Source organism: Diuraphis noxia, unplaced genomic scaffold (genome assembly GCF_037042655.1).
Source record: "Diuraphis noxia isolate RWA-SAM2 unplaced genomic scaffold, SU_Dnox_SAM2 contig0001, whole genome shotgun sequence".
NCBI lineage: Eukaryota > Metazoa > Arthropoda > Insecta > Hemiptera > Aphididae > Diuraphis > Diuraphis noxia.
The window spans coordinates 6,956,932-7,029,020 of record NW_028301711.1 but is presented as its reverse complement, the minus strand read 5'-3'; the positions used below and the strand labels follow the sequence as shown (position 1 = coordinate 7,029,020).

The 72,089-nt window shown below is 28.9% G+C and overlaps 1 protein-coding gene across 2 annotated transcripts; it reads right to left on the bottom strand.

The window, feature by feature from the left end:
- Window positions 1-20,052: 20,052 nt before the first annotated feature.
- LOC107165333 (protein 5NUC-like) lies at window positions 20,053-66,473 on the bottom strand. Of its 2 annotated transcripts, none has more exons than XM_089217691.1 (10): window positions 66,357-66,473; window positions 54,709-55,188; window positions 44,627-44,830; window positions 43,199-43,400; window positions 38,915-39,109; window positions 37,842-37,999; window positions 36,461-36,575; window positions 32,454-32,630; window positions 31,409-31,612; window positions 20,053-20,314 (listed from the first exon to the last, which is right to left on the bottom strand). In XM_089217691.1, the coding sequence occupies exons 2-10, from the start codon at window positions 55,162-55,164 to the stop codon at window positions 20,220-20,222; spliced, it is 1,806 nt and encodes a 601-aa protein (XP_089073817.1). In that variant the 5' UTR covers window positions 55,165-55,188; window positions 66,357-66,473; the 3' UTR covers window positions 20,053-20,219. The 2 variants fall into 2 exon arrangements, with proteins under 2 accessions (XP_089073817.1, XP_015369004.2); XM_015513518.2 differs by having other exon boundaries at window positions 54,709-55,172; window positions 66,357-66,466.
- Window positions 66,474-72,089: the final 5,616 nt, after the last annotated feature.

Sequence of the window (72,089 nt, the reverse complement as noted above, 5' to 3'; positions counted from 1 at the left end):
CGCGCGGCGTTGAGACAAACGGCGGAGAACATAATAATTCACACACCGATGACGCCGCCGATGCCGCCTCCGCCGCCCGTCCGTCAGTCGCGATGGTGGCTGACGAGCGGTGAGGTGGTGACGCGTCTGCGCTCGAGGGGCTCCCCTTTTGTGAGGATGCGTGTGCAAAACCCGAATAATTCAATCACTGCGCGCGCGCGACCAGAACTCTCCGTCTCCGTCCCGAGCACCCTTAAACGTGCGCGCGCGCGCTCGTGCAGGTGACTGCTGCTGCTGCTGCTGCAGCGGTGTTGTAGAGGTGTACGCGGACGTTTTGTTCGCGGCGGTGGTGGCGCGCGGCGGGACGGTTGTCGTGTGCTCTGCCGGTGCGCCGTCGCGTCGTCCCCCGAACATCTGCCGCCGCGGAACAATACCGGCGGCGCACCACCGGGCCTGCGGCGTTACATGTCGGTGTATTGTGCGTACCGTAAATTTGCGCGCGCGCCCGTGCGTGTGTGTGTTAATATTTTATACTATTATTACTATTATTGTATAGCACCGCGGCGAACAGCACGCGCCGTTATTTACTAATAATATAACACGCGCCCTCCACCCCTCCTCCCCCGGGCGCAGATGTTAGGACACCCCGTGCGCGGGGGTGGGGTGGGACGACGAGCCGCCGCCGCGATTATACCTACGCGCGCGCCTCGAGAGGAGTGTGTGCACCGCCGTGCAGTGTTTGCCGTGCTCACGCGCGCGCGCACTTTGCAATCCAACGCGGTTACCGGCGCTGTTAAATAGGTACCAGCAGCAGAGCTATTATAGAGATTTGTTACCGGTCTAAACTGTGTTATGATATGCTTACAGTTATTATTATTATTATTATTTGTATCGCTTCATCGGGGGTACGAACAATAATAATCGTAGAATCCGGATGTAGTACTGCATACCCTTAAAATAGCCTTTCATGAAATATTAAAAATATAATGCTATAGCATTTCCTCAGCAGTTTTGATAATAATAATATTTTATGTTACTCATTTATGCTTGAAATGTTGAAAGTTGTGTACCTACTATCATTAGCTGATAAAATATGCTTTTATAATAAGACAAATGTATTGTTTTTTTTTTGTCTTGAACATCAAAATAAATGCAAAAATCGATTAATAGTTTTTACAAAATATAGTTCATAAACATTGTAGGTATTATTATTGACTTTGCAATCCAACGCGGTTACCTATTGTATATCACTAGCTATTACAGAGATTGGTTATCGTTACAAACTTTATATTATGTTTATAATATTGTTATTTGTTTTGCTTCATTGAGGTAAGAACAACATATTATTATAAATAGTATGTGGCCATGTAGGTATCTATAATATTTCTATATCTATATTATCTTTAAATGTCCTCCAAAATATGATGCTATTATTCCCTTAACAATTTGAATAATGTATGCATTTAATTATTATATGAGTATATGACTATTGACTATATCTACCTAATTCAATGAGGCTACTGGTTACGAGGTTTAAAGAATACCAGCTGCAGCTATTGTAGAGACATGTTAAAAATATCTAAAATGTATTGATATTATTCTTTTAACAATTTGAATAATACATATTATGTGTTTATGCTTGAAATATCCTTCAAAAATGTTTGTAAAATGTCTATCGTAACATAATGCAATGTTATCAACTTATCAGACATTCGCTCATCACTTTACGTGTTGAGATACAAAATTGAGTTATTTTTATTTTCTAAAACATATTAAATTATTTTTTAAATCCCAAAAATTTACTAAAAAAGTAGTGTGGTAATCGCAGTGAAATGTTTCGCCTCGTCTGTATAATTGTAATACAATACCAGTATATCACTTCATATTCAAAAAATTGATAGACGGTAGTAACCTGTTTACTGTATTATTGTTGTCATGTCTTGAATCGAGCATGACGTCCAGAGTTGGAAGGGATTAAAGTATAGTTACGTACAATATGTTTAATTTTTGAGATAACACAATCAATGATAACGCAATTTTACGATATTATATTATATAATATAATAATATATAATTAATTATAATATATAATTTGGTTCCCAATTTTGGGTATAATTTGAATTCGACTATTGAATTGGCTTCTGAAAATTTTATATTTAAATTGGCTCCCGAAAATTTAAGATATTATTATTTAACCAAGGTTTCACATATTATTATACGTGTTTATATTTACTAAGTCAATCAACCTAGCCTGGCAGTTTGCACTCAAATACTGCGCACGCTGGATATACCTATACATACCTATATATATATATGTATATAAATATAAATATTTATTGAATTTAGTCTTATCATCTTAATCGTCGTAATCTACTACAATAATCGAGTATTATTGATCTATATATTCGCCAATAAGTATAGACCTCGAAGAATAATTAAATACAATATTTTTATCTACCTTATTAATGAACAATAAAAATAAAGCAAATAGAGTGTATATTGTCTGTGTTATAATTTTTTAATTAAATGTTTAAAATAAGTTTTTGTCTATTTTTTTTTTACAAAAATTAATTAATTAATATATAAATAATTGTACGACGCAAGAAATTTTGTTCCTAACCGTTAACGGCGCTCGCCGCAGTAACGTTATATTATTATCACGAAGAATTAAAATTTTTTCCCTCGGAATTAGTGATTTTGATTTTTTGCGTCGACCAGTCGTTACCAAGACTCATTTAAGATATGTATAAAAAAGTAGGTAGACACCTACATCAGTCTTTTTATAAAAAAAAAAAAAAAAACAATAGTTGTATGTACGTTGCGTTCCCATAATATTACTTTGCTCATTACTGATTGGTTTATTATGCAGTTTGATATTATTATATTGACTTATGGAAGTTTTACCTGACGAGGTAATTTTTTTTATAATCGGAGATGATTTTCACCGTTAAGCGTATCACTATGTGTATATAGGACAGCCACCACGTATGAAACGTTTTTATATTGCCTAATTTATCGAATGGACTCATGAAGTTAATGGCTAGTCCCGGATAATGTAATGTGATTTGAAGTACGTAATCGGAAAAATAATTAAAAATTAAGTAAGTTTTTGAATAGTTCTATTGCGATTTACCTCCTGTTCCGACTGTAAAATGTATAATCATATATTAGGTATACCGTATACGGTCGTATGGTTTAGTGAATAGAATAAAATACAGCGTAATATAAATAAATAATAGTGAATATTTAGAAACTAATTGTCATTGAGAATAGAGCAGGCTAAAAATTTCTTAAAGCCATAAGTGGGAGTGAAATAGAATATACGTTCATGATGTGACAAAATTACTGCAACAAAATGTATTATTTCGCTCCTTTTTAATAATACCAGGGAAGCAATATTGCACTCCCGACTGATACGACCACACCGCCAAACGCCATCTCACAAAAGTTTTGTAATCTTGGTCTTGATTCTTCTGTCAACGAGTGCATTCGTTATTAAATCAATTGTTATAGATAATAATTTATTTGTGTCAGTGCCGGACCATTCCCACAAATCTGGGATGTTTATACACTTGTTGGTGTAGTTTTCAAAAATATGGTTAAACTGTATGAAGGTTATAGGTGTCTTATCGTTTAGGCTGAAAATTGGTTCAGCTGTTTGTTTCTTATTTATTTTTTAATGATTTTAATTGGCTTTTAATTTGTCCGTTAATTTGGGTTTTTTGTGAGTTTTTGTTTTTCTAATTTGTGAGTTATCAAATTTAAAAGAGAAATTGTGAGTAATAATTATTGTTAAATATTAAAAATACGATTAAAACTCTTCTTTTCAAAGAAAAAAAAAAGTTTTCGTTGAGTTTTTACTTTGCATAATAATGTAAGTGTGTTTATCGTTATAATACTATAACACTGGTAGTTTATACTTAGAGGTGGCATTATACTATTGGTGATTGGCGGATACACGAAATTCGAATAAGGCTTTGGCAAAATATATCAAATTTATTATATTACACTTAAGTTTGCTTGAATAAATAAAAGGTACCTATATAATATTTTCCAGTTAATATTTGACAATCTTCGTGAAAATATGTTGACGTTTTTTCCTTCCTTTATAGGCATCTAATTATAATTGTGTACGTCATCATCATTATTATTATGATTTAAATTCATTCAATGAAAACATGTATAGATCCTGCCATTCTAGGGGACTTGACAATAACTACAGCAGCAGAGATTTATTGTGAAGAATGAATATTTATTATATACTATTATAGTAGTGGTACGATTAATTACATAAATTAAACGTCTTTGCATTTCCTGACACAATGAAAAACCTCACAGTATATACGTCACTGGTGGCCAAAGCATGTAATTAGTGATTTTTGTAATACATTTTATATATTTTTTCTTCACGTGCACGTTAAAAGCCATTTTTTATTGAGAAAATTAAAATGTGCACATTACAATTGCAATTATAATACACACACACATACTCTTATATATGTATATATATATTACTATATAGGTGTTCACTACTTACCTATGGATAAAAATAATTAAGTTTGTTTCCATGGTTACAAAAAAAATTATAATACTAACAAACAGACGATTCTAATAATAAATATTTGGTTTGGTATTATTATAAGCGTTATTATTATTATTATTATTATTATTATAGTGGCTGAGCTTAAAACTATGTCCGAAAAACCACGTCCGAGATAGAATATGTTGATGATATATTGAAATGCTAACAGTATAATGCTAAAGGTCAAGCGCGCACCCAAGGGGGTGGCTAACGGGCTTTAGCCCCCCCCCCCCAAATGGCTAGCCCCAAAATAAAAAAACAATCACTATACTATTTATAATTTAATTAATAGCTAATATTTATGTTTTACAGGTATAACATCACCGCTACGGCGCAACTTAAAACCGGAACAAAAAAAACAAAATTAGTTAGTAAAAGATTGTAAAAAAGCTTTAAGATTTCTGTAAATATTTCAAAATAAATACTACCTATTAATATTAAAATTATTTGAATTTAGCTCCCCCCCCCCCCAAAAAAAAAAAAAAAAAATCCTGGGTGCACCCCTGCTAAAGGTATGCGGACGAGTTAATAAACAAAATACAGTGAAACCTCTCTTAACGGGTACCTCTAAATAGTGGATACCTCTAAATGGCGAATATTATTTCGGGAACGGGGACATTTTCACTATAATTATACAGAAAACCCTCTAAATACCGGACACTCTAAAGAACGGACACATTTTTGGTAATTTCATTTTGATTTCGACGATTCTATTATATAGAATAATTGTGGAATGCCTTTATAAATATCAATCTATTATAGTTTTAAGTTCATCTTATCTGTCCATTATCGTGTCAATTAAAACATTTTTCTGGTTTATGTTCTGTGAAGTATTCCACATTACTTTTTATTAAATAATCACTTATTATAGTCGTACGGCATAATTTATAAATACCCTTTTTTAAAATTTTTATTTATAAAGTTTTTCTGACAAAGTCATCTAAACTTAGGTATAATTTACAACATTTTTAGCTATTTATAAAAAACGATATTAACATAATATGTAGTAAATAACTAGGTTAACAAATTAGCGATATACATTAATAGATTTACGATAGTGTAAAGTGTTACGACCAATGAACTATATATACAATAGAATTTTCATCCATAAAAAATACTAACTTCACTAGGTTAAAAAAAAGTTTATTTATATTTTATTTTATTAGATGCTGCAGAGACTTTGAGGGAATAGACATATCGACTTCTGTTTTGAAAAAAAATTATACATTAAAAATAATTTATATATATTTTAAATGCTTCCAATTATTATTCTTTTATAATATTGCAAATCACTAGCTGTGCAGCTTCAGTTTGTTTAAGCAGTTACACGCGTTGACATCCACCAAATTTAATCTAGAAATATATTTTATTTATTTATAATTAAAACCATTGTACATGGAACAATAAAATAGTAAATAAAATATTATACATATTGTAAAACTTAAAATGTACCTAATGAATCAAGACTATTGTTGCTATATTTTGGAAAAAAACCTAATATTTCAGTTATTTTAGGTCATGTTATTATATGCGTTTCCAAACATATTTAGTACAACAAGCACCGAACACTGTTTATAATTACCTGGTAAAATTTAATAGCTGAGTTATAACTTATTGTGAACTTAAATTGGAAATTTACTAACTACAGGTCAAGTTAAAAAAAATTTAAAAAATTACCTTTATTAATGACTTAAACTATGCATTATTTGGTGTGATATTGAGCATGGTTGTGATTTCGGTAAATTCACGAGTGACTACAACACAGCGACCAACATATAAATATATCTAATACTGAGTTTATTGCATTATAATTTTAATTTTAGAAAAAATTTTATTTTAATAAGCTTTTAAAAATAATTACAAAATATCTTTAATTTTTTAATTTTAATATTAAATAAAAATACATTGGAATTCAGAATATTGAAATAGAAATAAATTAGTGTGGAATTTGTACTTGTTTTGCTTTAACCAATCCTTCAATATTTTCAATATTTAAAGTGAAATGTGTAACGCCAATTCTTAATAAGGACTACATATCAGTGTTCATCAATCATAATGTCTTTCAATGTTATAAAAATTCTTTAAAGATCGCAATGAATGTTCCATATCAGATCAAACACATGGCTTTACTATGATACAAAAAATGGAGGGACTACAATATTATGCTTTTTATTTAGAGACATTTTAATAATTAATATTTAATACATTATTTTTTTCAAACAAGAAATGCGAATCTGAGTTTTTAATGACGAAAACTAACTAACGAATACCTACTGTAGAAATCTACAGTACTTTAAACACACACACGATAAGAATCATCAATTCAATAAGTGAACAAAGATAATATTATTTTATCAAAATGAACAAAAAAAAAAACAACCGTTAAGTCTACTTATTAAGTGACTGTAGCATAACTTACTATATAAATTTCAATTGTGGCCAGCAAGTTGAAAAAGGTTGGACACGCTTGGTTTACCATGTAAATCAGTTGGAAATCGAGAGTATAACCAACCCACAGGTATAAAAGGTATTATTGTAGTTATATGTATAAAACAAACGGGACGTGCTTACAAATGAAAAATGCTTTAAGTCTGTTCAAAACACATATAAAAGGATGATCATATTATAATATCATTACGTTAGTCTGTATATTATGCGACGACACGTCGAGGCAACTATAATACCGACAACAGTGATTAATTCAAGGAAATTCTCAGTCTTGTAAAAAAAAAAATACTTTTAAAACTGTATTTAAATAGGCACCTAGACAGGTACGGATGATAAAGATAATCCATTCATTCAGAAAGTATTTAAATATCGTTTGGAGAAAAAGTATTTAAGAACAAAAACACTAATATTTGGCGTGTAGGTATATAGGGTGTTAATATAGTAAGCGCGTCGCAAAAAAAGAGGTCTTCTTCCATAACGTCAACCCATATTTTCCTAGGTCTTTTTCCTTGTGGTCTCCATTCCAATTCCACTCTATAACTGCTTCGTTTTCTCCTCTTCTCATTATGTAACCTACCCATTGTATCTTGTATCCTTTGATCCTTAATGAAGCAACATATCATACAGCTCTTAGTGATATATCTTTCGCTATTTTATCGTTGTTACATCAATGATACGTCCACGTATTTCCCTACATACTCTGTTCTCGAAAGTCCTCAGGTTTCTCTCTGTTTTTTGGTTGTTGTCCAAGAAAAACTTTAAATAATAAAAATAAAAAATAAAGTACTTGATATTTTCAACACGTTATCGTTAGGTATATGTAGTAAAAAATAAGATAATTTTTAGCGTTATTAAAAATATTCAAATCCATCTAAAATGCTATTGATTTGTGTTAGAAAATCCTTATTCAATATTTTAAAATTAAACCTTGATCATATTTTAAAACATAATAAAAAAAATTGAAAAATTAATTTTAATTAAAAAAAGAATTCACTAGTATATGTATTTGGAAAGATTTTCAGTAAATAAACTAAGCCTATTGTTAGACAGAAAGTTTTTATACATAGAAAACGAATACTTAACGTCCACTGATGTGAAACGATTTTATGTACACAAATTAGATTTATATTTAATATATGTATAGAAAAAGAAGCATTTGCTTCAAAATTCTAACCTTATATATTAATATATGTATAATGTATATACATATTAAAATATACAGACGACACTCACGGAGGTAACATTATCCGACGGGATCGTGAGGGCAAATATTATATTTATCTAATGGATTAGGTATATTATTATTATTATTTTATGACAGGTGGAGCGTGTCGGCAACAACTGCTGCTGCTGCTGCTGCAAGGTTGAAAACTTTCGATTGTTTTAACGATAACGTTGCAATAGCTGCAGCCGACGTGCCAACAACGTGAAATTAATTTTTCTTCTTTTTTCTCGATATAATTGTTGTTATTATTCGACTACAGAGTTCGGAGCTCTCGGTAAGAAAAAAAAAACATATATAAAACATATATTATTATTAAACTTTTTAACGATTTAGAGTATTATACATTATTATTTCCTTTTGACGTTATTTAATTTAATATCGGCAAAACTGTATCCATTATTAAAATATGTATGCAATGGTTCCAATCCAAAAAAACTGCCCAAACATACTCGAAAATAGTTATCGAGACTTCAAAAATCATAATATTATCATGCGATCGTACGACGTAGTCCGATGTATTAACATCAATAATCAATAGCAAATTTCTCATATGTATGAAAAATAATCTTGGAATTAGATAATTATATTTTTTGTTTGTGTATTGTATAATTACACGAAATATGAACAAATTCAAATTTGATTAAATAAAAGAAGAAGATAAATATTTATTTAACAGAATAAACAAATGTTTTTTTTTTTTTAAATACAATGTTAAATCTAAAAGTGTTTCATAGATAGGTACTACACACCTTAGTCACTAATCGATTATGATTTAAACACAGACTACGACTTTATCATTGATGTTTGGATAGTATAGACACTGTACTTAGAAAACCTTTCAGCCTGCAGCCTTCAACCACTTGGATTTTCTTGTGAAACTTTTTTTTTTTGTTTCCTACAAGCATGTAGAATAAATTGATGATGTACCAACAATTTTAAATTTAAACACAGTCGAGTCTCGGTGAATCGAATCTCAAGAGGAATAAAAAAAAAATTCGGCCTGTGTGTTCTAGATTCTGAGCGGAGCAATTATTTTACAGTGATGTGTGTTTTTTATTAACTTATTTTATTTTGTGTTTGTGTACAAAATGTGTAGCCAATAGCATTAAAGTACTTTGATTTTTAAATTTAGTAGCTTTTCTGGTAGAAAAATGAATTAAGTTGATGCAATGAGGAGATCAAAATCGCAGGGATAAACAAACAAAAAAAAAATCAAGGAAAAACGAGAATTTTCACATAAAATCGGTTTTTTAACAAAATCGATTCTGGATTTTGGTCTAATTATAAAACGAATTGCTATAAATACATGGAAGTTTCACTGAATGTTTATATATTGGCATTTCCTTCACTTGATAAAATTTTCAAAATATTTCAAAACCTTTTAATTTATTAACAGACATTTGCAATTTTCAATTTCTTCAGTTTTTTTTCTATACATTTCAATAAAATCTTATTCATTGGGTTATATTATTAAATTATTTTTTTTTATTATCACCGATCTTAATTATAGCTACGTAAGTTATCATGTGTTATATTACGAGACGTAATAATTTTCGACCTTTTTGATCGCTCATACTATTATTGATGTGTTCCAAAACTCATTCGTACTCGTATATTAATAAATATTTGCAAAACAACCATGTTTATGGGAACGAACGATCGGAAAATCGTACGAATTCTACATATATACCTATATATGTATACAGACTAAAATAATGAGATTATATCGATCTTCGTGGGAGTTTGTGAACTATTCGAAATATACGTTCAAATCATATTATATTACTCGAATTATTGATGTTTACGACTTGATTCTAAAAAACCTTGCCAACTTAACCCTTTTGGACATTTTCACCAAAATTCATTCAAACGATAAAATAATTTTCATTATTCACATATTGAAAGAGAAATGGCCGTGCATATTGGTGTGCTAGGCGAATCATTCTGCATCGTTGCACCCAGCAAGTTGAATTGTTTTTAGAATTTATTTTATAGGTACCTACTTACATTTTTTTTTTTTTTTTAATAATATCTAGCAATATAATTAATATAGTATACAACTATAAAATATCCTAGACAGACAAACCGTCTTCGCTTAGAATTACTTTTCGTGCACAATGATATTTTAACACTGAATTCAAATGTAATACCATCCATTACAATAGTAACTCACTTGTAAACATGCTGTCTAGTAGAGCAAAATTAATTTACCCGCTTTTTTAATCATATTTTTTTCGTTTATTCACTAATAAGACAAGTAATTATGTAATACTATGTATGTATTAAAGTAGATTAAAATAAGAGCTAGATATGTATTAAAATAAAATTCATAAGTATTTTGTGTTTATTTTACTTTGTGCTGGTCCCAAAGTGAATTTTATAATCGGCGTCCATTGTATTATTATATCAGTCATATGGTAAATAAATTAAAAGTTGTTTAATATGTTGTCGACGCGCGTTGCATACATTTTTTATCAATGGGTAAACAATTAATGGTCGTCTAGACGCTATTGTTGTTTGAAGGAATTATTTTTCGCGTTTTGTCGAAGTTGTTCGTCGAATGTGTACCGACACCTATAATACGAGTAATTATCCCGGCAGTCTGCACATTCGTATACCGGCTAATCCGTTTCAGTCAAACAACGAAAATAATAACATTTATATTGACGCAATGACGTGTTTGTTTACTGTTCATAATTAAAGTCACTATATAATTATATTGTGGAGGTAATTTTGATTTTTGTTTGTCGTATAAAAAAAAATGTAGGTATGCGATAGTAATATCATAAAATAATATCTCAAATTATTATCCGTGTTTACATTTCGTGAAAAACAATTAATTTACGACGGAAGACCAATAATAACGTCCCCTTGGAGCGGCGTATCCTTGTCATTTTATATATAATTATCAATAATGACTTTGACAAAATGATTGCGATGATGTCGTGCGATGTCTTCGGCATGCTAGGTATAAAAAAAAATAATATGTTAAGTACATTAGGCGTTCAACAGCTGCAGCTGCTGTCATAATGAAAAATTTAACAATTGTGTGTAAGGTGTTCCTTGGTGTGAATATTAACAATCAATAATTGTTACTAGGATTATGAAATTTCAAGACATTATTTTCGTGTTAAAATATTATATCAATATTATGCGAAAAAAAATAATTTAAACACGAAATTCTAAATGATCTTAGTGATTAATCTACAGCAAGGGAACATTTACAAAAGTTGGTTTATCGTCATCCTGTGCCTGTCGAATACTGATACGATTGAAATAATACCCAATATTTAGGTACCCATTATATGATTGATATCATGCCTATTATTATTTAATTTATGTATTTATAACGATCAACATAGAAATTCATAAACTTTGGTTGATAAGGTTATATTAGGCATTAGTTGTTGGTATTTTCTGTATGCAATTAATTTAATCATTTCTGCTAAATTATATCCAAATGCCTTTTAGAAAACAAAAAAAACATTGTCCTTAATTCAATCAAATATTTTAAAATTTTGAAATATTTGAAATTAAAAACCCTAATTGTTAGCCATTATTAAAAGGCTAGTAGTTAGTTTTTATTTTTTATTCAAAAACGTTTCGATGATTAGAAATGGACAAAACTGGAGCTAATATAGGTACTGAGGTTTTCTGGCCACGTGCAGAAATGACATAAATAAAGCTGAATTTTCGTTGATTTTGTTTTCCAGTTTTTGACCATTATCAATATCATAATTTATTGTCACGGACACCATCATATCATTATTTATTTAATTTTATTGATCTTCATTACACCTGCAGCTACTATAGACACGTTTTATTAATAACGATAATAGGTTTTTTGTACCATTTGTACGTATCAAGTAATATAAAAGCACAAAATGTAATAAATATTTATGATAAAACATTTGAATCAAGTTTTTTACTATGTAAAATTTGACGTGTAACTTTCAAAAAATCTCTCTCTTGTATATTAATACAATATATTATATTATATCCTCCTCACATTTTTCTCCCAGAGTTTTTACACCCAGTAAGGCGATGACGAATAGGTGGACCGCACTTACAGGATGATTCAAGGTGATTATGGGCACCCATTAATACTTAATATTTTCGATATATTGAATTTGATTTTAAATATTTTATATATAATCGAAAACTACAGTGTTTAGTTCGTGTATCATTTTTAGGGTTGTATTCTGTGGTGATGATAACTTATGATTGCAACTGTATAGAAGTATGGAGATATTATTTTTCAAATATCCTACATTTTTCAATGTGTGTTGTTTTTTAGAAGATATTTTTTTAAACATTTCGATACATTCAAATTAAAATTCCTACGAGTACCTATCTTTTTGAGTTTTTAATTTAATGATAATAAATTAATGGACCTCAATAATGGTATTACAATAAATATAAAATATGTAATAGGTACTCAGTTGAATACTTAGGTACCTACTTATTATAATAAGAATTTTTTTACATATTATAACATGCCAATATATTAATATTATGAATTATTGTAATATTTTTCTAAACATCATAGCTTCTCGTCAATCATCATAATATACAATATTAACATTTTTTTTTTTTTTTTTTTTTAGACTATATAATATTAGAATGACCCTAAAGCTAATTATAGCTAAATAGCTTAATAATTCTGAAACCATACTCGTTTGAATTTTAGTTTAAATAGATCAAAGTCTTAAGGATAATTAATAAATCTTCTGTTCATAACTATTAACAAATAAAAAGTTAGTTTCAACCTACCGCCACGAAAAACTCTTCAGTGCAAATTGCATTCTCAAGTATTTATACGTATTTTTAGCGCTCCAACAGGTAGACCCTACCTATGTTAAAAATTGTTGAAAAATCCGAATTCGAATACGTTCTTCGTTATGGTAAATTATGTGGGTGAACATGATCTGTCTATCACCCTGTATGTAAAGTATTATAGATACAATTACATCGTCGCGTCGTCATCGTCACGTAGTACAATACGTAAACCTTAGCCTTTGTCCGTCATCCGCCCGACCGGGATATACTCTTATTAAAATATAATATTATACACAAAGACACCTGTGAACGAAAATCTGAGACACGTCGTCGTCCCCGACGAGTGCGATCGGGGCGATAAAATAATAATAAACATAAATTCGATACACGCGCGTGTACTGCAGTACCAAGTAGCAACCTCTGTAGTTGTACAGTAGCAGCAGGTGCTACACAAGGGTTGTAGGTGGGTTAGGTGGTTCCTCTCCCCCTTCACCCAACCAAAAAATTCAGGAAAATTATTAAATAATATGTTTTTTGGAAGTGAAAGTGGTTTTTGTCAATAAAGAAGATAAAATATATAACTGTAGTCTTATTGATAAAATTAAACACTCCGATAGGTATAGAGATAGGTACCATGCAGTCCGTTTTGCCATCGTAATATGAATTACATTATCGTTTAGTGATGTGTCCAGTAAATAGCGTTTTTAAAATTAGATTTTATATCACAAAAGTATAAAATAATTTTATATTACCTAAAAATTAACCTTTCTAGTATATTCAATTTAGTTTTTATTGTTTTTAATATGAAATAAATAATCCTATAGTTGAAATGTTGTAATCTTATTTTTAGGTTATATATACAAATATTAAAATATATAACTTAATCTCATCCTACCTCTCACACCCTTTCAAAAATATAAATATTTTTTGTGTACGCGACTGAGCAGCAGTGATGGTTGTTTATATATATGCCATTGATGCAGAAAACATTGCGTTTCATCCGAGCCCAATTTTGACAGGTCGATGACGGATACGAATAATAATAATAATAATAATGTATAGCGCAGGCATAATATATCATATTATATGCCTTCACTTTATACTACCGAAATCCATCGTCAAGCCGTTTGATAGACTTCGAGGAGAGAGTACTATACGTATATATATAGAAAACAGAAAAACCTGACCAATTACGCTAATTAAATGTATGACAAATATTTTAAATATTATATGATAAGTAAATTATTTAAGAAATATACTCAAAATTCTCAAAAATTGTATTTTTAAAAAAGTTATTACGTTCCAAATCAATTTAATCAAAAAATATTGAATTAAAAAAAAAAAAAAATAAACTACTTGACTAAGATAAATCTTTTTACCCCAAAATTGTTCTTATAATCAGATTCACGTTTAAAAATCAAAGACTACATCTTTATAATACGTAGGTATTATTGAATACAGAAATATTTTAATAACTGAAATCGATAGAGGAAATTATAACATTGTTTTCATTTATTACGTAAATTTTTTATTCAATTTTGAAGTTGAGGAAAAAAGGGGTTTTCTCCGCAAACGTTTGACGATTATAATAGGTATATGTTATAGCGTAAAATTAAAGCACGATTGAGCTTTCAAATTATACCATTTTAGCAACACGATTAAGCACAGGATATTTTATGCAACGTTGTCACGTTCACATCATTGCCGAAATTTTGTAATTTATCATTTTCACGTAGGTATTATCATACTATACAATTATTACGATACAAAACTTAAACGAACCGTGCGCAGTGAACCGAACGCAGCTTTATCGAAAATGTTAATAATTAATAAGTATATTTTTGAACATTATTTTCACTAGAAAACAGTAGAAAAAATACAATTCACTGTTAAATAATGAGTAAATGCTGTTTAAAACAAGTATCATAATATAAAATATCTATGTCTACATCAGTATTTGACATGCGAAAAAGACAAATATCTTAGAAATCCAATCTTTCAAAATATTGTGCTTAGAAACCTGATGAATGCTCCACCCTAGGTGTCAAATCATACACTATACACACTGACTTAAAACTTAATACCTACAACAAATGACGAAGTAAAAACTATTTATAAAAGATTCATTACCGATTAAATAATCATCCAATTAACTTGAATACTCCCGCAATACCAGGAAATTCTTTGAGACGTTTGACACGTAAATGGTGACGTGATTTCTTAAATTAAATTAATTATCAAGTTAACAGAAAGTATAATCAACATAATAGGAGCAAATAGTGAATTTCAGTAGCGGGAGGGGGGCTTCAGTCTACTAGTCATATTTTAATTTTTTCTTTACAAAAATCACATTAATAAATAATCACAATAATAAATCCGGGGGCTTAGACCCCTCCTGCAAGACCCAACCTATTTGCGCTAATGATTATCAGTGGGTGGCTTCTTTCAACAAAATCTCATGACCTGTCAATTTTATCACATATTTCTATAGCGTAGAATACTACTGACCTAGATTGTTTATTACTTGTAAAAATAAAAATAAATATTTGAAATAGTAAAAATCGACGTGTAATAACAACTAAGTGAAATGTCCATTTGATATAAGTCTTTTAACTGTTTTATCATATTTTTAATCATAGTAAATAATTTTAAGGAATATTTTTTGTATAATATACTTCAAAATATGAAAATGATGACATTGCAGAGTTTTTATGCTTTTTTAATTAAACTTTTTTATGCTCAATCGTGTTGTAGTCATTTCTAGTATGTTGCGGTCATTGTTAATTTGAGTTTGAATTGTTTGAGATCTCTGTCTTATAGATCAATGGTTCTCAAGCTGAAACAAACAGCTCTGCATGGGGCTGTGCGTATATTACTGGAGATGCCTTGAAATATTTAGATGCAAATATTTATCATATTTCAAATATTTTCTTATAAAGTTATAAGCGTTCTTGAAAAAAGATCCATAATTATTATCTACCATCAAAATTTAATGGTAGTTTATTAAATAATAATTTAAATTCAGAGGTAGGTTATTTGGGTCTAACAGATATTAAATTTATAACTTTATCGTTATGTAAATTATTGACATTTGTTTAAAAAATCGAAAAAATCAACCAACATATTCTATTAAAATTAAATTTATTTGTATGTCTATAAAATTTTTTAAAAATGAATAAAATCAAACGTACAATACCTTTGGCGCTTATGTCATAGGTACGTTGGGTTTAACAGGAATAAAATATTAGATTGGCGCTTATATCTTACAATTTTTGGCGCAAATAATATATAATTTTTGTACCTTTGATGCTTATGTCATACAGCTCGCAGTAACCATATTATGCAGATGGTGACTATCTGTGACAAGTGTGTCTGTGTTTATTTAAGAAAGTTGTAATACAGTTATCGATGGCCTCGAGGGCAGCCTAATGGGCTTCAGATTATTGGTCTTTCGGGAAGAAAAAATAACAATATTCGGGTTATTCGGCAAAGGGAGTGGGTAGGCACCATCGTGTAAGTAGAACATTATAATAACGGGTGTTCGGCAAAAGATAACAATTATTATATTATGCGTTGACCATACTCCCGATATGGATCGATTCAGTTAGAGACGCGTCGACAACAATATATATTATAATATTATTATAATAAACGTGATTGATATTGTATTATTATCATAATATTCTATTATAACGGTAGGTATGAGAAGGGCTACCTGTCGCAACCTGCATCAATCTATATACGTTATATTATTATTATTATTATGTATAGGTACAACGACATCGAGTTCAGAAACGAATAAATTTGCGCACAAGTGTCAAAATGGATGGGTCTCTATATATATATACGCCTTCCCTACAGCGAAGAAGTTGTAGGTATAATAATACTATCTACGCGCGTCACCTGAAAAGTGATTTAAACTTGCCAAAATTATATGATATCATCGTTTATCACTTTTTATTCATTAGAATATAATATTACAGTTAAATACATCATGACGGTATATTAATATATTGTATTCGAGGGAAACAAATACAAATTTGATATTATTTTTTTTTATTCAACTCGGTATTATTAAAAGTTTTGAAATTTAAAAAAAATCTATCATTTTTTTTTTTATGAAAACTTGTTTTAATTTGATTTATAATTTTGTTATTAAATTAATATTTTCAAAGCCGAAACGTGTGATTCTAGTTCTAATTTTAATGCAAGTTTTTTTAAATATAACGCAAAGAGTTTTTTCGAAAAGATCATAATAAGTAATTTTTGTCTTATTACATCTCGACTAAATTCATAAAAAAATACACACAATCAATTGAGTCGAATTGGGGCAAATGAAAATAATATATTATTTAAACCAAGTTTGTCTAATATAATAGGTAATATATTATTTTTTGAACTAATAACTTGTTGAAAATTATTTAATTTTTAGTTATTTTCTATTGTTTAAAATAAAACTAGTATTTATCAACAATTTTGTATTATTTGTAAATATATTATTAAAATACAAAAACTAATAAAATTAAATCATACAATTTGAACTACTTACCTTTATTATATATAAGGTGTGAAAGAATTATTTAACGAATTTCTATTACGAATATTACTAAATTTGTCAAATTGTACTGTTACACCCAAAATTATAATAATCACTCAATCAAAAGTTAATACTGTAACATATTACGCGCGGCAGTATTGCACTTTTTACTTATAATTAATTTTTGAAAATTTCATGAAATTTAAAATCTTAATTTGAAATATTTTAGAATTACAATACCTTTTTTTTTGTACGTTTAATTATCATAAATTCATAACTTACCTTCATAATTTTGTAATATTACTGTAAAATATCACCAACTTACCAACTAATTAGTGATAGTTTTCTTTGGTTAGGTTATTGATAAAATATAATCATCATTAATAATTTTATTAGAAAAAATTGCAATGTTTCACAAGAAATATTTCATACTTCAAATACTACTCATAGTCAAACTTGTTTTTACCAAAGGACCGTTACTATCTGCAGTCTTGTATAGCATGTATATTGTAATACATATAATTTAAGCTCCAAATATAATTTTTTATCATCAAAAAGTTGCATTTCACAAGCTCAAGTTCGTAATTTTCAAACCACTGTATTGTGCCGCCTTTTTTTATTCTTAAAAGGCGATGGTGCAATGGAATAGAATATAATGTACGAGAAATTAATTTTAATACGACACCTATGTTATATTTTTAGAGTTCCACGTTTGATGTTTGAAGTTATGATTGAAAAATTAAAACGATCGATGATATTTTTTTTAAACTGATTTTAGGATCCATATTAAATTTAAACTTAACCACGCGCTAGGTGATTATTTAGGTAATAACTATTTCCAACTTAACGACCATGACGTGTTCGTTTAATCAACTTGACTAGAGTTAATTATTTTCATTAACTTGCACGCTTGTAGATAGTATTTGTCGAAGGATTACCGATTTAAGACCTAAGTTATGTTTTCCATTGCAACTGGCTAAAACACGATTGAGCATACAATACCTTTTTTGCGACGTGATTTAGCAAATTTGTCGGCGTATCAAAGAATATAGAAATACAAAAAAGTTACACGAATGAGCATAACAAATTCTGCAATGTTATAATTTTCAATTTAGAACTTTATTGTACAAACAATATCTATTCAAATAATTATAATAATTCAAAATATGGTAAAAGTAAAAACTATAAAAGTCTCCGATAAAATTATTGTTATGTATCAGGTACCTATATTATTATTTGGTAAATATTAGATATCAATATAGATATTTTGAATTATCATAATACTTGTTTTAAACTTTACTTATAATAATGTATTATTAATTTAATATCTAATCGTATTGTTTCTAGTGATAATAAGTAATGATCAAAAATAGACATCCATAATATGCATTAATCAGTGACATTGTCGATAAACCTTTGCTCGACTCATTGCTCGTGGCTTGTTTAAGATTGGTATCATAAAAAATTGTGTGAAAATGTTAAATTATAAAAATTTTGGCAATGTGAATCTGACAACGTAGTATAAATTATCCTATGCTCAATAGTTGCCTCTCGCTTGGAACTTTGATTTATATTCCGTGCAATAATGAATAACATAAGAATAGGTTAATTTTGTAAGCATTCAGACATTCTCATCCTATATTTTCATGGTTATATCACGCATGTACCAATTAAAACTCAGATTTTTGGAATTTTTAAATACAATTGAAGACTATTTTTCGAATTATTGAAATTTATTGTACCACTTATAATTACTGCAATAATACAAATTTCTGTTTTTCAAATAAGAACCTCCGTTCTGTATATTTTATTAATAAGCAGTTTTTTTTTTGCTGAGCATTTTGATGCATCTAAATTAAAATTTAAGCTAGTAGGTTTTGAGTCGTGTAACTTTTAGCTTTAAGGATAATAATATGTCTTAGACGATTTGAAAAAGTTTACCATTTATCAATATAAATAATTATTTGAAAAATGATCCAAGTATAATAAAAACTTCATCTGACATAACATACAGTTTTTATTTTTTATAAAACCATTTTGAAGGATTATTATCCTAAACATTTTAGTAACTCAGAAACTACTCATTAGAATTTTGATTTAGATACATCAACATTTAAAAAAAAATGATTCATTAAATAATTTTCAATAAAAAAGGGGTACTCGCTTGAAAAAAAAGAAGTTGATTATCAGAGTAAAAAAAACATCGAAAATTTGAAAACATGTTATTTACGTAAGTCTATTTACAAATTCTAAAAATCAGAATTTGAATAAATATACTAGTGAAGGAAAAAATGTTGGTGAGCATGCTTAAAAAATCACCCTGTATATATTATATATAACTGATAATGTCTAAAATTAAATAATTAATGCGTATATTAATTAAGCAGTACCTATCTAGACCAAATTGTATCCGATATTCAATCACAGGAATAAAAGAATAGGAAAGAAATAATTTTTTTCAATTGTCTTATATAATGTTAAATATTATTATTTTAATTGATTAACAACAATTTTTAATGAGGTAAATATTGTGCACATTAAATAAAAATAAAACTAAGATGGTGAGTTTGCGTTAAGTTGACATGATAAATTGACTACATCACCTACATGAATATAAATATATAATATTATTACCTATGATATTATAATATATATTACAATTTTCTTCATTATTGATTTAATATTTTGATCCTGTTATCTACTCCACTGTAAATTGGACTGGTTTCTTTAACATACGATAAAAAGGCGTCAGTTTCTGTGATTTCTGAAAAAAAAAAAAATATATATTTTATTATATACCGATCGAATAACACTACACAAAACGCGTTCAAAATATAACTAACTATTTATTTTAAGGTTAGGTTAACTGCAATAACATAATTAGGATTTTAAGCATTTTCACACCATTTTTTATGTAGGTACCTACAGATTATGTATGTATTAAAGTTTTGAGTTTTGAAGTTTGATGTAAGTGCACTTAAAGCTGATATTTTTAATGAGTTTTCTGTGGTGATACAAACATTGTTTTTAAAATCAGAACTTATATTATGATATTGATTTAATGAAAATCGTAAAACAGATGATTTTAAAATGTTAATAATAATGTTGATTTGAGGAAAAGTCTCTGAGTTATTCTACTTTAAATTCTTAGCGTCCATTATAATTACTTTGTGAATATAGTACCTGTAGAAAATAAAATCTTTAATAATTTTTAAAATTTTATTTAAAATTAATAATTATAATAAATAATCATTAATCAAATATATAATTTTTAAATATTTATTTATATTTATAAAATATTATAATTGAGGATTAATATTGTTGATAAAACTTGAAAAACAAAAGAAAATAATTTCCAACCCATATTTAGTACCTGTTTAAAGTTTAAAATGCATATGATACTTTTCAATCTTCATTGAAATTTCGATTTCAACATAAATAAACATTTTTAGGGAAAATCGTCTAATTCATAATAACTTTCATTAAAACATGTCACCATCTATATAGATTCTCATTTGAAAAATCAATGCTAGTGTTACCTATAAAGGATATTACTTAAATGTGGTTAAAAGCTTATTAAGACCTAATAGAAAATGTCGGCCATAACTGAAATTTAAACTTCTTAAAAAATCAAAATTTTAACGGGTGAGTATGTTTAAAAATCACTCTGTACATTTAATAGTCCTAAAAAAAAAAAATATGTGTTAGTAGGTTTTATCCAACGTCATCGTTTTTATTTAATCTCAAAAAAAAATTGTACCTTAATTATGTAATTATGCAACTGTGCAAGTGTATAGGTATAGAAATACATTTTTGAGATAGAGTTTTATTCGAGTGGCAAAGGTTGCTATACACAGTTCCGTACTTATAATCACTGAAAACATACTTTAGTCACGTACGACGTCTATATTTATTATTTATACACATGCAATTAATGCATGTGCGAAAATATTATAAGTAATTTACAAATATACTGTCAGATGTTCTGCTCGTGAAACTGTAATAGATAATTATTCGTTTGAACTTTGAGAAAATCCCTATAAAGTATGCAAAGCACATATCACATAAACAAAGAAAAAAACATTTGCGACATTAAAATCTGTTAAATTTACACACAGTCGAATAAATAAAAGAAAATTATACTTAAACGTTGTTGATTAATGAATAAAACATACAAATGAATCTCATATTATACAGAATGTAGCAGAAATATCTCATAAATGAAAAACAAAAAATTAAATGTTTGAAAACTATGCTAATTATACGGATAATGAATAGGTAACTGAAAATGTCATTATGTCTTAAAATAGTCAAAAAGAATATTTTGAAAAACGCTTTAAATCTTAATTTGCTAGCCATTAAAACATTTTCTACAAATCAAAAGATTAACAAATTGGCTACATTAAATTTATCTAGAAAAGTTTAATTAAATTTAAAATTTTAGTTTTCGGTATTAAAAACGTGGGCAAGTGTGTAACGCTCATTTGTAGGTGTCGCGTGGTTTGCTAACCGAAAGGTGTTAATTTAAATATATACAATGATATGAAATTAAGATTTAAGCGTTCATGAAATAATTTATTTACGTGGAAATTTTTTATTACATACAAAAGTGTATGACCATAAACAAAGAGCATGAAAACATTTTTATTAGTTGATTTATTGTATTGAATACTTAGAAATAGTTCAACTTAGCCCAATCAATAAATTATAATATACCTAGGTTATGACATATTAACACAGTTTTTTTTGTAAATATTGATTGATAAGTCATTAGTTGTCGATAATTGATGTGTGTAATCAATAATCATTTGCAATAATCACTACCCAGATATGTTTATAAGAAAAAAATGTCATTATTTTGTTTGAATTCAAAAAGAGTGAAATTTTCAATATTGAAATATTCCATATCCCAAACCCTATAATATAAAATTGATGTACATTAAAAACGATTCTGATCGAAATAGTTATAACCATACTATATACTTAATAATAAAGGCTAACTATATAGTTATTATTAAGTATATAGTATGGTTTTATTGAAATTACTAATACTTAGACGTTATATTGTAATTATAGCATGATGAATTATTTTTTTATGAACACGTTCCATTTTTTCCAATTTTCCATTTTTCCATTTCCATTTTTTATCATGTGTATAAAAATAATAAATTACTTCAAAAGTACTCATGAATAATATATTTGGGGTACAGAACCTTAACTAAAATTTGCAATTTTCGTTTAAATAATATCTAAATTGCATCCAAATTTGAACTTAAATTCTTTGAAAAGACTGTGCATTTTGATGATTTGTTTTAAACATATTTGATTAAAATATTAAATAATAATGATAATAGCTTTTCGTTTTTAATCCTTTGTTATGAAAGTTAATATTTATGTATTTTTTATTAATACAATTGGCATATTTTTGCAATTTTTATTAATTTTGTCAAAATTCTTACATTAAATGCTTATAGTGTACACCTTGTGTAACAGATAGAACTGATTTTTGGAATAACTATTTTTCAAATTAATATTTTTTATTTATTTATTTATTTTTTGTGTTCATTAAATAACTCTACGTATCTAAATGACTCACTACAATATGTATAGTAATTTATTTTTTAGTACTGAAAATAAAAAAAAATTAAATTTAATAAAAATGTTTTGGATAAATTCAAAATAGTGTATATAATAATTATATATATTTATATATACATTAAAAAAAAACGTGATTATATATCTTTAATGTTTTTCTCCGGCTAATATAAAACTTATAATGAGGTATTTCCAAGATTTTAGATCGAGTAAAGAATATTTATTGAAACAAAGTCGAAAATTTTGAATCTCAATCATTTCAAAAAGAATCAAAATATATTGAAAATATATCAAATTAAGAAATTTTAATTTACCTTAACATAAAGTGAAAATATATCAAGTTATTGATTTTTAAATTATTACAAAATAACAAAATAATGTGTTGATTAATATAAAATCGTTAATAAACGGGTGATTGTTGTAAAATGTTTATATCTAGTCGCTCGTAAAAATTTATTTTCATTCCGGTTAACTCATTTATCTTAAATTTTTTCCAATCGATGCGTTTATAAACTATGTTTTGGGAATTTCTATTTCGTTTGACCCACCAAAGTAACAAATAGATTCACTTTGCCGCCAGTAAAAAACGTCGGAGTTGAAAATCAGTGCATATTATTTACTTCCACAATAGGCGATGACAGACAGGATAAAAAAAACACACATCATTGTAAAATCAATATACTTTATTTCATTTTTTTTTTCGTGAAACTAAAAAACTAATAACTATGGATACATTATTTATATTTATATTGAAATTTTCCAGTACACATTTATAGTTTTATTTTTTTAATAATTGTCGAAAAAAAATATTTCGCTTGGTCAGGACATTGCAAAATGTACAATGTTTCTCATTGGTAATGGGAATCAAAAATAAAAATAATATGTAAAGCCACAGTGGTTAATAAACGTTTTACGTTCAAATTTTGACAAAATTCGTTAAAATCTCAAAAATTTTCAAATTATTATGAGGTTACAAATTAATAAATTTATCAATTTTTAAAACTAAGGATTTAATATTTGAACAAGGTACCTATATAATATCTGATAAGAAGTATTCATACTTTTAACAAAAAATCTAAAAAATATATATACACAGTTTTTATAATATTTACTTTATGTTCAAATTTGGTTGAAATTATAGATATCAGTTAAACCGATAATAGTAATTTTGTTGTAATTTAAAATATTTCTATATATGGGTTTACTGGCAGAAAAGTATTCGTTCAGAATCGTTTTTCAAACATAAAATTATATTTCTATCTTTGAATTCAAATTTAACAACGTTCGTTACAGTAACTCATTTGTAAGCTACTGTGCAGCAGAGAGCAGGATCCAGCCTCTAGGAACTTTTTTTCCGTTGAATCATTGATACCATAAGAATACCTACCCATTAGCAATGTATAAATAATTAATGAAACTAAAATTGACTATTTAAAAAATAAAACTGTAACGTTGAGTTAATCAAACTATCACTTATTTGTGAAATTAAATTTTAATTCAACATTCGTTATTTTTTTTTAAGCGTAGTGAACGTGAAAAATAAATGAATAGTAAATTATTATTATACATAATAACTATAATATGGAAAGCTACTCTAAGTATTCCAAGACTTGGATGGTTAACTAACTATTTTAATTCGTCATGTTAAATTAAAAGTTTTTTTTTTTATTAAAGAAAATTTTCAATCTATTTACAATTAATATAATACGTAAATGTGATAGTCACAAAATGATAGTTGAGATATGAAAAATATGAGGGAAGGGAGCGTCCAGTGACACTACCTCCAATTTGAACTTAGGGGAAGAGGTAACTTTATAAATATAAAGTAGTACTATACTCAATCCCAAAAGAGTGTTATGAATGTCACCGGGGATATCTGTGATGTTCTGTTATATTATATATTGTGTCTCTGGTTGTATCCGAAGACGACAATTTGTTGAAACCGTTCTCTGTGTAGCGGGTGATAATCAAATGTTGTTTAATAGTTTATTAATAAAAAAAGAATATACGTTTTAGACTTGAATAAGAATATTATACTTTATTAGTTTTAAAAATGTAATTTATACTACAAGCACACTACTTAACTCGGATGAGTCGGGTTCAAGACTAAATTGCCGACAGGACTGATACTATAGTCTTATCGTGCATAAGCAAAATATCTAAGATAAGACGCCTACATACAGGCGTTATTATATTCTGTAAAACAAGCGTCTCTATAGTGGTGGGTATACAACAAGAGAATAATCAGTTGGCCGACCGGTTATTATCCATTTCCACGCATCTCCCACCAACTACCCGTAATATTGGGCTGATTTAGGTAGGAGAAAATTGGCTTTGGCGCTGCCATAACGCTCAGTCTACATGCGCGAAAAGTAATTATTCTCTTTTGGGATGGAGTATAGGCATTATTTGATAAATCACGCGGCCATTTGCGTTTGAGACGATGGAGGAGGTTGTTAGGGATTGTACAAGAAGAGAGATTAGATATGAGAGGATTTGAATGTTAACCATTCAACCCACACTGTAGGGTTGATCAGGAGATTTTCCAGGTTTGTGGATTAGGATAATGAATGAGTGCTTCCAGGTGGGAGGGGTATATGATAGACGAAGAATATTATTGTAAATATAAGTGAAGAATAAGTACTCGTAAATAAGTAAATAAAGTGCTTTCTTAGGCACATGTTTAGTAATAGTATTAGTTATTAAGTCGTGTCCCGGAGATTTATTATTTTTTAAGTTTTTAATGATGTATAGGACTTCCGAGGCAGGGGTATGTTTTGTCTAGGAAGATAATTTGAAAGAGTCTTTAGAAGTGAGGCTTCAATATTAGAATAGTAGCTTCTATTGGGTGTGGTGAGAATCTATTTTCTAGGTCTAATCCGAATCTGGGACCAGATGCCACCACCATTGGTTGTAAACATACCCGACAACCTCAACCCGAAGAGGACTCAGAAGGGACATCCCAGAGTTCACCACAGATGAGCTGCTCAAGGCAACCAAGAAAATGTCCTTGGGTAAGGCAGGAGGTCTTTCAGGTATCCCTAACGAGATACTGAAGAGGATCGTTTTCGCCAAACCCAGAGCTACATTGAACATTTACAACGCGTGTCTCACAGAATTTAAGTTTCCCTCCACCTGGAAGAAAGCCAAGCACAAAGGGTGCCGGCAAACCAGTCGAAACCCCGGGTAAGCTCTTGGAACGACTCCTCCTCCAGAGGTTGGACTCTTACCTAGATTCTCGCAGAGCAGGCCGAGCTGAGAACCAGTTTGGCTTCCGTATCTCAACCGAGACAGCAGTAGAGGTAGTTACCAAGCTCGCGGCTCACGCGGCCACGGGAAACTGGAGGCAGAAGGAACTTTGCGTTTTGGTTACCCTTGACGTGAAGAACGCCTTCAACTCCCTGCAATGACCTGTGATTGATGAAGCCCTTAGGAATAAGAGCACCCCGGAGTACTTAGTGCGGATGATTCGCTCATGGTTATCCGAGAGAGAATTGCTGGTAGGTGATCAGAGGATCAGGAGGGCAGTTACGTGCGGGGTCCCACAGGGCATGGTTCTAGGACCGACCCTTTGGAACGTCGCATACGACCATCTGTTGGAAATGGAAGTCCCCCTAGGTGTTCAGATGATCGGGTTCGCAGATGACCTCACCATAGTCGGAGTGGCCAGGACTGGCCGGCTCCTGGAGGACCTCGTCAATCCAGTTCTAGAACGGATAGACGGCTGGATACTAAGTCGAGGACTGCAGTTAGCCCATCACAAGACTGAGGCCGTCATTCTGACAAAGAAGTGGGCCCACAATCCACCTCGGCTAAGCATAGGTGGCATTCCAATCCAACTGAGCAAGCACATAAGATACCTCGGGGTAATCCTTGACTCACGTCTCTCTTTCGTGAAACACGCAGAGATGGTAGCTGCAAAGGCAGCCATTTAAGCTACGGCCATTTCTAGGCTAATGCCTAACATCGGAGGGCCCTGCCAATGGAAGAGGAGGCTCCTCTGCTCTGTGGTAGAGAGTCAGTTACTCTACGCCGCGCCAGTCTGGTCGTCTGAATTAAACGTTACGGCCAAGGCTAGAACCATTACGAGGAGATCGCAGAGAGTCGCCGCACTGAGGGCCATAAGGGCCTATAGGACGGTTTCCGACGAAGCCGCCCTCCTGCTAGCTGCATGCCACTGGTTATCTCGTAGCTGACGAAAGGGCTAGGGCGTCTGCGGATCCTGTGCCAGGTGACCCACCTCTCTCCAGGGCTAGGATAAAAAGAGACGAAAGAAAGGTTACAATCAACGAATGGCAGAGGAAGTGGTCTGATTCCAGAAAGGCCTCTTGGACCCGTCGTCTTATACCGAACATCGTAAGATGGGAGAATAGGACGACTCCCGTGGTCCCGTGGTCCTATCACATGACTCAGGCGCTAACAGGTCATGGGTGCTTCCAGTGGTACCTCCATCGCATGGGCAGAGCCGATAGCCCCCGCTGCAAGCACTGCCCCAACGGCTCGGACACTGCTGAACACACGATCATTCACTGTGAAAACTGGAGTGGCTTCCGCGGGGACCTTCGAAATCGACTGGGCCACCCTCCCGAGGCGGGCGACGCGGAGAACATACTTTGCGGACCCCTCTTTGAAGATCTCCCGGTGAACCATCAAGAAAGGGATTAAGTCTTACGAGATGCAGAAGAAACACTCAGGCTCTTCTACAAAATGGTAGAAGAGATACTGACACTTAAAGAAGTCGAGGAAAGGGCCCGGCAGGTGGCAGCGGCTGTAGTCGGATGATCAGCAGAACGAGTTTGCTAGAATAGAGGGCTCTGGCCTACTCGAGAACAGGACAGGGTGAACGTGAAGTCTAGGACGGCTGGCTTAGGCCGGTCCGAGAAGACACTGAACTCGATGTCTAGGACGACTGACCGGTCCGAGAAGACCTCAATCAAGCATGACATAGCTTAATATGTTAAGGGGAGGACAGGCCACCTGGCATTCCCTAACCAAATGTGTACATATTTTGTAAGGTATCACGAGATTGAAGCAAGCGCATACATACCGGCCATCGCTGAGGAAGGTTTGTTTTGTCTCGTGTGAGCCAAAATCATAGTAGTTGTACATTTTTTAAAAATAAACGATGCCTCATGGGAGCTAATCAATGTGAAAACAGTTCAGCTCCCCTGCGGTGATTTAATACGGGGGAGGGGGGGAAAGGTCTAATCCGAATAAGTTTGCTTCGTCAAGATTTGATGATGCTAGGGAGTTTCGGGAAACCGTAGGGTTTTTCCTTTAAGATTTTTTTAGTGGCTTTTCAATGTGAGTTGTCTGCAATAGAGAGAGGTTCCAAGTATCTGTGAAATTGTTCAGAATTATACGTATATTCGGGGAATATTTTTTAAGGAGCTAGTGAGAAAATTGAAATGTATTTTATCGCTTTGCAAGTGTGTTCTTTGCCATATACGGCAGGTACGACGCTTTTCTGTAATGAATTGCGTTATGTGTGAGGGAAAGACATTGGTTTTGTGAGTGGTGTTATGATTGTTTTGTGATGCGTCGAGTGCATTATCGTGTATGCTATTTGAGAAGGAAAGTATGGCAGTATTTATGTCAGATGAGATTTTTAAGGGGATGTTTAGACTGTTTAGAGTGATGGCTTTTTCTATGATTTGACTAAATTTTTCCCAGTTTGTTTTACCCGGAGTAATTGTTGGGTAGATTTTTGTAGCAGTTGGAGTGTCGTTTAGGGTGAGTAATATTGGTGTGTGGTTGGAAAAGAGGTCTGAGGAACTGGTAATAGTGTACTTAATATGTTTAGGGGGAGTAGTGATAAAAAAGTTCAGAATGTCGGGATGTCTATTGACATGTGAGAGCCAATAAGTAGGGTGAGGAGGGGATATTATTTTAAGATTTTGAGAGTAAATTTGTTGAGAGTTCGACCTCTGATATTAGGTTGGCTAAAACCCCACCGGGGATGTTTAGCTTTGAATTCCCCACCCACCAAGAAGTGATTACCGAGGAAGTTAAAAAATGATCAAAATACATGAGATTTAATTTAGCTACTGGACGGATGCAAGTCGATGGAATAGTGGTAGGGATATAATTTAGTGTTAGGAGGATTTTAGTGGACTTTAAGACATTATTTTGATATGCTGGGAGAATGGTATGTTTAATTTTTGACTTTAATAATATTGCAGAACCTACGTGGGATGAACTATCGGGATGGTTACATTGATATGCAGTATAGCCAGAAATGTTAAAGGAGGAGTTTGGAGTCAAGTATGCTTCACAGATGAGTAAAACATTAATCGAATTGTTTGAAAGGAAGGCATGCAGTTCATTTTTTTGGTGTGCTAGTTCATTGGCATTCCATTGAAGGATTAAGATAGAGTGATAAGTATTATTTAGTCTATTTACCATCAGACAGCATTAGTTTTTTTATGAGAGTAGTAAGAAGAGAGGTTAGCGGATTAATTTGGCTTGGAAGTTATTGAGAAAAATCACCATTTGGTTGGCTAGATGTTCGGGACTTTGGTATGAGTTAGGAGGAATGTCTTCGCTCGGTAAATCAGTTGTAGTTTGAGAAAATGATTTTTAGGTTGGGTGTTCACTGTTCATATAGGAAGTAGAGTTTACATTAGTAGATTTTGCATTAGAGGGTATAATTAGTTATTATGAATTGGATTTGAGTTCTTGAGACTGTGGACAGCCTGGATTTTTTTGAACACAGGTCATCTTCTATAATTGGGCGGGCGGTCACTACTAAATAGTACGCATGTTGCTGGTTGGTCAGCAGGTTTTACACGGCCTTCTGACGCGTGAGAATTACCACAACAAACACTTTTTGGAGTGTGGTTGAATTATGATTTTGTATGGTTGAAGCCTTGGAAACGGAGACATTGGATTAGATGGTTGTTAGTTTGAGGCACTTCAATTTTTATCTTACTATAATAAAGGTGATCAATTTTAAAGACATCTTTGTTGATATCAGGCTCCGAATCGACGAAAAAGAGCGGAAGGGTTTTTCTGGTGATTCTATGTAAAATATTTGTGACGTTCCGAGCCATGTGTCCGAGAGATGTGAGTTTTTTTTTATTTCAGTAATTGGTGTTGAGTGGTTTAGATTTCTAAAAACTATTCTTAAAGGCTCTGTCTTGTTTTAGTTGGTACCTATGTATGAAAAGTAGATTTATTAGTTTGTAGAAATTTAATGACAGCTCGATACGAATTTGGTGAGCTTGTAGAGAGTTTGATGCCATTTATAGAACAGAAAGGTTCTCCTTTCGTAATTTGCTTGATGTTGTCAGAGAAAACTATGTAATCAGTAACCACAAGAATAAAAATAAGTGGAGGAGATTTGGTTAGTGTGGAAGAGTTATCTTAGTTCTAAGATTCTTGATCCATTTTTTCGGGTTCTGGATTGTTTACGGAGTACGGACACGTCGGTCGGATCCGAAAATAAGGAAAATCGATTTTGAGTAACAAATACTTTTGTTGTTGATTGTGGCCTTGAATTTGGAGTAGATGGAGATACAATTGGCCGTTTTTCTGGAGTGAGGATGATCCAGCCGCTGTTGGAATCAGAATTTGAAAATTGGTTTTGCTATCTCTGTATACGTGCCTTAGGAATGATAAGGATTTTTGTGATGGCATGATGATTTATCGCTTATCGAATACGTTGCGCAATCGAAACAAAACTGTTTCGGTTGAGAAACACGTTTTAATTGAAAAAAATCGGAGCAGAATTGCTTGATCAAATAATTTTGAATTATGGAATAGTTTAGTGGTAAACTATAATTCATGGTCAACGGTCGCCACAAGAGTGATGCAATTAAAAGTCGAAAGTTATAATTTGAATAAATTTTTAACTTAACTTAGTTAAAAATAAGTTACTTTGTTCATGTAAAATTAATCATTTTACCTTTTCATTAAAGCTTAACAAATAACCATAATATAATGGATGTCTTACTATTTTAAAAAAAAATGTATATACCTATGCGTATTAATTAGAGTAGGTTCTTACATAAACTATTTTGTCAATGATTATAAATTAGATATATAAATGGTATTATAGGTCAATACATAACTTATCAATTATGTATCAGTATTCGATACAATAAACTAATTTTGGTAAATTTCCCCTTACTGTAAGTGAATAACTATAATCTTTTAGATATAATACAGATTTTTATTTTTCAAACATATTATGAAATATTTCGAAAAAACAAATTTCACGACGATCCTATATTATAGTTATTGACTAGGTATGTTCACTCACCTGAACAGCTGATGCTAATGAGTTCGTCCTTGATCATTTCATAGCGTTCACCGCCACTTGCTATGTACTTGGGCATAATTAACGTGTACTTTTTATCTAGTTTGATCGGCTCGTATGATGGCAACTTACATTCTGAGCACCGTATCGTCACAGACTTCACCCTCGATCCAACGCGATTTTTCTTGTCATAAGTGACATGCATTCCTGGGGGAAAAGTAAAAAGAAAATGAGCCGTGAGCTATGATACTGTTTCACTATTAAATATAATATATAAATTCCAATTTCAACGACTTCCGATTATATTATATTGAACTACGCACAGAGTGACAAATATATTCGAATCGGATTTGTGAAAATGCATAGGAATCAGTATTTTGTCGACAGTTATACCGACTGACTGACTGACATTCTCGTAAAAGATATTATTCAAATTGTATTTAAAAGTGGAAACAAATGATGCGCATCCGTTCAGAAAGTATTTTGATTTTCAATAAAAGATTAGTAAAGTATTATGAATTTAATTATCACACTTTAGACAAAAAACATATTTTAAGAACAAAGTCAATTAATATTTGGAGTGGTTTAAATTCCAAATTCATTCGAAAGTTTTTTTTGAATTTTAATTATTGATTTGTACAATAGTAGGAAACAACAGTAGATGCCTAATTAGTATTTACTAAAATTCCAATGTCACATTTAAGTACTATACATTTGTTATAGGTACGTATCTTATTGTTAATAAATTAATATATTCTTTTAATAAAGGTTTATATCATCGAATGTCTATCAATATTACTAAAGTGTATTTTTTATGTATATTTTTGTTTTTGTGTGAAATGAATACAGTTTCTATCAAATTTTCTTAGTTGTTATTTGCATTGATGATTAAAATATAATCACATTATTTAAAAAAAAAAATTGCTAGTTGCTTTTTATTTATTTCGCAATAGTCAGAACAAAAATAAATGTAACACTATTAAGACTATATTATTATTAACTTAAAAGCTGGCGAGTCGGAAAATCAGTAAATTTGACCAGAATTTACCTGACATGTGCATGAAACCACCATATAATTTATTTTCCGGGTTTGAACAGTTTCTGTAATCATACATGGATGCACTATGCTCAAGTGATTTCAGCAGCGTCATTCCAGTAATGGTCACTTTGCACAGAGGAGTTTTGTATGGTAACGTGCGCTTAATGTCATCTTCATATATAACACCTGATGATATACGAATCAATGTGAATATTTAAAAAATAATTAATATTATTTACAAATATAGAACATATAAAATCTCGTTTTCAATAATTTAACATGCAAATGTAACACTTGCATCACGACATTTCAAATTTTGTGCTGCAAGTTTATATTTCTGGATCACCAGAAAATCATAGCATTTTTGAATACCTACATTCTCTATTTTCAAAAGTCCATATTTATCTATCATAATTATCTATAGAATTATGACTGTCGAAAAAAGGTCTTTTTATATCCTAATGATTAATTACAAGTAGGACAACAAGAAAACAATTTTCTGCCTGATTTTTTGAGCAGGCATATACTATGTTTATAATTAAATTATACGCACAAATTCAGATTTTTGGAATTTTTAAACACACTTTAAGACCATTATTCGAATCATTGATATTTTTTGTACCACTTAAAGGCGACCCTGTGACAATATAAACTTCAGTTTTTCATATAGGAACCTTCCTTTTTTATTTATAAACAGATATTTTTTGTTTAGAATTGTTATGTATTTAAATAGAAATTCAAGATGCTCTTATAAATTAATTGTATTAATCAGTAGCGTTATGAATCTTCAAATGCATTCGTGGGTACATATCTATTACTTTATTTTGAGCTTAACAAATCAAATTCTTGCCTATCAAGTTGGACTAGCATATATTATAATCAACAATGGAAAATAAATTAATTAATAAGAAGAGTTGTTTTTTATCCATTAACCTTGATTTAATTTTCGTATCGAACATATTTTTTTTTCCATACATAGGTGATTTTATATTCGAATTCCTGGTAACGATTTGGAGAAGTTATTGTGTTACTATTATTATTTTGTTAATTTCCGTGAAAGAAACAATTAAAGAAGTATTTTTTTTCAATTATTATAATGAAAACGTTTGGTTATTGCGAGTAAAATTTTTATGTACTGAGATAAATATGAAATATCCTTTAAAACAACCTACATATTACTATAAAATGGTAAACGGACCATGCGAAAAGTGTAAATATATTCAAGGCTGGGCATTAACGAGTTAAAAATTTAATTTAATTTTGACTTTTTAACTTATAACTATTGTTACTTTTGAATATTCGTTAAATTAATTATTATCTTATTAAATTTATTTTTTAAACTTGAAATTAACGAGTTAATTTTCATTTTATGGATGAAGTTAAGTTAATTTTTTACATTTCACTATTTCAATCTATTTAATTTTTATGCCAAAAATATTTACCGTGATTTGTTAGTTAAAAAATTTATTTTTCCAATCACTGTACTTTAAAGGAACATCCTTTATAGTGTATACATCAGAAATTATTTTATATATTTATAATAAAAGATTTTATAATATTAAATAATTTATATCAATAAATAATAATAATATAGTCCCTTTATGACTATATAGCTAGCATTATGTCTATACCTATATGGGTATATTATTGTAATCGACAAGAAGTGACGACTGAAGTCGTCATTTCGGGAAAAAATCCAACAAGTGTAAAAATAAACAAAAACCATTTCATTATTTTTAAGTATTTATTACTTATTAGTTATTATTTATATGTAACTACTGTTCTTTTTTTTAGAAATGAAAAGTTCGATGAAATACAATAATATACTGTATAAAACTATAAAGTTTAAATATTTGTTCTATTGTTATAATCTAAAAATTAGTTTTGGGTTTCAGGGTTTGTAAAATATGCGTAAAAAAATGTCTATTAACTGAACTGAACTGAACTGACGAACATATTTCGTTTTATAGATTTTACAAATGTTATTTAATAACAAAGTAATACTATCAGATTGACATATTATTTCCATAAAGTTATTACTTGATTTTACCATGATGTGTGTTTTTTTTTTGTTTTTGTGTCAGTCATCGCATTTTGGGGCAGTAAAAATGCTTCGATTTTCGACTTCAGTACCTTGTTAGATCAGAAAGTGAATCCAGTTGGTACTTTGGGGGGTTCAAAAATACAAAATTCTCAATATTTTTCAAAATAATTGGGATAAACCAACTAACAATTAAGGGGAAAACGGGAAATTTTACGCACTATCAGTTTTCGACAAAATCGATTTTGGTTTTTATGTAACTTTAAAACAAATTACCATAGGTACATAAAATTTTCACCGAATGTTTATATAAGTATATTCTATCCGCTATGCAATTTTCAAAAATGTTCGACTTAAGTTGAACTATTCATAGGCATTTGAAATTTTCAATCATTATTAGTTTTTTCCACCATGCAACTATCAAAAATTTCGTCTTAAGTTGAACTATTTATAGGCATATGCAATTTTCGATCATAATAAGTTTTTTTTAAAATTAATATCGATATCAATTTATTTATTAGAAAAGCTTGAAAATTTAATAAAAGTCTCATAACATATTGTTACAGTAGTAGTTGAAAAATAAAAGAAATACATAGTCATTATTATTGTTAAAGTATGAATTTTGACAAAATACGAAAAATCATAAAAATTTGCAAATTATTTTAAGCTAGAAATTCATAAAAAATTTTTTTTAAATCTAAGATTTGAAATTTTAATACAAGATTTCTTACAAGTTTGTCAACCTTTATCATAAAATAAATATCCACCAGAAAGTCAAATTAAGTTCTTATGAGCGTTTGAAATTTAAATTTTTACAACTTGATTTTCACTAGATTTCTCATTTATCAATTTTCTTATTTTCGTGTAACTCTAAAACAAATGTTCGCAGATACTTGAAATTTTCACTGAATATTTATATAAGCATTTTCTATAAAATTTTCAAAATATTTTGATTAGTTTTTAGCTGTTTACTGACATTTTTATTCTTCAACTTTTTTAGTTTTTTTTTCTATTAATGTCATTTAAATTGTATTGGTGGGGTCAAAAAGCTTCAAAATTTAATGTAAGGCTTCCAACATATTGTTTCAATAGCAGTTGAAAAATATTAAAAATACATAGGTACGATTTTTTTATAAGCATTTAAAGATCAAATTTTGACTAAATACATAAAAATTACGGCAATGTTCAAATTCTCTTAGATAGAAATTCATTAAAGTATTTCTTTTTAAATCTAAGATTTGAACATTTTTAATAATCTATAATATATTCTAGACAGATAAACCGTCTCCGCTCAGAATCGTTTTTCGTATACAATGATATAATATTATTGGATTCAAATTTAATTCCATCCATTACAGTAACCCACTTGTAACCTACTGTACAGCAGAGCGATATCCACTTCCCCTTTTTTTTACAAATCATAGTTCAACTATTTGATAAAAATAAAGTGATTTGAAACATTAAGCTTAGCTTCAAAATTAAAACAAGTTCTATAACTATAATATCTGGTGAGATACAATATACCTAACTATATTATGTTTCAATCATATTACCAACAATAATTAAATTTGGCCTACAATCGTTGAAAATGTTTAAAAAAAAAAAAAAAAAAATAGACATTTATAAACATTTAAAACAAAAATCGTCTGACTAACAATAATTGGTGATTGTTGTTTGGGAAGAAATATATTGCTGGGCTTAAATGATACGCAACACTCTAAATAGTTGAAAAAATGGATGTTTTAATTAATAATAAGATAATATATAATATTATAGGTAGGTACTAATAAATTTCAAAAATTAGAATTTTAATTATATAATTACTAAATTAAAAAACTGGTGCAAGCATTCTTGAGATATGCCCCCTAATAATGAATTTAGAGATGTAATTAATAATATGCATTTATTATACCTATTAAAATTAAATTAAATAATGTTTGTGATTGTAAAATTATTAACATTATATTATAATTACCTTGTGTTTTTGAGGAATCTATTGAATTATGAATGCTACTACTCACAGTAATTGCGATAGCGGCATCGGTCCAACCACTTAGGGTCACATTGTTTTTCAATAAGTTGTTCAAGTTCTGAAATATATATTTGAATATAATAAGACATTAACAGTTATGAAGTAAAATATGATTGAATATTGATTATAAAATTTAAAAATGTTTTAAATAGTGAAAGTGGTATAGGAAAAAAAGATAGCTAATGGTTTCTCAATTATGTATTGTTGTTGTCGAATAATGTCGCGGAGATCATACATTTTACATCGGCCAACAAAAAATGGACTATAAATTGTTAATGCAGATAATATATATTTATAGGTATTTATTGTTAGATATTTAAACTCCGTAATTTTTGAAATTTTTTATAATGATTGTGACCTAACTGTATATAAATCAATTAGTAATTAATAATAATTATTATAATAACAGATAAGTTTCTTGTGAGGGAAATCGATTTATCTCTGGGAAATTTGTTTTCCTTGTAAAGGGAAATTGACTATTTTTTTTAAATAAATTAAACTTTTAAGGGTGTTTTTCAAATTGTTAGCACATTAGTTTATTATTTCTAAGGGAACGTAAGAATTTCAGAACTAAAACTAGTACACAGTGGACAGGCACAGTCAATCATGTACCTACCTATAGTTGTAATAAAGAGCTCTGAATTTGACATTTTTTCAATTGAAATATTTCAAAATTGAAAATTTTACTTATATTGAAATTTTCAATGAAATTTCGCAAATTTATCCTTGTAAGCGTATTTTGTGATAGACGATTTGAAATGATTATTGATTACACATATAAAATATCAGTAATTAATGACTTATTATCAACCAACGTTTAAGAACCACTAGGTATGTATGTAGGTTAGGTTAAATAAATAAATGGTATTATATTATTGGTTAATTTATCGTTTATCACCCCTTATAGTTGTCTATTATTTATTATATTTATATATGATTAAACTTTTAGATAAAATATAAATTTATATTTTTCACATATAAATTAAATATTTCACGAAAGTATTATGAAATATTACAAAAAATAAATTTATTGCAATTTTAAAATCTTAGAGTTAATCATGAAATACTCCCCAACCGTCGTTTTTATACCAACAAATAATTAAAAAGGCGATAACCATACTTTTATTTGGTGCCTTCTGAAAACATATTCACAATATAGTTATAAAACACGTTTTTGTTAGACTTATCATATATATATATTTTTTTGTGTATTAAATATATTTTTATATACCGTGTGTATAGGAATATTAATATTTTAAAGTGATTTTTGTATCTATTTTTTAGTGCGTTACTATTCCAGCATCCAGCCACGCCACATACTCACCGCCCGTATAAATGAATCGGCAATCAAATTGGCTAAATTGGTCTCCACGCACTTACAGTTGCCATCCAAAAATACTACCGTTTTTCCGACAGCTTGGTTGACAAATTTTTCAGCCAACAGCCGTTTGTAGTATTCGACCTTATCCAACATTTTTGCGTCTGAAATTTATAAGCGTTAATTTTTCAACAAACACTCAAACAAGCTAGCTGCAGACATCAGCTAATATAAGTGTCTCGTTAAGTAACATGTACATTGGCACACATATGGGGGTCTCAGGGGTTGCTTAGCATCCCTAAGTTTTGAATTAGCGCCCCCAAATTATTTTGAGTTAAAAATATTGTTTGAAGTGTAATGCATTTAGAAAAAAATAATTCCAGTTTATATTAGTAATGTGCAAATTTTTACTTAAAAATGTTTTCGTATAGGTACTGTCTACCGAAATGATGATTTATTAATATGAAAATGATGATAATAATTAAAATTCTTTAGTTTGATAACATAGGAATTTTCAACCATATATTCTTAGTCAGTAGTTTTTTAATATAATGTTTTCGATTCAGTGACAACTTCACTGACAAGTGATATTTTATCATTAATTTCATTTTTCTACATAAATACCAACAATTTATTAATGCAGTGTCAATTAGTAAATGTAATATTTTATATATTAAATTTACATTTATACATTTATATTATAATATTGCTTGTTTCAATATTTTCAGTACATTTAAATTGAGTAAAAAGATGAAAGTGGTGAAAATGTAGACGACCCTGATTGCAAATTGCAACATTTGTTCATCAAAGAATATTATAATACCTAGTCGTTATAATGATTGGTTATAGGATATAGGATATATATTGAAAATAAGATTCATTAATTTGAGACTTTTAATGTAGTCATATTGTAATTTTGTTTGAAATGGTAAATGTTACCGTATAGGTGGCGCAGGGAGAGCAAAGTCACCCACAAGTCACTTTGAGGTAAAATATTTTAGCTCTCAAGTTTAAGACTGAATGTGCGTCTATGAAGCTGCATATATTATAATTATAACATTATTAACTATTATACCTACCCTGAGGAACGGTTTTGTCCAGAAAAATTGGGCCACCAACGGCACTGACCAAACGTTTTTCACCGTTGAAAGTCAAAACCAATTTCCCCAAGTATTTTGCGAACGCATACGCTTGCACCACGGGCACAATTTGTTCTCCTCTTTTTTCAATCACGGGATATGGTCCAACTGGAATTTCATCATCCTGCGGAGGGCCTGAAGTAAAAAAAAAAAATTTTGTTTGACCCACTTAACATCGGTATTTTTTTTCAAACGAGGACCACTTTTTTCATACAAATAATTGAGCACGCAACTTTTTTTGAAAATCATGGTGCGTTTAAATCAAAATTCAAACTTAATGTTCTTTTTGTATAAAAAGACTTAAAACTAATAATGTTATTATTGTATTTCTGTTATTGATTTTTTATTGTATATTTGAGTAGGTATTTAAGGAGAAAATGATAAATGTAAATGTGTTGTATATAAGATAACTCCTAGGCCTCCACACGAGTTTAAACTCAGTGAGGCCTAGTAATCTTTACCGATATTAAATAATAATAATAAAAAAAAAATGATAGCTATTAACATAAAATATCAAACAGAGACCATTCCTCCCCACCTCTTAGGACCACCAACGCTTTGAAATATCGAAATAAAACTGATATCAATCATTTGCATTTATATATAGGTTAAAACTTTAGTATTTTTATATTATCTTAAAAAAATAAATACTCTATGCACCCACAGTTTTATGTTGACATAAATTCAAACTAACACAATAATATTCTGTGTGTGTCCACAACATTAATATTGTTATTTATGTAAACATGTCATTTATTACTTATTAGATATAGGCATATTAATTACGTCTGATTACACGATTTTTACGGTATAGGTAGGGACGGTGCGTACGAATTGCGTCCCGTATAAAAAGGTATAATAATAATTGCGTCCCAGGTTTTTCTCAAGAACGGTTGAATTGCGTCCACATTATGGGCAGAATACTCGGATACAACTATACGAACTACTAATAGTTGTGAAGCTTTTAATTTGAAGTTCAACGATATGTTTTATAATGCACATCCAAACATTTTTCAATTTATAAATATTCTGAAAAGGTCACAAACTGATATTTATATAAAACAACGGACACTCATTTAAAGAACCGCACAATCTCGATGATTAATAGAGAACAATGTTTAAAACAAGCAATGGCAGATTTTCAATCAAAAAAAAAAATAGTAGATTCGAATTCATAAAAAAGTTATCTTTAAATTTTTACCAATATCATAATATTTTTTACTACTTACGCTTATATTTTTATACAGTTATTATTATACATTTTTTTTTTTACTGCAGTTTATTTTTCTATATTTTTTAATATTTTTATACATTTAAAATTACAAATGCAATAAATAATATAAAAACCAAAAACAATATTTTTAACCTACCTATAGTAGTAGTTATTATGTAAATATTATTACAGACAGTTCTAAGTCTGTATAAAAATGAGAAAGGAAATATTATTTAGTTTTTAAAATATAAGAGAAGCATTTGGTATGCACAAAAAAATTCAGGACGCAACTAGTATAACTCCGAAAAATAACTGGGATGCAATTAGTTAGTATGACCCTACAAAATACCTGGGACGCAATTCGTATGCAGCCGGTAAGGAGGTAGGTTCATATACAGAGTGAAACTAAAGCACTCTCACTCACATTTTTCCCTTTAATAGTACATTTGTTTTATTTATATTCTGATTTTTAGGATTTTAGGTAGACCATAAAAATACTATATTTTAAAATTTCTGATATTTTTTTAAACTAATTGGAATATACTGAGGTAATACAAACTTCTATTTTTCAAATTAGAATCAATCTTTTTTACTGGTAGTCATTTTGCGGATACTTTTTTTGAAAATATTGGCGTATTCAAATCAAAATTCTAATAAGTGGTTTCTGAGTTAGAAAAATGGTTTAGGATGGTAATCCTTAAAGATGGTTTTACAAAAATGAAAACTATAATATGTAAGGTAGTTTATTATACTTGGATGATTCTTACAATTATTGATATTGATGAATCAATAGTAATTGCTAACTTTCTCAAATCGTCTAAGCCCCCTATCTACTTAATGCATTACCATAGACATATTAAAACACAAAGCTACATAATTCATTGATTTAGATACATCAAAATTCTCAACAAAAAACCTGCTTATTAATATAAAAATAAAAAAGAGAGGTTTTCAAAAACCGAGGTTTGTATTGTGACAGGATTAGGTATCCTTAAGTGGTATAATAAATGTCATTGATTCGAAAAATGGTCTTCAATTGTATTTAAAAATTCCAAAAATCTAAATTATAATAGACGCGTAATTTAACCATACAAATAGGATGAGCATACTTAAAAAATCATCCTATATGTAATATCATATAGGTAATGGTACACACGATTATTCATAACGAATATTCAATATCCCAAACCGATAGCTATAAATTATATATAATATAATATTACACGCTTGTTTTTGATGGACGACGATTTGTTTTTTTTTTTTTATAAACTCGCGAGAAAGATCTACGAAAACGATGGGTGGGTGTTGAGAAACAGCTGTTGTGTCATACACATACATATATAATACATATATGTACATGCAACAGGTGATCTACCGGAATGCGATTCACTCCTTGTGAGCTGCACAACGCGCCGGTCGGATAATAATAATAATAATAATAAGGGTTGTTAACCTTTTCTTGTGATATTATTATATTGTGCGCCCGAGGTTCGGATAATTTTGTTGTTCTCCCGCGGGAAACAACTGCGTTGCGGCTCTATATATTATGTTCTATTCTATTATAATATCATAAAACTATACATATATAAATATTCATGTACATAATATGTATATAAGATGTGTATATGTAGGCTTGCGGTCTAAACAAAACACTGCACCTTGACGCCGCGTATGACTATATCCACAATGTCGTTCAAAACCATACATTATATACCTACAAGAGATCGTCATGACTAGGTACAAGGTAGATATTATTATATTACCTATATTATGTAAAAACATATAATAAATAATAAAAATAAATGCAGCTTGTTAACAATTATTCCCTATAGTGATGATGATGACGATGCTTGCTGTATATATTATAAAGTTAACACTCTCGCGCGTATCACAGCACAATATTCTAGGTATAACACCTTCTTCTTCCTCAGCTTAAAGTCCATTTAGGAATCAAAATTTGTACCAGAACTTTTGAATTACCTATCTAAATTTGTGTGCTAAGGATAATGGGTTTGTAATTTTGTAATATATGAGAGGGCTATAGTGGTTTGGAAATTTAGTAATTAATATATTAATAACATTGGTAATTTCTAAAAATAGTCCAGGTACCATTTTAATATTTTAATAAATACTAGATCTAATATCACATCTTTTTTTAATTTTTGTAAGCTGTTATTAAGCCCAATTACGCTTAGTACCTACAAACATTTTAATAAGATCATTTTTCTGTCGATACCTAACCTAACACACTAATAGTTATAATAATCACTAACAAATATTTAACATTGCATTCTTAATTATAATAATAAAGCTTATTTATAAAATAATATTCATAATAAGTCTTTTGTTCTCAGTAGGTATTGTAAGAAAAACTGCCCTAAACCCTATTGTTCAAATTTCGATTACACTACATCCAAATTTTCAAAAATCCCCTGATTTACAATTTGCATTAAAACTTCTTTTAGGTTCTGATCTGAAAAGCTAAAGTTTTATATTCTTTATGAGCAGTCAAAAATCTAAATACTCAAAAATAATACGGTCTTTAACTATAATCAATAATTTTAATTTTAACGAAAACAGAACTTGAATAAATGCATGTTATATTGCAATGAGGTTATTATGCTTTACAAATTACTCTGTATACCATGTTTTATAATAAATGTTGTGATAAAAAAATATAAAAAATAATAAATATAGATTGTCTAACAAAGATTGTAAGTACCTCATCGAGTAATATTAATCTTAATTTGTCAAACGAATTCGTAAGATGATAAAATCAAAATTACAAATGATGATGATTAATTAAAAAAACAATAATTCTTTTTTTAGATTACAATTCCGCGTATTAATTTTTAAATTTTGCAAACCAGTTTTTTTTATAACTAATAAAAAAAATTAATATGGCTATAAACGTGTTTGAAATAAAAAAAATATTAAGTGAATTTTTTAGGGAACATAAAGTATTCCCTGCAATCTTAGGTTGCTCTCGCTAATAACTACAATTGACTTACCGCTGATCAGATACGAATGTGAATGTCCTCCGACGACTGCGTCCACGCCGTCGACTTCTCTGGCCACTCGTCTGTCCATTTCGAGACCCGAATGCCCCAGCGCTATTATGAACTCCACCCCAGCGTTTTTCAACTTGGCCACTTCGGTCCTGACGCTTTGAACTTCGTCGGTAATCCGGACCCTGCCCAGCTTATTCGTAAACTGCAGTAATAAGATTTAAGTGGTTTTAATACATTATAATGTATTATTATAATTAAATTGGTATTATACTATTATAAAGAAGGATTCCCTGAAAATGTTCACGTCGATTATTCGTTTATAATATTAAAAACGAATGTTGAAATTGAAAAAATATTTCGGTTGATAATTTATACAAAAATAGTAATTTATCTACTTTTTACACAAATTAATTTAAAAGTTTTGAAAAACGTATCATCTCAGTATTTTACTCTCAATATTTTTCTTCTGTAAGGAAAATTGAAAAATCATAAATATCATGTTTATTGGTATTGTTATAACACTAATGTGTGAACATTTCATGAAATTTAAAATTGTGAAACATTTAAATTACAATAATAATATATATATATATATTTTTTTTTTTTTTTGATTAAATTTATCATAACTTACCTTTAAAATCGTATAACATTAGAGAAAACAATGACTATTTACTCATTATAATTATGGTTTTCTTTGGTTAGATTATTGATAAATATATCATTAATACTTGTAATAGAAAAGATTTCAATGTTTTAAGTTTTTGTGAAATATTTTAAAATTAAATATTTTAAATAAAATATTTCATACTTCAAACACTACTTATAACTGAGAAAAAAGTAAGTATAATTTATATTATACATAATATAAATATTATAATGGATATTTTTATAACCGAAAAAGATTAAATAACAATTTAAGAAAATAAGAAAAAAATAATACTAAGCCAACGGACAAAAAAAAATAAACGACTTTGATTATTATTAGAAATATAATACTTTTGTCATCCTCTTAGCCATATTTATCAATGCTCGATGTACCTGTACATTAGGTATACAGCCGAGTCTCGATTTCTCTAAGACATTTCGATTACTCAAAGGTTTTTATTGCCACTTGAAATGTTTTTAGGTTGTGTAATATGTATATAACTCTAAAAATACTCAAGTTGAATTAATATCTATTCTCTTCGAGATTCGAGTTATTGAGACTCAACTGCGTGTAATACATTTACCTGCCTTTAAAAAAAAAGTTACTAACAAAGAACACAATCGTAAAATGAAATACGTAATGTAGGTAACTACCTAACAATAACGGATACCTTAATGGTGGTATAATAATACTGCATGGAAACAGTACCTATATAATACATATAAATACACACTTTAATATATCCTTATGATATAGAAACGAAACAATTGACTGGTGCTTACTTCCGTGTCCGGTGTCAGGTAACCTATCACGCCTACAGTGTGCCCTCCGACCGTCAGGACCGTGGACGGCTGAATGTTCGTTAAACTTGGTTCCCCTTCGATGTTGATGTTTGCCACGACAATCGGTATAGAACTTATGTTTTTGGACTTAAGAAACGGCGCCAACCCTTCTGGTCCATCTTCAAACTCGTGGTTTCCCAAGCACTGTGAGAAAAAGTTAAAACCACAATATTGTTAGTCGACGATCGTGATATTTGATATATTATTATATTATTTACAATTAAAATTTAGGGTTTACATGAAATTTTCAGTTTGAAATATTTCAAATTTGAAAATTTCACATTTCTTCAAATATTGAAATGGATCCCTGCAAATATTTGTTTATTTATTTTGTAATAGTACATATTTAAAACTTTTAACTAGATGGTAATACTAACCAACTAAAACTTACCTATAAGTTATAACCATTTAAAATATAATAGTTTTATATTCCATGCAGTTTTCAATAGTACTAATATTATTTTAACAAGTTAAATGCATATTGTCTATACATTCATTATGTAACATTTTTTTTCGAGCTTAATAAGTAATAACCATGCATCTATAAAGGAAATATTATAGGCTATCATAGTCTCAGAGATAATATTATGACAATGAATAATAAATTAAAAATCCCTATTATAAATTATATAATAAGTATAAAATAGACCATACCAATATCTTTTTAATATTCTAAATCGGTTTATAAGATTTCATTAAATTTATTTATTTTTTAATACCTATTGCATTTTTAAAAGTTGGTTTATTTATGTATTTGGATTTTTTTGTATTACAAACAATAAAATATGATCTACTCATGTTTCGTATCGTAGAAAAAGGACAGCGTGGCTAAGTATATTTAGAATTACTATGATATGTTAATCTGTCATTTCGGTAAACCTTGAAAGGAGCTTCTCAATCTATACAAATTTACTAGCGGATAACAGACCGTTTTTATTTAAGATCTTAAACAATCACTGGTGATTCAGTATAGAGTGTAGATACAGGTGGATTTTAATATAGGTATAGTCCAAATCTATCAAAATTGTTTAAAAAAATACAAGGCAATAATTATTTTTTTCAGGTTGAAAGAAATCAAAGTGGAAGTTTAGCCTATGGACAAATTATTTTAATAGATTGTATTTCAATTAAATTAATTTAATAAAATATTATTTAAAATTTATGATAAATTAATTTAAAATAAAAAACATTTTACCTTCATTTTTTTAGTGTGTTATTTAGAATTTTTAGGACATTACATTCCGTAATCATAATCATAGTAATCATTGGTTGATAGTCATTTATCTATAACGGAAAACGTTTAAACAAAAAAATATATACCAAATTTGTGATGTGTTCAGTGTTCACTATTCAATTCTCGAATACATAATGATGAAATTAATTTTATTCACCCCGTGGACGGCAATAATATTATTATTTATGTTTTTACGATTGTTAAACATGTTATACTATCGTAATTAACATTATTATAAATTAAAAAAGTAAAGCTCAAATCAGAACCATTTTTCCGACTACCTACAATGATTTATCGTCGAGTTAAAAGCAGAAAAATCACCCTATATTTATATATATATATATATAGTAACATATATATTATTTATAAATATGACAATGAGATGAATGTCGGTATCCGGTTATTACCATGTCATATTTCTGGTTTACTTTTTAATATACCCATTTATTTCAAAAGTACAACTTAAAGTTTTTCAGCCCTTTATCCAAGCAAATAAAAAAAAAGAATGAATGGACGAGCCTCCTTTATTTTTAAGAATATATTACTAGTATATTAAATTATGGTTAGTACATATGCAGTCTTGTAATGTAAACGTATTTTAGATATTTTCTCAAAATAATTAGTCCAATTTTGCTTATTAAAAAAAAAATAATAATAATAACATATGGATGTTCGTAATCCAATTCATGAAAAATAATTATTTGAATTTATTGGGTTATCAGTGATAACCAATATAATATATGTAACCAAACAATGGTGATCACTTATCACCATTGTTTGGTTACATATTATATACCTACCTAACTATTAAAGTTCGTTATGTGACATACATTTTTTACGAATTTCTATATATTATATGAAACAAATCTTTGATATGGAAAAGACAATTACTTATATTATAGTCTATCAATGAAATCTTTAAAATGAAAGCTCTTCGTTGGTAAATGCATCAATCAGGAAAAGCTGAATTCATTTCTTTTAAACATTTTTTTTGTTATTTTTCAAATAAAGTTTCAACGGAGGGAAAAATTGAAAAATATGCTCGGAAAATTGGAAAATTTGGGATAAACTGAAAGATAATTTTCAATGGGATTTTTCGGTGTAAATTTTTGACACAGTCAGGTTACATAATGTAATGTTTTGGTTTCAAATGTGTGTATCGATTATACAGAAGAAAAAAAAATGATATTCAACAAACAAAATTCTACAGGCAACTAATGAGTTTATTCGTATTGGCATATTATGTCCATTATAATTGTATCACGTACTATTAATTCTATTAATTCCGGTACTGAGCCTGTGGAAAGCTCTGAGTAATCTGCAAGTTTTTCTCCTAGACTTGTATAACGAGTCAGAAGCTATAGTGTTTGATATTATATTGAACGTTATATACCATTATCATGACCAACTCGTCAGAGAACCTGAAAAGCTCATCTGTGATGCAATGCGTATTGGATTTCCAATTCACAGAATCGCATCGCTACTATAATACGCTTGGATTAGGCTCCGAGAAAAGGTTAATCGAAAAATAAATGTAAAAATGCCAACGTATATATTGCAATATCGTAAGCTCCACTGTGCACCACTCCGCATACATAATATAGTATACAAATATAAGGATCACGCATCGTTCAACTGTATCTATATATAATATATATACAAATATAAGGATCACGCATCGTTCAACTGTATCTATATATAATATATATACAACCCCTTTTCAACTCATACACTCCTTCAAACCCCCACCCCTTCCCTCATCGACAGTTGTAGCCGTTCGTGGAAAATGTTATTAATATTTTTTTCCTATATGAACATTCTAACCATTTTGACTGATGTCTATACACATACAGATTGTAACGGAATGAACTGAAAACGAAATAACTATTGTTTAAATCAATATTATAACACCAAAAAAAAAAAAAGTTTGCAAAATTAAAAAATAACAATTTGTAAATATTATATTAAAACAAATTCTGATGGTAAAAATGTGTAAATCAAGTAATTTGTTTTTTTGCAATATTCGGGGTAATTATATTATTACCTAAAATTGATTGTTCATAAACCCAGACGAATATTTTATTCATTACCATGAGAAATTATGGGAAATATTGTAAGGGAAATTAACTAGATATTTAAGAAGAATTTCTAGTGTAAATGTAAACGAATAAAACAAATGTCACATAAAGTAATATTATGATTTTTATATGGAAACAATTTTAAAAGTCATTAAACATAATATAAACCGACATTGTATGCTATTGCATAGGGTTTCGAGTAATATATATATTTGACTAAGAAATTTCAAACTTAGAAATGTCAATATTCTTAAAATAATTATGGAAACGTGTTCCAGGTAATCTTTTAATCGTTTTGTAATAATATGTTTAGTGGAGTAATTTTGTATCTATAGATTGTATAATCACTGTACTGACTTACCATATTACCAACATATTACTTGAAATTCTAAACGTTTAAAAATATGACATGTGTAGATTACATATTGTAGAATTCTGTACAAAAATTATTATTTTATTATGAATTTTGTTCACAAATACCTATATATATATATATATATATATTAAAATGTATGTATGTTTTCGAATTAAAAAAAAAATAATATAAAGATTATCGGCTAGAATCATTATAGTCGTTAAGATAATTATTATTATGGCTACAGATTATGGGATCATTTACACATGCCTATTACATAATAGGTATATACGTATAATAATTTATAAATAACTTTTTTTTAAACAATGAAATTTGGAATATGCGTATTGTTCATTAAAAATCGTTGAGCTAGGTATAGTTTAAGTACCGTCTAGGTATTAATTAAATAGCACCGTTGTTCCCAAAACCACTACTAAATCTTATTTAAACTTCTTTTAAGTTTCACGGTATCTTATAACTACAAAAAACATTAAATTCTGTCCATAAAAATGGCTACTGAAACAATAGCTACAGATTGTATATTGTATGTATTATATACTAGAAATAGATGATATTTCTAGGTTATCATACTATATTATATTATTCGTTTATACTATTTCTGTCTTTATATTTTCATCCCCGCACTGATTTCAATAAGAGGTCAAAAACGACCACCAGGGCCGTAGCTGGAACAAATTTTCGTGGGGGGTTTTAAATCAAATAATATTTTCATTTTAAGTAATTAAAAAAACATTTATTTAAAAAAAAATCACATTTTACTATGTTATTAATGCATTTTAATTATTTTAAAGTAAATTTATATTATATACAATTATTAATTTTAAAAATATTTTATAGCACAAAATCTATTTGTCGGTTTTTTCTTTGGCGAAACGATCAATAACTTCAGCCGGATCGATATGAATTTGCCTATGAACACTCAAAAGAGCTAAACCTGTAAGTCGTTCTTGGCCTGATGAGTTGCGTAAATAGTTTTTTAATCTTTTCATGGTTGAAAATGTACGTTCTGGCGTAGAAGTCGAAACTGGCAATGTATGGGTTGAACCCCTAAACCCCCCCCCCCCCCATATACGGCCTTGACGACCACTGCCCTATATTGTACGGTAAAAACTTGAATGATACTTTCTCAATTCTATAATCGAGACGGGTTAAATGTCTACTTTCATATTTTGTCTTAAATAATTTTCTTTTTCACATAGGTACCATATTTCGTTTTTAAATACACGCGAATACTTCATTGTTTAATATAAGTCTATTTTTATATATATTTTTTAAAACATCTATTAATCGGAATATATTTGGGAGTGCTGAATGAAACATAATATACTATTAAACTTGAAGTGAAAGGCTTCACAACTATTCGTAGTTTGAATTACAGAACGTGAATACACCGCCCACACAGAAATGGAGAAGTCATAATCAGGCTTTATGTATGTATTTAACATATAATCGAAAAATTGCTGTTCTATTAATATTATTTCACCTTTGGTTAAAATTAATACAATATCGTTAGTAAAATAATTCTCCTCTTCATCTGGTTTTAAAAATGGGAGACCGACCAAAAAAATATTTCAAGAAACCAAACAAAAATTATTAAATGCTTTATGGTACGTTTATGTAATCGTTTAAACACAACCGGACGTACAATTCATATAGTACCTAGTTTAGATAAGGCTGGATGCAAATCATGTAGTCATTTAGATTAAGACGGACACAATTCTAGTCTAGCTCATTTAACTAGTTTATATTATGTGTGCTCATTAATTCATTGCAATTTTGTTAGATATATGTTTCACGGGCCCCTCACACGAACCTGTTTATTATTATAGGCCTCATTATCTGTTTGAGAGAATAAACATAAAATAAATTTAAATACTCAGTATATCAGATGTATAATAATAATTGTAAAACAACTTATTTAAAGTAATGAAGTATGAAATGTGTGCAGTTTCATCATTTAAAAATTTTATATTTTGAAGTAACCATTAATGAAGTATTTAGCTGCGTCGATTTAAAAAAAAAATATCAGCTTTTTAGATGGATTTTTTTTCAAATGAAAAAATTTTATATTATTTATGTATAAAACAGTGTCATAAAAAAACTTGACGAATCAAAAATTACAAACTCATATAACTATAAGTTTGAAAAATATATGAATAAAAAATTATTTATGGTTTACTTAAGTTTGAAAATTCATAATAAGAATATTTTTAAAAACATGTAACGTAATGAATTTACTCTAAAAACTTAGAAAAAATAAGCTATCTACTTGAATTTGATAAATTTTTACTACAAACATTTTTTTTTTTTTTAAATAGAGATAAAAAAATTTTGCGTTTGAATTTGTTCACAAAAAATTTAATTCAATTAGCATTTATAGTATTCTCAATTTAAAAGAATAAAATATTTATACTGTCCTTGAAAATTTTAAATGTTGATTAGAGCAAAAGTTATTTCACTTAACAGGTCATTAATGTCATGCATCTTTCGTATAATTAACAACGAATTGACTTATAATGCATGTTTGATTGAACTTGAAGACTTATCATTATTTGTACAATGTATTGTATAACATTTTTTATTACGATTTCACTTGAGTAAGTATCCTCTGTTGTTAACACATGCAACATTTATAAATTTAAAAATAAATATTCTCATTATTTTTGTGTTACTCATAAAGATGAATTAATATCTCACGAAACTTTCATAAAATATTTTGAAACGATAGATTTTATGAAATTATAAAGCTTTAATAGGTATTCAATGCCGACGGTGAACTATATATAGATAAAACAATAATACCTGATAAAATAAAAAAATGATACTAGTTGAGCATATGACAACAAAATTATATGGATGATAAATAATTTCAGAAATATAAGTTATAGTTTAGGTAGGTTTTCAGAAAACTCACAAAAATTATTTTATTTTTTTAAATTAGAACATTTCTAATTAAGCTATTAACTTGATTGGGAATAGTAAAATAAAATATAAATTGATTAGAAGTAAAGAGACTGGAACCATTATGGTTTTATTAGTTTTGGTTTAAGTTTCGGTTCTCAAAAACCTAACTTTTCGGTTTAGGTTTTCAAAAATATCAAGTTTCAATTAATACCAGTTTTAATTATTTGTTTTCTGTTTTTTATTTGATTTTTATTAATTAAGTACTGTGCAAAAAAAAAGATAACATTCTGTTATTTATGATAATCGTATTTAATTGTATCTACTATGGTAGACTACTACTGGCTACTACTATTTTAAACGTATAATTGAAATGTTCGTGTATAAACACATGGAATTATAAATACGAGTAATATTATAGGATCTTCTCTCTTCGTGTGGTGTTGGTGGATGATGTGGGTGTGCCCTATCTTAATTTATTTTAAATACACCTGTAATAGCTAATAGGGATCTCTAGTATCTATCTATTACAGAATTTGTGTAATGTGATATATGATATAATATTAATCCAGAAACTATAAAAAATAATAAGATATATTATTCTATAATATTCATGTGACTATTTATGGAAGTTTCACTAAGCCATCAAATTCTAAACATTATAAGAATTCAAAAAAAAAAATTACTATCAAACAAAGCTTTAATCCTTAGAAATAGACGAAGCAGTGTAATAATGTGTGTATGCAATTCTATTTTTGTAAACATCAATAATGCATTACTGATGGATAAAAATTGTTCATTTATTCATACATGTATTATATGGCTAGCAAAAGCTAAATAATAATATGTTCAAAATATAATTAAGTATTAGACACCTAACTATTTTATTATATTAATATAATATTTAAAATTTAAACTAATAGACAAACATTTAAAACATAAATCTCGTTATAAATTAATTATTTTATTATAATCAACCAGAGGGATAGGTAAAAAAATGCATAAAATATATAGTTATTATATTATAATTAACGTTTGAACATTTCGTGGAATATTTCAATACCTATAATAATATTTTTATTTATTTATTTAGTTTTATTTTTACGTAATATAATTATCATAACTTACCTTCAAAATGTTATAACATTAAGGAAAACAATAACTATTTATTTATTATAGTGATGGTTTTCTTTGGTTACGTCATTGATTAATAATTATCATTTATAGTTGCATTAGAAAAAATTTCAATGTTTCTCGTTTTTGTGAAATATTTCAAAATAAAATATTTTAAATGAAATATTTCATACTTCAAACACTAATTGTAATATCAATATAAAATCCAAAATATGTTATATTTTTAGTAAACTTACTGTTTGAGTTTTTTTTTTTTCAAATAACCCATTAGTTATAATTAATTATTGATATTCCAAATATATGAGTATAATATTGCTCCTAATATAAGGCAATAGACATGTTATTGTTTTCATATATAATTATGAAATATTATTGGTTTCCCCATAATCTAGGTCTATGATGTATGTGAGCTATTGCGAATTGCGATTTTTAATTCAATAATCATTAAACGCCAAGTACCGTGTTCGTTATCGATTACATGGAAATTATAAATTGGATTTTTTTTTCCCAGCGATTCTATTGAACACATTAAACTTGATATAGGTAATAATAATTCTCAGTATTCATAAATTTTTATAGAACTACGATTTTATAACTATTTTTTATTCAAGGGCTAGGATTTATATGCGATGATGGTATGTTTTTTTTGCAACTTCTTATTGCTAACTTTTGTTAGTGATATCTTTGAATCAGGTCATGATGAGGTAGATAAATTGATTTTTTTTAAATTTGTCCACTTATTTTTGATAAAATGAATATTTTAGCATATTTTGAAAAAAAAAAAAAAAAATATTTTTTTTTGCATACTTTAACTTTACTATAAAATGCAAAAACTGCAAATTTTATAGTATATTTCGTTGCAGTTCATTTCATCGCTGTACAAAAATACATTAAAGTAATTTAATTAATCTTAGAAAATGCCTCGTTTAAGAGTTTGGAAGCCGTTGAAAACACTAAATTTAAACTCAGCTAAAACAAAGGATGTAAGGACCCATTGTTGAAAAAGTTAACAGTAAATTTAAAAATGTGTTAGAAATAAATCAAAATAAATTTAAAAATGCGAAAATTACGTCATATGTTATCTAATAAATATACGAATTTATAAATAGAGCACTGACTTATTCCTATGCATTTGCGTATTTATTCTGGTTGATTGTATAATATGCTAAGTGAGCATAAAATTCGTTTCATACCATAACAATTTTAAAAATGAAACGTTTTTTTTTTTTCTATTTAAAAGGCTTAGTTTCGATTAATGTCAAAATACATTAACGTGTACATACTTTTAGATATAGATGGATTTTTCAAAGATTTAAACCTTAGATTAATAATTGGTAAAATAAAATACATAACAAATATAATGAAATATCGATTATAACTATTCACTATTGACATTATTTCAGAAAAAAAAAATAGTTAAATTATTAATAGGAGGGTTCCATAATTTTAAATAATATGTTGTTTTGATTAAATGTTCAAAAAATACATTTTTTTTGCTATTTTTTATGCGCATTTTTGTATTTTCCATGCATGTTTCAAAGTTCTTATGCATATTTAAGATTTTTTACCGCATATTTGATTGGTTTAATGAATATCACGCTCTATTTATTAAAATCAAACACAAAGTCGTTGACTTGTGAAAATTGATAACACCAAGTAATTCATTTGAATAGAAGTTAGAATTTTTAATATTTTAGTAATACTTACCTAAGTGTTCATTTCAACAAATATTTTTGGTGCATTTCAACATATTTATTTAAAATGGTTAATGGTTATTTAATAATATTTATGTGGTTTATTTTTGTATATTTTTAATAAAACAAGTGCATATTTCATCATTGTTTATTGCACATAAATCTTAGACCTAGCTATTTCTAATAACTGCCTTGTAACTTATTATACTTCTTATTACAATGGATAAAATATCTTTTGGATTTTGGAACCCCCCAAAAAAAACCTATACACCAAAATTTTGATTTTGGTTTCGGTTTTCAAAAAGTTTTGATCAAAAACTGGTAAATTTCGGTAATGTTCCAGTCCTTGATTTTAACTCAGAGGCAAATCAATAAAGTTTATGTAAAGTTTATATAGTTACGTCTAAAAGTATCAACCTGATTGAAATCAACCTATAACTTAATAACCAGTAGATACTATAGAGGATCAAACGAGTTGAGATGATCAAGTCAAATAAAGCTCCGAACCGGTTAAGTCGATTCGATAAGTTTTTAAAAAATTAATATTTTAACTTTTAACTCAATTACACGTCCAGTCAATGACCAGCGCGGGTTGTGTCACGTACCATGGCGTCCACGCCGAGATGGCCGACCAGATCGGCGGCCGGCTGCCATCGAAGCATGTCATAGAATCGCGTTCCCTGGAACGTGTCGCCGGCGTACAGGTGGATAACGGCGGACGGCGAGCCATCCGCGGCCACCCGGGCCCGTTCGGTATCCAGCGCGGCGCGCAACCTGGCGAAACCGCCGTAGCCGCCGGCCGCGCCGCACGAGCCGCCGTCATCCTGGTCATCGAGGCAAGTCTCGTCGTAGTGTGAGTGCACGTCGTTGGTGTGCAAGACGGTCAACCGGAACTCACCGGAAGCAGTCGCCATCGCCGTCATCGCCACCGCCGCCGCCTGAAGCAGTCCCAACGCTACGGCCGCCATCATCGTACTGCGCAACGTTCCACCGCCGTCGGAGTGATAACGAACTCGTTGCGAGCGTTGCGCGCTTTCTACCGCGATGTTTTTTCTTCCCATTTTATGTACTGAAATTGAAACCACCTATAATCAGTCACTATATTAACTCGGTGTTTTCACTTGGAAAGGATAGAGTCTCAGCCCCCCCTCTAAAAATAGAATTTTCACATTTATGGACGTCACTCTGCGTTGTATTCGCTTGTTATAATGTTATGCGTATTGCGTTTCCACTATAATAATTGATAATTCAAAATTCCAACACATAATAGACACCGTCACGTGTCTAGAAAAATCGGGTGTGAATTTATTTTATTTTTTATTGATCAACATTTATACAGGACAAACCCTTTAACAAAAAAATATATAATAATAAGTAATAATAATCTAAACATCAAAAAACAGAAACAAAAAAAATATATATAGGTTCAAGACTTTAAATTTAGAGGTACGGTACACAATACATCAAGGCTTATATCAGGGCTTGTCGGGCTTGATGCCTGTATAAACCTTTAAAACTCGAAACCGAAAACTAAATCAAAAACAAAACTGAAAAAAATTGAAAACCGGTATTGCAATTTAAAATCGAAACAGAAAAAAATTGTGTAACGGTATTAAATTCAAAAACAAAATCAGAAAAAATTAAAAACCATTATTATGATTCAATTTAAAATTTTGAAATTTTAAATAGCGATTTTAAGGATTCCCTAGCTGGATAACTATCTTCTCCACATCATCATGTCCATTGTGCTCACCTATTTACTTATCGTAACTTTTTTTTTATTGTACAAATTGTAAATGCGACTTATTTACTGAAACCGTAACCGTAACCGAAACCAAAATTTCCTAATACTAAAAAAGGTATACAAAAAACGAAACCTGAAAAGGTTTCAAACTCTGATAATAAAAATGGTTTCAACTCGAAAATAAAGATATAGCTTTCATTCAAATACAGTTACGAGACATGAAAACAAATCAGCATCATTACAAATTAGGTTGCATACCGTAAGCACTCGTGGGGAAAAACAATCGGAACCTACCTTCCGACATAAAACAGCTAATAATTAATAAACATCATGCTCGAGACCAATGGCAAAGTACAAGGTTGCCTAGTCATAAAAAAAATTTAAATTTTTTATCAAATCTTTTGAAATATAAACTACATAACCACAAATCTGAACAATTTCAATTAAATATAAAATCTTTGCAACCTAATAACGGCTCTCTTTGGAAAGCAACCAAAATGCTCACCAGTCACAGAGACGAAATCCCACCTTCCAGACAGGAAACCGGTCAACTAGCTATTATAGCTATTACAGACAAAGACAAAGCAAATGTGTTTGCCTCTCAATTGGCCGAAACATTTCAACATCATTTGTGCACCGGTCCCGAAAACGATTCAATTATCAAAATTTAACGATTTCTAACAGCTCCCCTACCTAAGTCTATACCGGCTAAACCCACTTCTCCTGGTGAAATTCAGTTTATAATTAAAAAACTATCCCAGGCAAGGCACCTGTAAATGACCTCATTACAAATAAAATTCTGAAAAATCTGTCTCTCTAAACTATAACATTGCTCACCCACATATATAATTCTATGCTAAGATCAGCGGCGTAGATACGATTTTTTTCTGGGAGGGGTTTTAAAATATATTTATGACACAAATTACAAGTTATTAGTTAAACTAAACGTCATTTTTATTTTGTTTCAAATTGGTATTAATTCTATCATCGAAAAATGCAAAAAAATGATTACTTTAAAAATAATCAGTATCACAGAAGATAAAATACCAATGTAAAAAGTTTTTTTTGGGTGGTGGTGGGGGGGAACCCCTTACACCCCCCCCCCCCCCCCCCCGTAACTACGCCATTGACTAAAATTATCTCACTTCCCAAAAATCTGGAAATTCGCAGTCATTATACTTGTACCCAAACCAAATAAATCTAAACACTTATCTTCATCATACCGTCTCATAAGTTTACTCCCAGTTCTTGGTAAACTTTTTGAAAAGGCCCTCCTGAAAAGACTACGTCCCATCCTTCAAAACAACCAAATCATACCAAATAATCAGTTTGGATTTAGAAATAGGCACTCAACAATTCATCAAGTCCATCGTCTTACCGACGAAATCTCAACTGCTCTCGAAAACAAAGAATACTGTTCTGGACTTTTTTTTAGATATTGCTCAAGCATTCGATAAATTCTGGCAAGATGGCTTACTATACAAATTAAATCTTTACCGACTCCCTACTATCTTATTATAAAATCGTATCTACAAAATCGTTCGTTTGTCGTACGACAGGGTAACGATATCTCATCTACTCACTCAATTTATGCTGGAGTTCCGCAGGGTAGTGATTTATCCCCTAATCTATATAATATATTCACAGCAGATATTCCTCAATCTTGTAACACCCTTCTTGCAACATACGCCGATGACACAGCTATTCTTTCCTCTAGTTCAAATCCTATCCTAGCTTCAGCTGCACTCCAGGATCATTCTAATAAAATAGACGAATGGGCCAAACAATGGAAAATCAAAATAGTTACTGACAAATCTGTTCAAGTTACTTTCACATTAAAACAATCTCCCCGCGAATGCCCTCAATTAATCATGAACAACGCCTCCATCCCTGTCTGAACCGAAATAAAATACTTAGGCCTGGGGCCCCCTAAAAGAAAAAAGAAAATCAGCGAACAATAGACTTCACCTCCTCTGACCACTCCTCAACACCAAAATACCACTCCAAAACAAACTTATTATATGTAAGTCAATCATAAGACCAGTCTGGTCTTATGGAATAGCAATCTGGGGCCCAATCAAACCCTCGAACATCAGGCCAATTCAGGCTTTTCAATCAATTGCGCTAAGGTTAGTAACCAAAGCCCCCTGGTACGTTTCAAACTCTACCTTACACAATGACTTAAACATATTAACTACCACTGAAATAGCCAAAATAATGTATAAACGTTTCCACCAAAATTTAAGTACTCATAACAATACTTTAATATCACACATGTCCTCCCTCACCCTCACAAAAAATCCACCACGCAGATTAAAGCGAAAATGGTGTAGAGACTTATTAAATGAGTAAAGGAGGTGTTGCCATTGAGTTTCTTCCTCATCACGTCATTCATGCTACTTTATTCTGTTTTTATCTTATTTGCTTATTGTAATTATTGTATACAGATTGTAAATTGTCTTTCTTAATAAAAAAAAAAAAAAAAAAAAACTTTTGAATGCATAAATAAGTGCATATTTAACAATATTTTTTTCATAAAAATCCTGACCCTAAATTATTTATGCATTATGTATTATTATATAGTAAGTATAGATAATACAAGAAAATCATCTGCTGCTTTGTAACTACTTATATCTACTCCTCATATCGGGTGACAAATATTTGTATTGGAAAAAATGGTACTCATGTACATAATGATAGGCGTAACCCGTTTTACGTTTAAATGTTGAGACATAAAAGAAAAATAATTATGATATTAGAACAAAAAATTAAAGAATTTAAATACAATATCAAAAATAGTTAGGTATTCATATCATTTATATTTATCAGAATACGACAAAAATTAGTATTAAATATTAAAAAGTTATTTATTATGTTACGCCAAAAATTAAAATACAATACTAAAAGAGTTATTTATATTTGTCATAATATATATTAAAAATCATTGTAAATGTATCATTATTTATATTAGTTCATTTTAATGTTATACTATTATAAAACTATTTCTATCCAATGTTATAGGTAATTAGGGTTCTAAATTTAAAATGTTAACATATATTTTTCATTTAAACATATTTAGCTATGTAGGTATAATTAGAAATGATTGTCGATTAAACGCGGATTATATCCATGATAGATGGATATTATCTACCAAGGTTTAAGAATTACTATTTTGATGTTTAAGATGAATTAGGTTTGAAAATATAAAATACAAAAAATGCAGTATTATTAATAATTATAAAAAGGTATACTTATAATGTGGAATTTTGGACACAGCAGTAGGTATAGTCTATGATCTGTAGTAGATAATATAATTCAGATTCGTGACGAGGTTTGTACATTTTCGACCTTGATGTGTTAATGTAATATAGTCCTATATACGATATAATCCTTATATAATTCATCTGCATTAAAATAATAATTATGTATTATTAGAGTGAGAAGAAAGCTCTTTATAAATAGTGCTAGCATTTCGATGCAATCTGCATTTTGTTTTCCAGCATTATAATTACGATTTTCGTTCTATAAAATATTATATTTAGGTATCTACATTTCATTATTATTGTTTCAGATTAAAATATTCCACGTAGAAAATTAGAAACTGTTCATTCCCGCACAATTTTATTTTTGTTAAATATAATTAAAAAATAATTTTTGGTATAAAATAAAAAAAAAAAACAGGTATATGGCTGTCACTCTGCTATAGGTACAAGTAATTTACTGTAATAAATAGTATTAAATTTGAATTCAATGATATAGATATTACATACGAAAAATGAATCTAAGTGTAGATGGTTTTTCAATCTAGGATATTTTAAGCTATATAAATTATTTTGTTATTATTAAAAAAAAAAAAAAATGTGGGAACCTATAAAATAAATTCCAAATTAACCAAATCAAAATTCGGCCATGACGTTACAAAGTATAATAATAATATTATAATTATCGTTGTTATTATATACTATATGGTAACCCGTCATTTCGTCGCGGTAATTTTGTCGCACGTCAATTCGTCGCGGTCAATTGGTCGCAAGACAATTGGACGCATACGACATTTCGTCGCGTGTAATTTCGACGCATGCTACATTTGGTCGCGCGTCAATTTATCGCATATATTTATATAGGTATATAGCTAGTGTTATATAAAATAGATTATCTTGTCTTTTTGGGTAGGAACATTTAATAATATAATATAAATAATAATTCTATAGTATCTTTACAATTTAGTGGTAGTGGTGTAGTACCTTCTTTATCATTTATTTTTATTTCAGTAGGTAATTCATTATTTGGTTTTTACGTGAGTCTTTATCGAATATTCGAATTATTACAGTGTACCTACTCATCAGTCATAACGAGTCTCTGCTCTCTAATCTCTATCGATTATAGCGTTATACAGTACCGTATTACGTCTACGTATATATACGTCTTGCTTTAACAAATAATAATTATTATATATTTTATAAAATATAAAAATTATGACTTTACAATTTATAAAAAATCAACGAGGGTATGATCTTTTAATTCATGACAAAAAAATATAATGATTCATCTATTAGATTAACATTATTTTAAGATTTATACATTAGTATGACAAATATATATAACAATAAGCTAAAATGACTGATATGTAATTTTACATTTTATAAATACAAATATATATAACAATAAGCTAAAATGACTGTAAAGTCAAAAGTTTAAACTTTTCGAATTTTAGTTATCGAGAGAATTGCACACTGTAGATAACATTACTTACACGATGAATAGAATGTCTCACTGTGTTAATTCTCGTGTCTCGTCTTCAGCTTTACTAAACTCATCGTTTCCTGAATAAACTTTTAAGTCTCGCATAACTATTTGAATATGATAAGAAAGGTTCCACTTTTAGCAGGTTATTATTTACATGTTATTCACATATAAAAATTGTCCTTCTCTTATGTGAGCTTATGTTCCACCATTAATATTATTATTGAGAAATTCTTAGATTTCACGTCCAAAAAATATTTACATTTTTATTACATTTTATGCACAGTTTTTGAAAAAATTGCAAAATTATCCTTATGTTACGCAAAAACGTATTGCCATTTATTTCTTCTGTAGACAAAGCATGTCATGTATTCTCAAAAATAAAACTTTAATGTTATTACGTCCACTATGGTTAGATAACCACTAGTATATAATATTGTTACAGCATTATTATGGTTATATAAACAAAACACGCCCCCGCAGTTATTCTTTCGTTCAATTTTTATTTTATTTGAAACAACGTTTCTTTAAAGCACATTTTCTTAAACATCGTTACTATAATATTATATGCTGGAAATACGTCCGGAATGGAAACAAACGGTTACCAGACAATATCAAAAATTGTTTGATGAAAAAATTAAATTATCAACACGCAGTAACAGCAAGAAAATAGTGTACTCCTTATAAAAAACATTTCGCATTCTTAATGTCTGATTATATATTTTGTCATTAACTCTCACATATATAGAAGCAATGGCTATGGACAATCTAAAGTGATTTTAATAATATATTATATTATATCGTTCAGTCCATCACTTGGAATAGTATAAAATCCGGAAAATGCATATACTTATATATATGTATGTATATTATGTATTCATTTCCGGGGTCATAGTCATAAGTTGAGAGTAACTGCACAATGCACAGATTAATAAAATTTTTAAAGACATTTTGAACTATTAGTTATTACGTTAAGCGTATAAAACGTGCAATGAGACGTCAGTAGTTTGGCATATTTTAAACATGTTTGCTTTTGTTTTACAATTATTGTTCCACCCTGCAGTTGCATTTATGCGCATAGGACGCCGTGGCTTTAAAAATAATCATTTATGACGTTAGAACTAAAAAAAACAGAGCAATAAAAAAGACTTCATTCGATTCTAAAAATTCATATTTATTTTAAAAACGATTATACAGTGGTGGGGCGAAGTAAACATTGTTCTTAAAATAATCTCGGGTTTTATTATGGGGAGCACAAGTGTTATTGTAAATTTTCAACAAGACTATGGATCGGAACTGAATGCGCGAAACGCATTTTATTTTCCGGAGATGAGTCCCAGGAAGCCAGGAAATACTTTTCAAATACGATATCCGGCCGTTTCATACATCAGAGAGAATTGAAAACTTCAACTATTATTTTGCATTTGTAGCACTTTTAGCGTTTTAGAGCATATTTTTATACAATTTAATTTTTAGATAATTGTATTAATTTTAAGTGCATATTTATGAACTACTAGATCAGCAAAAACGATTGTATTGTGCATTCAGGACTTAAACAACTAAAAAAAAAAAACTGATTGGTTAGTTGGTATTACATAGTAATCGAGTTTATTTTGTATGTATTCGTTTATTCAAAAAGTGTTAAAAAAATATTTGAGTCAAAAAGATAATGGCGTTTAAATCTGGTCCTAAGGTAAAGCCATTTACTACCTATCCATCACGCGTATATAAGGTGTTTTTTTTATTCGATCGCCACAACTGATTTCACTAATCATTAAAAACCTTCAAAAGACACGTTTATATTGTTTATAATTAACAAAAATAAAAGAAAGGGAGAATTGGGTACTGCTCTGCTGTATATTAGACATCATGTGAGCAGTGTTTGAAAATTTAAAATTATGAAATATTTCAGTATTATAATAATAATAATAATAATATATATATATATTTTTTTTAATAAGTTTTATTTTTATGTATGATTGTCATAACTTATCTTCACAATTTTATACTATTACGGAAAACAATCATAAACTACTCATAATTGATGGCTTTTTGACTTTTTCTAGTTAAGTTTTTAATAAATAATCATCATTAATATTTGTGTTACAAAAAATTTCAATGTAAAATATTTTATACTTAAAACACTACATGTGGGACGGAATTAAGGCTTGAAATTGATTAAAAATTAATATTACATGGATTTTATAATATTTAATGATTCGTATATCAATGCGTACAATAAGTCAATAACTCGATTTGATTGTTTTTCCTGGTTTTATTATTTTTTTGTTTATATTTATTCAATTTATTTATTTATATAAAATACTCGCAAAATAATTTTGAAAATAAAGCCTACGATTAAAAATAAAATCTACTGGTGTAACGAATTGAAATAAATATATGCTATAGACAAAAAAGTATTGCAACCTACCAGTTAAAATAAAAAAAACAATTATATAACTTTAGAAGCGACACGACTTTAAAATCGAGGTACATTTAAAACCTCCTCAACCAAAAACAAAATGTTATCTGCGCGAATGAGTGACACATTTTTTAAATCTAAAGTATAGGCGCAATTAAAAATATAATTTTAAATCATTGCGTTTTAGAAACTTATTTATTATCTTGTTATAGGCTATAGGCTTGTTATTTCGATATGATTAATCTTTTAGGTTCAGTTAATCATTTATGTTTATTCAAATAGATTTTTATTCTGTTATTTTTATCTTAATCGAAATGAAAAATATGATTATCTGGACTCAACATGTGGTTGCATTATTAATTATTCCTATCGATCGTATAACCATCTACCTATCCACTTACCCTAGATTCTATAATAATATTAATGTATGCATCAATACAGCATCTCGTCAATATAACATAGATACCTTTATATTACATACCTATAGGTAATGTGTGCATAAGCACGTATGAATATTATAATTTATATAGTGGATATAATATAATATAATATGTAGGTATAGATTTTCCAAAGTCAATAAATTATTATTATATCACAACGGGATTTGTATAATATAGAACGGCCAACCTGTCTAGACTACTGAGATATCGACTGTTTGATGTACGCCATATAGATACCGCGTTCGTGTTATAGTGCATTGTTATGTCGTTTTGATAGTGACACTCTCCAAACGCACACGTCTACATTATATATTACAATATCATTATCATGTTAACAGTGCACACACAAGCACTGGTAATACACGATATAGACGCCATCGAAGATAAGTGCGATAATGCCAAGTCGATTCGTTAACGTCCTCGTCGCGCTACTGAGCATTCTTCATTCCATTCATGTGTGTATTTTTATTATTATTATTATTATATTTTGACATTTTGTGTTTATTTTTCCACCCCGTTGACCTATTGAACAATATAATATACTTAAAACATATTATTAATATCTACTGAAATTATTGTGCGACAAATCCAACGTATTATGTAACATTCCAATAATGGATGTCTGATTTATTACTAATCCTGTATGTACATATTATTATACACACACACACACAGTTATATAATATATATATATATATATTATTTATTTGCTATTCTCAAACGTTTTGACATAACGTTTTTGTAATTAGATTTTTTTTATAAAATTTACTAGCTTAAAAATATATATTTTGTACTTGTATAAATGATATCTTGATGTTGAGCGGAGAGTTGAATGTCTTGGTTTACAGAGTATTCAATTTTATAAAAAAATATATATTTTTATATTATATTCTAATCATTATAGATAATGTTGTTAATGACTGAGTGAGTGGGGTACATAATGAATCTGATTAGTGATTTGATTAATTTTGAGTTTATTTTATAGGTAACTACATTTAAAAAAAATAACATTACCTATAATTAATGTAGTTTAAAATATCATAGACTGACAAACCGTATCCGCTCATAATCGTTTATCGTATACAATATGATATTATATCATTGAGCTCAAATTTAATATCACCCATTATAGTGGTAACCCACTTCTTTTGAACTACCGTACAGCAGAGCGACACATCCACTTACCCGACTTTTTATTATTAACGTTTTAAGTTGAATAATTGTACCGAATATTCATATTAATTCATTAAAGATAAGTACTGTGATGCCTGGGAAATTTGTTGACGTCCGCTAAGTTAAAAACTACTATGAATAAAATTAGGTGTTGTATATATTTTACTCGGATTTCCAAGTTTTTTAAGTATAGACTAAATGTATTACAAAGTCTTTAACGTGTTCGATTTTAAATTAGGCTATTAAAAAAAAAACTTACTAAAAATGTAACTTATTGCATAAATAAAAATTATGTTAGATTATACTAGACATAAAAAATAATGAAATTTCAATTTGAACAGATTGAAAAAGTCTTTTAGACCTAGAAGTTGCTTTAGTATAGCAATTAAGTGTAAATCACTTTAAACCATTTAAGTAATCATCGTATAGTTTCAAAAAAGCATCAGTGAAATTAATATAAAAGGTATGGTAGTAATGTTTAATTTAACCCTAAGGGCTGATATAGGTACTCAATTTTGTCGAATTGTAAATTTTCTGTTAGGTTAGGTTAGGTTTGTTATAGTTCATTTATTTTATTATCAGATGAGTTTATATTGGCAGTTTTTACTTATTTTTTTCAAATGTAGGTATAATATTCGTCTCCATCACAAGCATTGTTAAAAATAGGTGTGCAAACTCATGTTAAACAAAAAAATAAAAATATTTATGTTTAAGTGTATATGCACCTATACGTATAGGTATGCTCAGACTTTGTCCGCAGAGGGGGGGGGGCGCATTAAAAAGGTCTGAATCAGTAAGAAATCAATAAGATTTGAGTACTACTATAGTACACAGTCAAATATTAAATTTTAAATTATAAAAAAAGTATTCATTTAATTCAATAACATGCAAAAATATAATAATAATCTAGTATAATAAAGATATCAGATGTTCATGCATTTATTAAAGAAAAAGCCGGATGCCGTTGTAAGAGCTGCGACCTACCGCCTCCTTCCCCGTACACACGTCTATGCATATATGTAACGACGATTTGATTGTGAAATAAAATATATAAGTTAATATGAATATAGTGATACATCTATTATAAATATACTATATAGGGTTATACAATTCAATGAAACATATGAAAATTGTATGTAAATAATCAATCTTTATCATATAAAACCATATTTATTGAATAATATAAACAATAATGAATATTTCAAAGAAAGTGAAAATTTTCAAGTTAAATATTTTTCAATTTCAGAACTATCTCTATTCATAAATCCTTGTTGAAAAAATAAATACAAGTTTATATTGAAATGATCTATGATCACTGATGATCCCAGAGCGACTCATCCTCTGTACGATTTCGGATAAATGAGCATAGTATCTTTTATTTAATTTAAAGTTTAAAATAATTTAAAATCGCCCACTCAACGATCGTTTAAAATTATTCGATTATAAACCCGTCACTTCTTAATTTTAACTGCTTTCTTTTGACTTTTTTATAACTATATAATTTAATTAGTACTAAGCCTTTTAATTTGTTCTATGACTATTATTCTAGTTTATACTATTGTAATTTATATATTTTACCTATTTATTATTTTGTGCTTGCCGGAGCCATATGCTAAAAAAAAAAAAACTTTTATGGATAACGCCAGCGTGTACATACAAATAACCCCAAGCTACTTGTTGGTACATGCACCTACTACCTATACATATTATTCATATTCAGTATTTACGTACCTTCTTTATTATCTATGATCGTCATATAATTCTGACCTTAACAACTGCAGCAGCAGACAAACATTAAATTTATTATGAACGATGAAACTTTTTTGAATACTTGATAGCTGAACTAATCAATAATCATTAATGGCACGATCAATACCTAATAACTACACCATTATAAACGAATTCATTGTTGAACAGCTGTATTTACTCGTCAAATACGACTTATCGTTTATGTATGGGTACCAATATTCCAACCGTTGTTGCAATACGTTATAGTGAATTAATGTTTGGTTTAACATGTTTACTCGTAAACGACAATAACATAGGTTAGTAGGTACCTAACCTAAGTACCACAAGTAATAATTGCTCACCGATAATAGCAAACGATCGTCGTAATCAAGGCGATTATTGTATTTATTCGTCCGCTTAAACATTTATTAGATGTTATAATGTAAAATGTACCAATTTTATCTCAAACGAATTATTATTAAATATTTTTATTAATTATTATCCGAATAAATTTGAACATTTCAACCTACCTATTTACTTTTGGCGTGTCAATATTTTTTATCTCTCATAAATGTTTTCTAGAAAAATCACGACCAGTTTGAAATAAAAGCTTAGTTAATGTTGCGTTTGCGTGTTTTGTTTTGACTATTAAATTGATTAGTTAGTAATCTTGAAAACATTTTCAAAAAAATATGACAGAACAACGACAACCAAAAGTTTAATATAGTGTTTATTTTCGCATATTTAGCGGTTTTTTTTTTACTTTTTAGTTTTAAGAGCATATTGATTTGTACAATTCAATAACTTTTTAGAGCATAATTTAGAATTAATGATCATATGTGTATTATACAATTTGAACATTTGGCAGTGTACCTATATATAAAAAAAAATACCAAATAATATATATTTATGTTAACAGTTTTCGCTAGAGATTGACTTGACCTAATCTAGTTGGCATACACAATTTACCATTTTTATTAATAAAGGAATAATAAAAAGATAAGTGTATATTTTTACTATTGTTAAACGCAAAAGGGCGTGCATATTGTTTAAGTACTTTTGTAAGCAAAAACTTCAAATTTCAAATTTCAATGAAAAATGCTTTTTTTTAATGTTATAAACATATATCAGTCTATAAGAATGTCCAAAAATCCATATCAATTTCATAATCCGTTTCTGATTTTACATAGCTTGCATAAAAAGTAAAACTTTTCTTTTATATTTTGTAGCTAGCGTTTTTAAATAATGTTTACGTCCGTGTTATATGGGTCAACTCGAAGTATAAACATCTCTCCACTATTTTGCCTCACAAGGCCGATGTAACAGGCGAATTGTACCCCCGGATATTCATACCCCCTGGAAGTGCGATTTTCCTGGGTTATTAATACCTCCCCAGATATGACGTCATTTTGAGAGATATGTATTTCCCAGGATTTTCATACCCCCATGGAGGTATTACTTTCCTATAGGATATTTGTACGAGGGGTACTGTTAGCGTAGGAAAATTATACCTCTGGAGGGTATAATATTATTATTAGAAGGTATCGTTTTCCTGTCACACCGGAACTAGTGGACAGTGATTGTCCGTCCAAACATTGCACAGTGTTCGTAATAGGTACGTCAATAATTGCTATAATATATTTTAAACAGCTCGATATCGTAAATCGGATTATAATAATAATATATACCTACCTAGCAGCCATTCGGGTTTGTTGTGTTGGCGTTCACGTGACAATGATGTGAGGTGAATTTAATGCATCAAGGTCAAACCTCTGTCGAAATACGTTAATATGAAATCAGCGCAAAGTGTTTAAAAAATAAGTACTGATTAATGATGAAAACAAGGTAATATTGCTTCGACAAGCCTGTTATTCGTATTCGATTAAAAAACACACGAAAATATAGCCCAAGCATAAATCCTATAATACAGCGTTTCTTGTCCTTTTTTCATTTACTTACCTCTTGACCACTCACCACTATACTTTAAGAACCCTCAAATGTCAAATAACCATATATTTTTACATGAGGTACATACGAATTCACGAAAGTAAAGTAAGTTGACTGTTGAGTTCAAGTAAAATGTATGAAAAGTTTAATACAGAAGAATTCGGAAATATTTATTTATTTTGATCAGCATGTGCATTGTGCAGTACATATTATTGTAAATAATAATAAAAAAAAAATATTAAGTTCAAAATTTCATTTTAATGCGATCGTTGGGCTTGTTTACCGGCACTTAATATTTTGAAACCTCGCCGCTCAGATGATAAATTAACTGGTAAGTCTAAACTCACAGAAAGTCTATCATGCAGTAAGTAGTAACTAATTTTTAATGAACGTGTATGACGAAAATACTCTCCCTGAACTAATAAGCAGAGTTCACAAATGGTAGTAAAACATTGAGTGTTTTATTTAGGAAAACTGAAGATAATCGTGTTTCACATTACCCAGCCCAAAAGGTGATAAGGTATTTTTTCAAGAAATTCCGTCTGAATTGAAGAATCCGTTTTCAGTTCAATCGGTTTTTCTTTTTCGTGTGCTGGTTAAATCATTCACAGTGATTTTATCTGAATTTAATATAAAAACGGTACGCTGCAATTTTGAAGAACAACGGCCTACTCCAGTTGCCGATGTGGATAACATGTTGTTTTTGGACTTGTACGGCATGAGCTGGTCAATGGTCATCGTAGATAGGCCATGGATGTTTTATTACGGTAATAAAATAAAAACTAGTAAAATTGACTGCAGTAGGTACTTTTTTCCTTTACATTTCACGGTCAGGTACTTAAAATAAATATTTAACGAAAAAATTATTTCACGTAGGTCAATATTTTTTCTTTAAGAACATTTTTATTTTATTTTAAACATCTAAACTACTGCCGTAAATTATCATATTCAAATGTACTTCGATTTAGTTCTGATAAAAATAAAGTATACTTACGTAAATATTACGAGAACGAAAAATAAAAATAAAAATAATTTAAATTTTATTATAAATGAGTTTCAAATTTGCAATAAAATTGATTAAATTGTACATAAAAAACTGTACATTTTATTTTATACTTATACGAAACACATTTACATAACTTACTTGGCAATTAATTGAAACAATAGAAGAAAAGTGGCAAATTAAATATAATCAGTGGCCTATATTTATAAATAATAGGTACCTACCTAATGGGTTATTTTACCATATTTTTTACGAGTTATTGGAACCATAAAACATAGTATTTCTATAATACGAAAAATAGTTGTACTGTATTTTTACTGAAAATAATAAATTTCATTAAATTTATCGTCATAATAAAGATTGTTATAAATTCTGTGATAAAAAAATATAATATAGGCACCATCTGGGATTACTAGAAATGGTGATAACTACAGATGGCACTGAAATCAAGGGTATACAATAGTCGAATATATTTAAATGAAAGTAGTGCTTGCAAAAAATTTTGGCAATATTTTTAACAAGTCAAATTAAGAGGCCTTGGTGGTGAATATAATTTAAGATAAAGTATTTGGCTTTGATTATTTGCAGTTTTATTTAAATGATTGTAGATACCTATATACAGGGTGCGTTAATTAAACAAAAACATAATTAGTTAATTGGTTTCATTTAGATACTACAGCGATTTGTGTTCGAAGATGATACGATTTTAAATTAACTTATCTAATTTTTACCTAATTTTATCGTATTTCGAAATATGATTTATAGTTAGAAAAGTCTGCAAGTCAATACCATATGGTTAGGTAATGGCACTTATTATAGTTTCGAATTTTTAATTAGTTAACAATAGTCCCTAACTGGTTGTTCTAATGTATTTTTTTTTTTAACAAGATCTCGTTGTATCGTTACTTAATTTAAGTTGTATAGGTCATTGTTGTGTAACATTTAATTCTATAACTGGACTAGTATTTGGCTGAAATGTAGGTGTTCGTTGTTTTACAGTAATTATACAAGTATTTAACTAGACACATTTCTAAAGAAATCAAATCATATTAATTCTATAACCTTTTACAGTTTATTTGCTTTGGTGTATATATACAGTTATCGAGATTCATAATTCACGATATAAGTCATAGTTCATAGCAGTTGTACAAAATATAAAACAGATGTTCGATTTAAAAATTAAAAACTACATTAACATAATTACTCTATATATTTATTAACGATATTTGTATGCCAAACGATCAATCGCGCGTCGTAGTGATTATAGTAATTTTATAATAATAAGTTACCAAAATTAATAAATCACTCAATGAACTTCGTCGTGTCATTCATACAACAGTAATCATAATATTATAATAATTAATCAGCGTCGAATTTTATAATAAATAGTTACACCAGACTTAACAGCTGAGCATTCAGCTTGGATCGATGTACAGATTATAATAGTTAATATAATATTTTGTTTAAATAAATAACTAGAGATATTTATTATGTTTAATATATACATCTTATTAAAGTGTGTGACCTATATGCTGAATACGAATCTAAAAAATATTGTTATATGATTAATAAAATTATACAACTATTAACTGTGAATAAACTTATAGGTAACACAGTTATTTCCTGAAACTTATGGTAGTGAAATTGTACGTCAATATAGCATATTATTGTACCTACCTAATAGCAGCTGATAAATCAAAAATTTAGTTGAATAATAAATTAAGCTCCGAGACTTAAATATGCATACCATATTATTAAGGAGACTAGGAGACGTTTACGAATTGGAATCAACTTGTAGTTACATGTAGACGACCTGGGAGCCAATTCGTAGTCTTCCATCTCGTCATATAGTATTAGGCACAGTATTATATTTTTTATTGTCAATTATTATACTTGACCCAAAATTAAATACTTAAACAAAGAAAAAAGTTGTGAATTCTGAAGTTTCACCAAATCATAGTCGTTAATTTTTTTTTAAATGCTTGAATTTTTTTCCCGCTGCTTGAGGAGTTTATTGTAGCGATTCGAACTTCTGTTTTTCAAATGATAACCAACCATATTTTTATTGGAAATTATGTGTTGATGTATCTAAACTAAAAATCTAAAGAATAGTTACTGCGTTATTAAAAAGTTTACACAAAGTATAATAATCTATGGTTGGATCATATAAACTAGGAACTTTAATTCTAGATGTAGTATTTATGATACTTGGATTATTTTTACAAATTATTTATATTGCTAGATAGTAATAATACTATAGGTACTAACATTTGAAAATCCTCATCTAAGCCCCTATACCCATTTAACCCATTACCGTAGACATTGTAAGGGTAACATACTAACATGGTACCTAAAACCTTTAGTAGGTACACAAAGTTAGATCATGAAAAAGCTTCTTTTTCAAATTTTGGTTTAAATACATAAAAATTCTTAAACAACAAAAAAAATGATCTACTGAGGCTGAGTAAATTTGAAAATTTGAAAATTTGAAAATTTGAAAATCAAAAGGCGGTAAAAACGATTTCAAGTGTATTCGAAAATATAGTCTTAATGAGTGCATACTCAAAACTTCCAAAAATCAGAATTTGAATAACTGCACTTTTAATTTAAGCACTCAAATGGTGTGAATGTGGTTAAAAAACCACCCTGTAGTATACAGTTAACAATGTCTATACATTTTGTAAGTCATAGAAATCAAATAACTGAATAAATAAAATGTACGGTCGAATGATGGTTTAATGTAGATTGAAGAGTATGAATTATAATATAGTCATATGCGATAAAGT

Coding starts and splice junctions, on each gene's coding strand:
- LOC107165333 (XM_015513518.2), bottom strand. CDS start 66,381: ATGACGATCATAGATAATAAAGAAG. Junction 44,831..54,708: donor ATCTCGGCGTGGACGCCATG/GTACGTGACACA, acceptor TTTTTCTCACAG/TGCTTGGGAAACCACGAGTT. Junction 43,401..44,626: donor ACCTGACACCGGACACGGAA/GTAAGCACCAGT, acceptor TTATTACTGCAG/TTTACGAATAAGCTGGGCAG.